The sequence below is a fragment of the Ictidomys tridecemlineatus genome, chromosome 2 (genome assembly GCF_052094955.1).
Source record: "Ictidomys tridecemlineatus isolate mIctTri1 chromosome 2, mIctTri1.hap1, whole genome shotgun sequence".
Lineage (NCBI taxonomy): Eukaryota > Metazoa > Chordata > Mammalia > Rodentia > Sciuridae > Ictidomys > Ictidomys tridecemlineatus.
In genome coordinates, this window is record NC_135478.1 from 17,132,379 (window position 1) to 17,203,691 (window position 71,313).

At 44.7% G+C, this 71,313-nt stretch overlaps 2 protein-coding genes and 1 pseudogene across 3 annotated transcripts; 1 reads left to right on the plus strand and 2 right to left on the minus strand.

The window, feature by feature from the left end:
- Positions 1-710: 710 nt before the first annotated feature.
- Ltf (lactotransferrin) lies at positions 711-30,200 on the plus strand. Its single transcript, XM_005332916.4, has 17 exons — positions 711-843; positions 6,127-6,293; positions 8,350-8,458; positions 8,733-8,915; positions 9,276-9,423; positions 10,272-10,327; positions 13,468-13,646; positions 14,075-14,249; positions 15,122-15,276; positions 16,774-16,864; positions 18,044-18,091; positions 19,319-19,474; positions 20,881-21,022; positions 25,141-25,208; positions 27,434-27,618; positions 28,470-28,659; positions 29,969-30,200. The coding sequence occupies exons 1-17, from the start codon at positions 801-803 to the stop codon at positions 30,001-30,003; spliced, it is 2,130 nt and encodes a 709-aa protein (XP_005332973.2). The 5' UTR covers positions 711-800; the 3' UTR covers positions 30,004-30,200.
- A 16,106-nt stretch (positions 30,201-46,306) lies between these two features.
- LOC101965364 (ATP-binding cassette sub-family F member 1 pseudogene) lies at positions 46,307-48,794 on the minus strand (annotated as a pseudogene).
- A 4,414-nt stretch (positions 48,795-53,208) lies between these two features.
- On the minus strand, positions 53,209-55,789 carry Ccrl2 (C-C motif chemokine receptor like 2). Of its 2 annotated transcripts, none has more exons than XM_005333068.3 (2): positions 54,887-55,789; positions 53,209-54,336 (listed from the first exon to the last, which is right to left on the minus strand). In XM_005333068.3, exon 2 carries the CDS (start codon positions 54,322-54,324, stop codon positions 53,257-53,259), a length of 1,068 nt encoding a protein of 355 aa, XP_005333125.2. In that variant the 5' UTR covers positions 54,325-54,336; positions 54,887-55,789; the 3' UTR covers positions 53,209-53,256. The 2 variants fall into 2 exon arrangements, with proteins under 2 accessions (XP_005333125.2, XP_040146093.2); XM_040290159.2 differs by having other exon boundaries at positions 54,769-54,902.
- Positions 55,790-71,313: the final 15,524 nt, after the last annotated feature.

The window sequence follows — 71,313 nt, forward strand, 5'->3', positions numbered from 1 at the left end:
GAGATTGAGGTTCCCATCTCACCCCTCACACCACTATTACCTAAAAAGGAAGAAAGCAAAGAAGAAAGAGGCAAAGAAAGAAGGACAGATACACAGAATATGAGAATGCAAAGAAAGAAGGGAAGAAGAAGAGGAGGAGGGAAGAAATTCAAGCCATAGGGCATCTTCCTCATTGGCAAATGATGTGACAGGGAAGTCAGCATTGGGTGGTGGGCGTTCTCCTCTGGGGGTTCCTGGCTCTGTATTCTGGGAGTTGAGAGGGATCCTGCGGGGAAACCTGTGTCCCCTTCTGTCCCTGTCAGCTTTCCCTGCGCACTGCTGATCTGGGGCTGGAGCCAGGGTGGAAGCGAATCCACCTGCGAGCTAACTGGGTCCCAGTCACTTTGGACACTCTCACAGGTGTCTTAAGTCGCTCCGCAAATAAAGGTCCTCTTGCTGTGTCCCGCCCTCCACAAGGCACTGAGACACAAGAGCAGAGACTCCCCAGGACTTGCAGTGGGAGGGAAAGAACATCGCCAGAGGCCGGAGAACCCGGGCTGTGGGAGCGGGCTGGGTCTCCTTTGGCTGGATCTCCTCTGGCTGTGTGGAGTCGCCCAGGTTCCACTCCTCCCCTCCTCCCCCCAGCGCTTTTCCTTTTGGAGCCCGACGCCTCTGGCAACAGGTAACCTGGTGGGGAGGAAAGGAGAAGCTTATTGGGCAACAGGGCGGGACCCGGTGAGGTCACCAAGCCTGGATAAAGGGGCACAGGAGAGCGCGGAAGTCAGAGCCTTGGTTCTCCAAGTCGCCTTAGGTCCGCAGACATGAGGCTCCTCTTCCTCGCCCCGCTGTTCCTTGGGGCCCTTGGTGAGTGCCCGGGGGCGCGCACTGCCGGGACTGTGGGCCTCCGGGACGCTGTGCGCTTTGGCGATGGGCGCGCGGGTCTCTGCGCTTGCAGCCAGGAAGGCTGCAGACTTGTGGGATGGGGTCCGCCTGTCCCTGCTTGGGACAGTTTGGTCCTGGCCAGACCCAATCTGCCTTAGGAAAGATAAGGGTGTCCAATATTTTTTGGGAAGGATTTGGAGAAGTGGCAGAGGGCAGAGACACAAGGATGGGCTCATACTCCTAAGCCTGGGGTTGTGCGATCCCCTCTGTTCTCTCACCTGCTCCTGGAAGGTGGGTATCCGTAGGCTTGATCAGAGATCCCAGATTCACAATGTTCTTCTGGGAACTTTGTCTTCTTGTGTGCATCCATCCTACTGTTGCACACCTTTTATACAGGAGGAAAGTGAGGCTCAGAGAGGGTGAGCAATTTACTTAAGACACACAGGAGACCTGAGTTTAGATCCTAGTTCCTGCAAGGACTGTGTGACCTTGGGCAAGACAGAACCTCTCTGAGCCTTCCTTTCTTCGTTTAAAAAACGACTTAACTATTTTTTTTTTCCCAGGGTTATGAGGAGGCGGCTAGGTACTAATGCTAAGCTAAAGTGTATGCACACCTCCCATGGCAGAGGGGGCAGAGGGAGTGCAGTACCTCCTCATGAACCCCTTGTGTGAGTCAGTTTGAGAGGGGAATGACTTATTTCCCCCTTGAAATGTGCCCAGAATAGAAGAGGCACAATAGAAGGGACCAAAGAGAAGGCTCTAAACAAATGTTCTATGCCAGGTATTGCAGATATTCCTGGGGCATTTTAGGGGGGCACTCAGCAGGGGTTTAAGCTATAACTGAGGGGCTTCTTGCAGTGCCAGAGGGGAGGGTCTGAGGCAGAAGCTGCAGCAGAAAGGGCTGTATCAGGCATCAGGACCTAGGCAGTGGGTGGGGTGGAGTGGAAGCCCAGGTGTCCTGTTTTCTCCTGACTTAGAGCATCCCCTTGGGGCTGGAACTTCCTGCATAGGAAGGGGGTTGTGTTGGTTAGAGGGCAATGGTGATGGTGCACCCCCAAATGCAGGGAGCGTGAGCTCACCCTGTGCCCCTGTCCTTCTGGACTCCTTCTGCCAGTGGATATTGATCATCCCTCTCTTCTCTAAGGCAGATTGGGTCTGGCCAGGACCAAACTGTTCTCTTTCCCTCATGCTCCCTCCTGTGCGCCCTGCTGTACTGGAGCTGGGCAGGAGGGAGGACTTGCTTGCCCGGTGATGGTCCAGGACTCCGGCTCAGTGTTGCAGCACTGGGCTCCATTTTTATTTGGATTTTGGGTTCTCTTGGCTCCTACAGAGAGGTCTGTAGTTTAAATGATATAATCAGTGGGCTGGTGGCCTGCACTCTAAAGTGCCATTGAAATTCTCCTCTTCAAAAGAGGAGGTGGCAGCTGCTCTGTGGGATTCCGGCTCTGCTCCCCAGGGCTGTGTGTTGAGGCTGGCAGGGTTCTGGTGGGGTGGATCCAAGCTGGATGCAAGCTGTGGGAACAGCGTGGGGAGCCCCTGGAGTCACGGGTTAGAAGGAGCCAATGAGGATTCCCATCTGGCCCAGCAGTGTGCCTGGGCCCTCCTGTGAGCCGCGGGTGAGTAACTCCTGCCCCATAACTACAGCCACAGTTGCCTCCCTTGGAGAAGAAGGTGCTGGCAGAACTCACAGTACAGTGAAACTGGGAGGATGAATGGGAGAGAGGCTGTGAAACGCTGAGTAAGCACCTGCCACCGTACACACTTGAGACATTAGCTGTGCGCATGCGCCCATTATTTTTGCTTCCTGCAGTGCCCCCACTCTAATCACTAGCTGGACCTCAGTGATTTGTATTTGTTGTTGTTGTTGTTGTTATTATTATTATTTTTAGAACACTCGCCATAATTGGGTCCCTCATTAAAAGGGCCTTTTGCCTCTTCAGTGACAGGGGAGGTGCAGTTCTGTCTATTTACCTTTTCCTCTGTTTGACACAGAGAGGTGCGTATACAGTAGACATCCAGTTAATACTCATTGAGTCACAAATAGCTGAATTGGATGGGGTCAGTTCTCCCTGCAGAACAGTTCTGTGGAGTTTCCAGGGCTAGGTGGCCTCCTCTGGGATTTCCCAGGGACGGTGGTGGTGGAGGAGTGTGCCACCTGGTGCCCCTGCTGAGTGGGCTTGGGAGCTGCAGGTCTCCTGCCCCAGGTCCCAGAGTTCCTCAAGGGCCTTGGGTGGGTCTGACTGTGAGGGGATGGCTCAGAAATAGGGGGCGCCAGAGGGCAGAATATTCACCTCAGAGCATAACCAAAGGAGAAGGGGGTTCTTGGAATCACGTTTGCTTTCCTGAGTGTACTTTATACATCATTAAGTTCACCATTAAAACTGTTTTGGGTACAATTCAATGATTTTTGGTAACTTTACTGAATGGTACAGTCGTCACCATAAATCCCTTTTAGAACATTTTCATTTATTTCCCCCAATAAGAATCTTTCAAATCCATGTACAGATAATTCCCATTCCCACTCCATATCAGGCAACTACTAATCCACTTCCTATCTATAAATTTACCTTTTCTGGATGTCTCATGCAAGTGGTCTTAGCATAAATGAGGCTCATTTATGTTGTAGCACCTATTGGTAATTCTTCCTTTTGATTGTTGAATAATATTTCATTGCATATATGTACTGCAATGTCTAGCCATTCACCCATTGCTGAATGTATAGTTTTTTCCCTATGTTTTTGCTATTCTATTTTTTTGGGGTGGGGGTACTGCATATTGAACCTGATGATACTCTACTACTGAGCTACATCCCCAGAAGTTATTTATTTATTTATTTATATTTTTTTAAATACATGACAGTGGAATGCATCACAATTCTTATTACACATATAGAACACAATTTTTCATATCTCTGTTTGTATATAAAGTATGTTGACACCAATTCATGTCTTCATATATGTACTTTGGATAATGATGTCCATCACATTCCTCCATCATTGCTAACCCCCTACCCACTCCCTTCCCCTCCCACTCCTCTGCCCTATCTAGAGTTCGTCAATTCCTCCCATGCTCCTTTTCCCTACCCCACTATGAGTCAGTCATCCTATATCAGAGAAAATATTCTCCATTTGCTTTTTTTGGGATTGGCTAACTTCACTTAGCATTATCTTCTCCAATGTCATCCATTTACCTACAAATGCCATGATTTTATTCTCTTTTATTGATGAGTAATATTCCATTATGTATATATGCCATATTTTAAAAATACATTCATCTATTGAAAGGCATCTAGTTGGTTCCACAATTCAGCCATTGTGAATTGTGCTGCTATAAACATTGATGTAGCTGTGTCCCTGTAGTATGCTGTTTTTAAGTCCTTTGGGTATAGACTGAGGAGAGGGATACCTGGGTCAAATGGTGGTTCCATTCCAAGTTTTCCAAGGAATCTCCATACTGCTTTCCATATTTCCCAGCCCTTTTTAATTTTAAGACAGTTTCTCACTAAGTTGTTAAGGCTGGCCTTGAACTCACTGTCCTCCTGCTTTAGCATCCTGAGTCACTGGGATTATAGGTGGGAGCCATCTTTCCTGGCATGTTTTTGCTATTCTGAATAATGCTGCTGTGAATACTAATGTGTGAATATTTATGCAGACATTCTTTCTTTCCCCACCCCCCCACTGGGTATATGCCTTCAAGTGCAATTGTAGGGTCATATGGTTACTCCATGATTAACATTTTGAGAAACTTCCCAACCCATTTTCCACACTGGCTGCATCATTTTTCATTTTTTAGCAATGCATGAGGGTTTCTGTTTCTCCACAACCTTGCCAACATGTGCAAAAATTGGCTATTTTAGCCTTTATAAGCATTCTAGTGGATGTGAAATATTACATTTAAAAATTTTGTATTTTACTAATGACCAATAATGTTGAACATCTTTTCATGTGCTTATTAGCCATTCATATATTTTCTTTGCTGAAATGTCTGTAATCTTTTATCCATTAAGTATTTGATTTTTTGATGTTATTATAAATAAAACTATATATAATATTTATTTATTTTTTTGGCACTGGGGATTGAACCCAGGGGTACTCAACCATAGAGCATCACATGCCCAGCCCTTTTTTGTATTTTATTTAGAGACTGGGTCTTGCTGAGTTGCTTAGGATCTTGCTAAATTGTTGAGTCTTGCTTTGAACTCCCGATCTTCCTGCCTTAGCCTCCCAAGCCACTGAGATTAAGGACGTGTGCCACCATGCCCAGCTTATATTCTTAATTTTATTTTTAGATTTTTCAGTGCATGGATGCAAAATGTTATTGATTTTTGTATATTAATCTGTTGTCCCTTGACCTTGCTGTACTTACTAGTTATAGCATTTTGTTGATTCTTTAGGATTTTCTCTGCAGAGGCTCATGTCAACTGCAAATAAAACTGTTTTACTTGTACCTTTCTAATTCTGATGGCTTGCATTTCTTTTTCTTGCCTTATTATTGTGACAAGGACCTCTAGTGTTGTTCCTGATTCCCTTGCATTGTTCCTGATCTCAGGTAGAAAGCATTTGGCTTTTCACTATTTTAGCATGATATTCATCATTGGTTTTTCATAGATGTCTTTTTCAGGAAACCAGATAAGCAAGTCTAATCTAGCCTCCTCCCTAATTCTAGGCTATAGCACCAAAGGTAGACTTGAAGGAAAGTCAGTCTTTTTGCACAGAGGTAAATGGCAACAATCTAGGCTTGGTGACTCATTTAGCCCTGCATATCGAACCACTGTTCACTGTGATTCTGCATGGATTCAGATGTATTTTTCCTTGTTCTCTTAGCATCTTCTGGGGGAGATGCTTATAGACACAACAATCAGCCTCCTTAAGAACCAGTTTCTATATCTGTAAAACATGTATAATGGTCTCTTTCCTGCCCAAGTCCCAGGTGCAAATGGGACAAAGCGGCTAGAAAGATCCATAAACTGATTTGAGGGATGGATTGTTATCATGTTTTCAGAGATAGCAAACATGTCAAAGTCATACGAAGGAAAAGATTCTATTGCTTTTAATTTATTGAGAATCACAGACTTCTGGCCAGGGCAGAATTTCTGTTAGTCCAGCAAGGTGTCTCCTCTTGAGGAAGATAGCTGGACCTAGCCATGGAATTCAAAGGGACATGGAGCTGCTGAGAGTTCAGAGTCTGGAAGATTCCATCAGAGGGTGATATGGTCACCTCCACAGACATTGGTGGCGCCCTAATACCTTGGCCTCTCTCTCCCAGGAGTGTGTTTGGCTGCCTCTAGGAAAGGCAGCGTTCGATGGTGCACCACATCACCACCCGAGGCAACAAAATGCTCTCAGTTGCAGAGGAATATGAGAAGAGTGCATGCCCCACCTTTGTCCTGCGTCAGGAAGAACTCCTACCTTCAGTGTATCCAGGCCATTGCTGTGAGTCAATGCTATGGGTTGGGTGGGACCAACTTGGAGGGAGGGAACGGCAAGGGCAAGGAATGGAATGTGATAGAAAAATGTGCTTGCCCTGTTTCTTCTGCTTTACTTCTCAGACACTTGTAGGTTGGGAGCAGTTTGGGTTAATAGGAGCCTCTGAGAAAGAATCTAGTATTGAGAGGCCACGTGGGGGGCAACTGAGGTCTCAACATACGTGGTTAACAGCTCTTCAACAGTGAAGCATGAGCAGTTCTATTTGATGAAGATGTAACATGGACAAAAGTCAAGGTTAAGCCCTTGAGAAATAAACCTGTCAAGGTCACATGTAAGTGCCACATCACATTGCTGGGACAAGGGCCTGCCAGGCACTGGGCATTAGAAAGGTATTTTCCCAAGACAGATTCAGAGACAGAGAGAGAGAAAAGGATATCACAAATGGTGCATGGTTTTTGATTCTTTTTGTTTGTTGAAATATAGTAATTTTTAAGCCGAAATAATTTTGACTCACTCATTCAATAGATAATGCTCTGTGTGCCAGCTGGGTGCTAGAGCCATGCATGTGTGTGACTCCAGCACAGAATGGACATAACTAGTGTAGGATTATTTTGTAAATATAATAGTTATTAGAATTCTTGGAGGGGAAAAATCTCTTTGGATGAATGTATTAGGTGATTTTTTGACACTTTGTAGATGAACAGCACTGAGGCCCCCTGCTTATTTAAAATGAAGATTCCTAGGTCTTTTATTTTAATATCCAAACATCTGTGAAGGGGAGGGGCACAAAGTCTTCCCTTTTAATAAGAGCCCCATTTGAAATCAGTACAACATACCATTCATCCAAATGCTGTTGAGATAGATTAAATGGATAGATTAAATGTTGAGATAGATTACATGTTATTGAAATGCTAGGGGACAGATTAATCTAGCAGAACTACAGGGAGAATAGAAATTTTTTAGCTTTTGAACTCTGGAATAAATCATGAAAGAAACTGACATTATAAAATACAAAAAAATAATTCATAGCCGATAAAAGCATTTAATCAAAATCTTAGAAAGCACCAGAGTGAATGCATATATACTGGCTCTGACAAATGGTTACTATTCACACTTGATAAAGAACCAATTCAAACTGATAGGAAAGAGAAGCCTCTAGGAAAATACATGAGCAGAGCATCAGTTGCAACATGTGTCCCTTAATAATCAGACCTAGGTGATTTGTTAGCACTTGGATTTTCTAAAATAATAACAGTTTGTAGACTGATCTTGGGTCCTGCTGGTGATTCTATAGTGCCCTGGTCCTCACAGGGCATTATGGATCTTCTGGAAGACAGAATGGCAGCAGCATCCAGGGCCATAAAGAGAAATGCGCTCACTGCCATGGTGACTTCCACCCTGCCGTGACTATCCCAAGGACACATGTCAACAGAAGGAAAAAGCTGAGGGCAAAACATTCATATAAAATAGTTTCCCAGTCAAAAATTAGAAATAGTCCAATAATTGGGGGAATTACTTAATGAATTTGGGAACATCCACATTATCAGACAATAGTGTACAGCCAATAAAACCCATAAACTCTGCAGAAGTAGAAAATGCATGCAGTTTCAGATGACCAAAGTGGGCCACAAAATGTGATTGGAACCACAAGGCAACCAGGTGAAACAGGTGAGCTGTGTCAAGAAGGAAGAACGTGGCTGATTACAGTCATCTTAAGATATATATATTCTCTGTTCAATAAAGAATGTAAAAAAAAGAAATTTGAAGCATCTAGAGGAAGCATCTAGGGTGAACAGAGTTTAAAGGAGGGAATGATGATACAGGTGGGCAGGTACCTAAGGAAGAGGGCATAAGCCAACCCCCTGGAGCTAAAGGGCTTGGGTGGTACTCACTGCCCAGAGAGAGGGACCCTTGACTCATGCCATCTCTTACAGGACATGTGGACATGACACCCTCTTTGAAGACTCTTCTGCCATGGAGCCTTTCTGAAGTCCTGAGATTCCCCACTTGCCCCGCTTTGGCTGGGTTTTCTCCTGAGCTGATCTGGTGTCTTTTCTTTTAGAGCAATAAGGCAGATGCTGTAACCCTCGATGGTGGTTTGGTGTTTGAGGCCGGCCAGGACCCCTACAAACTGCGACCTGTAGTAGCAGAAGTCTATGGGACGGAAGCGAGTGAGTTGTCCCCAGGGGGCCTGTGGCTTTAGCCTGGGCTCTGTGGAGTCAGAGCAGGACAGCAGGCAGAGGAGGGGTCCTGCTTGGCTCTGCACTTCAGGAAACAGCGTCTCTAGGCTTTTGGGCTGGATGAAGGCTGTTCTTGCAGACACTGACCTGACAGGGGAGGGGGAAACGTGTCCGGCTCCCCACAGAGGCTTGATGGTGGTGGTTGGGGGTCGTTTTTCTCCCTCTGGTCTAGACTAAGACCTTTCCATTCTCTGCCCCTTTACAGAACCTCGAACCTACTATTATGCCGTGGCCATTGTGAAGAAGGGCACTGGCTTCCAGCTGAATCAGTTACAGGGCCGGAGGTCCTGCCACACAGGCCTTGGCAGGACCGCAGGCTGGAACGTCCCCATAGGGATACTTCGTCCGTTCTTAAACTGGGTGGGGCCACCTGAGCCCCTGGAGGCAGGTAAGTTGGCTTGGGGATCCTGGCTGATCTCAGGCAGAGGTGTCTCCTCCAGCTAGTTACACAGACAGGCCCCTTTGGGATCACATAGGTGACGGTGTAGGGTGGAATCAAGGTGTGTGTATGTGGGGGGGTTAACTGCTGGTGCCAGGCACTGGCAAGGCCCAACCACCCCATAGCTCTTGGGAGGTGGCAGCTGAGCATGGGGTCTGCAAAGGTGTACCTCCCTGGGCTCCTGACGCCATGCCCCAGGCTGTCTGTCCTGCAGGGTGGAGGAAGGGGCCCTGGGGACACCGCGCGGAGGTGTGAGTGCTGTGGCCAGGGCTGGCTTACATCTGTGGTCCACTTCTCTTTGTTCTACAGCTGTGGCCAGGTTTTTCTCAGGCAGCTGTGTTCCTGGTGCGGACGGAGTACGGTTTCCCAACTTATGTAGCCTGTGTGCGGGGACAGGGGAAAATAAATGTGCTGCCTCCTCCCAGGAACCGTACTTTGGCTACTCTGGTGCCTTAAAGTGAGTGATGCTGTCTTCTTCCCATGGGCCACCCAGCATCGGGCCAGGACGCCTTCCATGGGCCTAACAGGGCTCCGCCTGCTGGCAGGGACCATAGAGGAGACAGAGAGGACCTGACCTCGCCCAGTGCATGTTCTTCTCCAGCCCCAGAGCCCCAGCTAGGCTCCCACCCCTACACCAGCCGGATAGGAATTTGCCTCGGCTGTGGCCCTCCCAGCTTTCCAGAGCAGCCCAGATCTGACAAGCTCTTCTGTTGACCTGGGTTCTCCTGCTGGCTGCTGACCCCTCCCCTAACCACGGTGGAGTCTTACTGTGAGATGTCCAGGCTCAGGCTCCCAGCTGGGCAGGATGGCCACTGTATCCAGGCTGATGCCATTCTGCCCTGCCCAGCCTCTCCCCAGTGTGGAAGGGAGCGAGCTCTGCCTGATCTGGGCCTGCCTCCCCCTGTGCCCCTGCCAGGGCTGAGCTGCCCCTTCCCCAGTCATCTTCTGGGGCTCAGGAGTATCTGCAGAAAGCGATTCCCTGGCTCCCCACTGGCCAGCACATGTTTGCACCCTCAGTCCTGAGAGAAAGAGACACCTGGCCAGGGTCACCAGGCTTTTACCCTTGAGGGTAGAAGCTGCGAAAATCTTTTACAGAGAAAAAGGAAGTTACACCCTTTTAGCCCTCAGAGAAGAAGATAGGGGACTCTGGTGGGCACTGGAGCCCTTTTTGAGAAGCTACCTGGAGGGGGCCCCAGAGCCCTGTTCCCTTTGAAGCAGAGGTCCTTAGAAGCCAAGGCCAGGGAGGAAAGGGTGGCAGGGAAGGGCACCCCGGGGCTCATCCTCTGGTGCTTTCTCATTTCACAGGTGTCTGAGAGATGGAGCCGGAGATGTGGCTTTTGCCAAAGAGAGTACGGTGTTTGGTAAGAGCCAGGGCTCCTCCCCCTCTTATCTTATTTCATAATTCTGACTGTTCAGCTAATTAGATTCCTTAATTCGTGGCGCACTGTATCAAGTTTCCCTATGGGCACAGCTCTTATTTTATGTTCTTCCATATTTTAAGCCATCAGTGTTCTTTCAATCTCCCATGCCCCCCTCTTTCTCTTTCCCTCCCAGAAGCCCACGCCAAAGTGTTTGACATGTGTCCTCCAGGATGAACCTGGTTTTGCAAAATAGACGGTGCTGGTTTGTGTCTCTGGGTTCAAGTTCATACTTGAAGTAGCATGAGTTACTGAGTGTTAGAAATCAAGCTGCCCCTGAGGTTTCCTACTCAGCATTTGGGTTTGGAGATGTATCCGTGTTTTAGCATGGATGTGGTTCTGACAGTTAAGGAATGTGCCCTGGAGCACACCCACTAGATTTTACCTCTCTGTCACCCTAGCGAAGGACTGACAGGGAGTGTGTCTCTTCTCTGGCACACACAGCTACATGTATGACCTCTTACTGTCCCACAGTGAAGCATAATTGCTGGGTACAAACAGGTTGATCACTCTACTGAGGACTAACAGGGACAGGCCACTTCATTCCCCAGAACCACTACAGACACCCATCACATTTACTCTGGCCCAACTGGATGGACTTTCAGGATCTCTCAGGATTTGTGTTGTCATCAACCCTCTGCAAATATTCTCATTTCCCCACAACTTCAAGTTTTTTTTTTTCCCATACATATATATTTGTTGTTCAAATGAAGGTTGTAAAGCAATCTCATTGTTGGTTTCATTTGAACTTCTCTGACATCCTGTGAGTTGATTGTCTCAACATATTTGCTCGTAATTTGAGCTTCCCTTTCTTACTTTGTAAACTTTGATATTTGCTGTTGAGTTTCATGCCTTCTTTCTTCATGACTTCAATTCACACGTAGGAGGCCTTCTATTTAGTTATCAAACCACTGTTGATTTTAGACTTTAGGAAGATCTTTTCTCAAAAATCTGCCAATATTGGGCTGGGGTCGTGGCTCAGCGGTAGAGCTCTTGCCCCTCACATGTGAGGTACTAGGTTCGATTCTCAGCACTATATATATAAAAACAACCCAAATAAATAAATTAAAAGTATTGTGTCCATCTACAACTACAAAAACAAATACATTAAAAAAAAAATCTGTCCATAGCGCTCTCTATGGAATGGAAGTCTTTCATATTGACAGGCTCAAATCCCAGTTTTGCCTTGTTGATCTGTGGTTTTAGGACCTTCTGAAGATACCATCTTCATCCTAAAAAATCACAAAAATTTCCCATAATAACATTAAAGATTCCCCCACCCCATGCACATGTTTGTCTACATGTAACCCACCTAGGAAATCGGTCATGAATTTAGCTTAGCTTTTCCCTCTTTATGAATGAGATGATTTCCCCTATATAGCAACAACTATCAAAAAAATTTCCAACTTTTCCCGGCTGGCGTGAGGAGCCAATTCTACATTAAGTTTGTGTATATCCACCTGGATCTGTTTCTGAGCTATTTCATTGTATTGGTGCGTTCATATGTTCCTGTTTCCCTGACTTGCAGAAGGTCTCACTACCTGGTAGAAAAAGGGACTCGGCTGCCCCAGTAACCTTACTCTCTTTTTCAATTTTTCTTAGTTAAAATTTTTGAGATATTTATGAATTTCTTTAAAAATTATACTTTGTTTTGATTGGGGTTATCTAGAATTTAATTTGATCCATGAAAAATGGACTTATCCATCATGTCTGATCCATGATGATGTCAAATCCCCCCACATCTCTTTTTCTATCCTTTGATAGAGTGTAAATTTTTTCTCACTGTGTCATACAATTTTTAGTCGAATTGCCAGTTGGTAATATAATGTTTCATGTTATTTTCTGTTGGGTTATTGCTAATAACACTTGATTTTTGTGCATTGATATTGTAACTTGTTTTCCTTCTGAACTCTCTTGCCCTAAATTTTCTTCTTCCTCTCCTCCTCTTCCGCCTCCTCCTCTTCCTCCTAAGTATGCTTAACCACTGAGCCACAGGCCTAGCCCATGTTATACTTAATTTAGTGATAGGGTCTTGCTAAATTGCTTATAGTCTCACTAAATTGCTGAGCCTGGCCTTGAACTTGTGATCCTCTTGCCTCAGCCTCCTGAGTCGCTGGGATTATAGGTGTGCACAACAATGCCCAGCAATTTTCTTTTTTTAAAAAAAATATAATTTTGCTGTATGTATTTTGATTAAAAGCATTTGCCAAATTCAAGAACTTTACTAACCTCTTTAAATTACCAATCTCCTGAACTTCAAACAAATCACAAGTAGATGTTGAGCCCACATATACTTTTTTTGCATCTGCTAAAATTGAGATGACCTCATGGCTGTCCTTTACTCAGTTACTGGGGTGAGTGACTTTGGCTTTGTTTGTTGATGTTGGCTACTCTTGTCCACAGAACCAATTGATCAACCTTAATACTGACCTATTAACACTGATTAAAAAAACCTGTTAGATTGAGTTAGCTAATGTGTTTTTAGGGATTTTTGACATTTATATTCATAAACTAGGTCTGTAATCCTTCCTTCCTTCCTTTGACGTTACATCAAGGTTGCATGGATCTCATTAAATGACTTGGGCAGGTTTCTGTCACTGTATATTCTGAAGCAGCTGTCATTGGATATAGATGAACAGCTCAAAAATCTGGCTGAACTCCTAAGAGCATTCTTTTCCCTCCTGTGAATGCCCCCAGTGTGCATAGTGAGTCAACTGTCAGCTGTACTTTCTGCCTAAAGTGTTTTGTTTTTTTTTTTTTTGGTCATTTTTACTCTTTCCAGTGATGCTGGTAAGGCAGCTTCCCTGGCTTGTCTCTGAGAGGACCCTCTTGAGGCCCAACTGCCCAGCACAGCTGGGATCTGTTCTGTCCCGGCAGCAGCTGTGACCAACCGCAGGGCAGCCAGTATGATCAAGGAGGAGGATTCGCCTCCCCTGGCCTTTTGGCTCTCTGGGGGCTGTCTTTACCTTTCTGACTTATCTTTGGAGCAATTCTCTCTCTTCCCTTCTATGGGGACAAGGGCTCATGATGGTGAAGAGTTGGCTCACCCGGGCTGCTTCTCATTTCTCCCCTTCCCCCACCAGAGGACTTGCCAGACGAGGCAGAAAGGGACAAGTATGAGCTGCTCTGTCCAGACAACACCCGGAAGCCAGTGGACCAGTACAAGGAGTGCCACCTGGCCCGAGTTCCTTCTCATGCTGTTGTGGCCCGAAGCGTGGACGGCAAGGAGGACCTCATCTGGGAGTTCCTCCGCCAGGCCCAGGTAGGCCCACCCACATCCTCCCCACCTGCTTGGGTTTGGGAGTGGGGAGGAAGCTTCCTTCCCTCACCTGCTACTTGCGAAGCCCATCTGTGGCCTCGTAGTTCACTGACTCACGGGACCACTTGCCCAGCCTCTGCCTTGGACAGAGGAAACTATGAAACGTCCTCTAGCATGTCCAACCGACAGCATCTTGGGCCACAACGGAGGCAGGAGGGGGCAATGCCTATCCCAGGACCCAGCAACTCTGCAGAGAAAAAGCTGAGGCTGCTCTTGTGTCTCTGGGATAGCACATCCCTCTGCAGGAGGGTGTCAGCTGAGGTCCCCACTCTCAGAATCATCCCGAAGTTCCCGATACTCGTTGTCAACCTAGAGTTGTTGTCTCCTCCTTACTTATTGCTGATACTGTAATTCTCTTTTTCCTCAATTAGGAAAATTTTGGAAAAAACAAATCTCCAGGATTCCAACTCTTTGGCTCCCCCAAAGGGCAGAAGGATCTACTGTTCAAGGACACTGCCCTGGGGTTCTTGAGGGTCCCCCCGAAAATAGATGCTGGGCTGTACCTGGGCTACGGATACTTCACGGCCATAAAGAACCTGAGGGAAAGTGAGTGAGCCCTGGGCTGGGCCCTGAGGGTGGCTGGTGTGGGCCGTGAGCTGTGGCTGTGGCCTCGGCGGTGGAGTGGCCCGGCTCTTCCTCTCTCAGCCACTCTGAGGTCTGCATCTTGGCAGTTCTGATGTGGCGTGGGTGTCTTTTGTCGACCAAGTCAGGGCAATGTTGAGATGTGTCTTCTAAAGAATGTCCTGGCCGCTGGATGAACGCTTCCATGTGCCCCTGTGCTATCAGGATCCCCAGCCTTCTATTAAGTGAGAAATTGGAATATGAACCAAGAGAGCCAGGGCCCCTGAGGGATGGCTCCAGAGGCCTGGTGGGACACCGGCTTATGCCACACTCTGAACTTGGCTGGGGATAACACTATGGGAGAAGCCAGCCGTGGCTCTTCCTCTATGGGGGTTAGGGGTGGGAACCTGGGAAACCTGGGAGACCGTACTGCATGTAGTTCATGATGGGACTCTGGTCCTTGGGGGAGGTCAGGGGCTGGAGGTCCCCTGGGTCATCTTTAGGGATGGACACTGGCTTCTGTATCATGGAACTTTTGGAGAGGAGGGGCGGAGACATGGGGCATATCATTACACTAGATTGATGGATGGATTAGAAGCCAGGGAAGCTCTCCCAGGGCGTGGAAATGAGAAACACAGTGAGCTCCTTGGGGCCTGAAGCAGGGGTTGGGGAGGTGAGGGGTGGAGCAAGAGCAGCTGTGTGGGCCTCACACATCCCCAGGAGGAGGCGGCTCCCACCCCAGGCAGGGTCTGAGCAGGAACCCTGCTCCGCGGAGGGCAGAGTTGGGATGGAGGTGGTGCCCGGGTGTCCCTGGCAGGCTGGGAGCTCTGCTCACAGGCTGTCACACCTCTCGACAGGGGAGGCAGATACGGCAGCCCGGCAGTGGCAGGTAGTGTGGTGTGCGGTGGGCACGGATGAGCAGCGTAAGTGCACCACGTGGAGTGATGTGAGTGGCCGCACAGTGACCTGCGCCTCGGCTCCCACCACAGAGGACTGCATTTCCCTGATCTTGGTAGGTGGCCTGTGTCACAGGGTGCTCCTGAGAGCGCCAAGGCCATGGGCATCTGCTTACGGTAAAGTTGATGCCCAAGAGGCCACTACAGGGCACTTCAAGGACGGGATGCCAGGGAGGGCCCTTGGGGCCACAGCTGTGGTGCTAAGGGGCATGGTTGTAGGTTTAAAAAAGCAGTTATTGTGGGGATTTCGCCTCTCTCACTGTAAGAACAATGTTGGATTATTGTGGGTAATTTGGAAAGTAAGGAAAGGTGTGATGTAAAAACCTACACACTCACAAACACAAAAAACAACCCCCAAGCCAACCGTGGCCTCATGTACAGATAGCAAAGATAAGTTTTGATAATTCTCCATCCAGGGTTTCTATGAACTTTAAGGACACATTCATGGTGATCCTGGATTGAAGCAGTTATGTAGTTTTTGAGGGTCTTCACTAAACATGGGTGTCTTCCCCACTCGAACACTTACTCTTTGTTAACGTTTTCTAAACAGGGTTTCAGAATCTCTTTGATCCGGGCTCATTTTTCTCATGACCCTATTTCTTTTGATCCCTTTGCTATTGTCAATAATGCTGTGATGAGAATTCTTGAATAGAAAGCTTCATCCACATCTCCAATCATTGCGATATAGTTATAAAATATGATGACTGGGTCAAAGAGAGAACTTCACAATCCTGGTGAATCTGTTCCTGTGTTAAGAGCACGGGCTCATCCAAGTTAATTTTTTTTTTAAATTTTTAAAAATTTTTTAAAATTATTTTTTTAAAAAATATTCTTTTAGTTGTAGATGGACACAATACATTTATCTATCTATCTATTCATTTTTTTTTTATTTTTATGTGGTGCTGAGGATCATGCCCAGTGCCTCTCATGTGCTAGGCCCTCACATGAGCCTCAGCCCCAGCCTCAGTGATTTTAGTTCTTTTATTTGGCTCCTTTTTTCTGTGTTGCACTTTTTTTCTTTCTTTTTGGTACTAGGAACTGGACCTGGGGTGCTTAACCACTGAGCCACATTCCCAGCCCTTTTTATTTTGGGACCCTGTCTTGCTAGTTGCTGAGGCTGGCCTTGAACTCTCGATCTTCCTGCCTCTGCCTCCCGAGATGCTGGGTTTACAGGCATGCACCACTTAACAGGCACACACCTGGTTTTTTGTGTAGCACTTTGTGAGTGTAGTGCTAGTGAGCTGGGACCAGAGGGGCCCTGCTGTTCCCATCTGTATCTCCATGAGTGAAGGGCAGTGTCCCTGGAGTACTTGGATACAGGAAGTGTTTTGCTCAGAGGACAGAGGGTTAGTGCAACAGGTCCTGTTTTCTTCTAACTGAATTAACGGCACAAAGGCACATGGGGCTGGTAGAGAACGGTGCCCATGATGCCTCCTTTGGTTCAGTTCAAACAACCCGTTTCACTGGAATATCTGGCCTAAGGCCTCCCTCAGGGCTGAAGACAGCCACAAGGGAAACAGGCTCACTGCTTTCTATCTGCTTTGCTTCTGCAGAAGGGAGAAGCGGATGCCATGAGTCTGGACGGAGGATTTATCTACACAGCTGGCAAGTGTGGTTTGGTGCCTGTCCTGGCAGAGAACCATCGTAAGTGGAGTTAACGGCCCCTCTTGGCTGTGGGGTGGGAGTGGGGTGGGGTGACTCCACTCACTGGGTCCAGAGAAGTCAAGATGGACAGCTACATTCAAAAGGAGAATCAGAGAAAGGATAAGCCAAAGGGGCCACGTTACCCAAGAAGCTCATTGCACTGTGAATTGACAAAGCCCATACTGGTTTCCTCCTCTTCTTCTTCTTTTTTATTTTTTAAAAGTTGTAGTTGGCCACAATACTTTATTTTATTTATTTATTTTTATGTGGTGCTGAGGATCGAACCCAGGGCCTCACATGTGCTAGGCGAGTGATCTACCGCTGAGCCACAACCCCAGCCCCTGGTTTCCTCTTTTTAATTAATTTTTTTTTTAAATAAAGTATTGTGCACAGACGGAAAAGTGCACAGAAGCATACAACTTAATGACATTTCACAAACCGTCCCCTCCCCTGGCCCTACCTCACGGGCGCCCCTGTGAAGACACAGAAAGTTGCAGAAGTCTGTTGTGTCCTGCTGCTGCCAGCCCCCTTACACCTTCTAGGTATTCTTTCTCCTGAATTAAAACAGCATCAATCAGAGCTTCCTATCGTTGCACAGAGAGTGTTGCATATCTGAGGTCTCCTGCTCAGTGTTTGTGATATTTATCCATGTAAGTGTGTAGTTATAGATTTTCTTTTGTTCTCACTGTTGCATAGTATTCTAATGTGTGTAACTCTACCTGGAATTATTTAACCATATCACCGTGGATGGCATTTAAGTAATTTCCAGTTGGTGGCCATTGTGACTTGTGCTCTGTAAACATCAGCATCTGTGTCTTTTGTGGAAGCGAATATTCGTTTCTGCTGCATGGAAATACTGGGACAGTATCTTTTTTTTTTTTTTAAATTGGATTCTATATTATGGGGATTATTTTTTTGGATACCAGGGATTGAATTTAGGGACACTCAACCCCTGAGCCCCACCCAGCTTTATTTTGTATTTTATTTAGAGACAGGATCTCACTGAGTTGCTTAGCACCTTGCTTTTGTTGAGGCTGGCTTTGAACTTGTGATCCTCCTGACTCAGCCACTAGGATTACAGGCATGTGCCACAGTGCCTGTCACGGGGATTTAAAAATTTGTGACTTCTCAATATATCTGAGTGTCTAAATGATGTATTCTTCATCCTTGTTCTTTCAGAATCCCAAGAAAACAAGGACTCTGATTGTGTGAACAGACAACCAGAAGGTGAGTTGGAATCAGTCACTTTCAGGGTCAAGAGTAAGTCCTTGTTGCTGGAGGAGGGGATGGCAGGATCTTGATAAAATTCACAGAGATGTGGCCATAGAAACCATTATTTAGAGATACAAAACAATTCATAGAAGAATAATTATAATTAATGTTTAGATCGCCCTTTAGTCTGGTGGAGAACTTTCAGATAGTCCCTTATGGTACCTGATCATGTGGAAGGAGCAGTATTACTCCTCCTTCTCATCAATGAGGAAGTAGTGGCCCAAAGAATCCCGAGTGGCCAGATAATTAACAGGACACACGATCTTTCCTTTGCTTGTTCAGTTCAAATAACCCGTTTCATTGGGACACCTCTCTCCACGGCTGGAGGGTATACCATGGCAGATTCTGGCTCTGAACCAGAGTCTCTTGTGCCACACCCAGTGCTCTGTGCACCAGCCCTACCTGCCTACTAGAGCTGGAGCTTGCTCAGCTTTAGAAGCCTCAACTCTTGTCCTCGGCAGGTCAGGTGCACTCTAACAGGAGAGGATGATGCCCTTGCGAGCTCCCTCTCTGTGCAGGGCTGGTTTTGACTCAGCACAGGGAGCTCCTTGGAGACAAGCTCTCCTGCATCTATAAACCAGTTAATCTGGTGGCAGTCCCTGTTCCCATGTGATGCGTATAGCGGGTTGTGATTTATGCACTGTTGGGGCTATTCTTGCAGTCTAAAGGCTTATTGCTTTATTGATCCACATGTGAAGGTTTGTAACTCAGGGACATGTTGTGGCTGGTTGAGGACAGTCCCCTGTAATCACTTACAGGATCAGATTTTTTTTGGGGGTGGTGGTACTAGGGGTTGAATTCAGGCCCCTTGACTACTGAGCCATCTCCCCAATCCTAATTTATATTTTATTTAGAGACAGGGTCCCACTGAGTTGTTCAATGCCTTGCTTTTGCTGAGGCTGGCTTTGAATTCACGACTCTCCTGCCTCAGCTTCCCAAGCCGCTGGGATCACAGGTGTGCGCCACCACGCCCAGCTTTTTTTTTTTTTTACTACTTCATTTCAGAGTCCAGATCAATCTTCCCTCTGCAATAAGTCAGTGTCTTCAGCTTATTTGGGCCACAATGCTAGTTATTTGGGGGAATCATTACCCAGCGATGCCTTGTGACCTGTGTTGGCCTGGGTTGCAGACCTTCCCGGCCTTTGAGATTAAGATGTGCTCTTCCGTTGTCTGTTGTGCAAGGGTATCTCGCCGTGGCCGCGGTCAGGAAATCGGACACTGACATCACCTGGAACTCTCTGAAAGGCAGGAAGTCCTGCCACACCGCGGTGGGCAGGACCGCAGGCTGGAACATTCCCATGGGGCTGCTCTTCAACCAGACAGGCTCCTGTAAATTTGGTAAGGTGTCCTGAGGGTGTCCTGGGAGGGCCATCTTGAAGGGCTGGTGCTGTGAAACCTCAGGGAAGGGAGCAGAGTAGGGGACTCACAGACTGGGGCCCACAGGTCTCTTTTGGTATAATCGAGTTCTCCCTGGGCCACCTCCCGGAGTCACGGAGGCTCAGGGAGCTTCCCCACACGCCTCTTTCCAGGTGCCATCTACCTCACCAAGGTAAAAGACTGGAGTATCATTTTTTTTTCCTCTGCACCATAAGAATGTACATAGATCATGAGAAGTACAATTGTTTTTTTTTTATTTTATTTTTTTAACCTCTTGGAGACCCAAATCTAAATTCCTCACAGGCCCTGGCTTCCCATCTTGGGGGAAGGCAATTGTCTGCCTCCAAAAAAGGGGGTTTCTGCTTTTAAACAGAACTGAATTCTTACTCCACCCTGCAAAGGAATCTAGATAAGACCTCTAGAGCCTGGCTCAACCTGCTTCTGGGGTTTTCTCTGCCTCCCACATCCCACACTCATTTTGGTTGGCATAATCCATGCCCTGTCTGCTGTGGACACAGTGATATAGAGGTGGGTGGCCCATTGTCCCCATGGCTCACCTCTTGTGTAGGCGTCTCCTAGAGGAGCAGGGTCCTGGTTGTGTTATCACTGGGTTTTTGGTTCTGATGGGGGCAGCTTCATGTGCCTCTGCCCCTTCCCAGAAGTGCATGCTGTGGCCCCTTGTGCCAACCCCCCAGGTTGGCCCCTGTGCTGTAGGACAGCAGCTAGGATGTGGTGGGAAGCTCCCAGCTTTTCCTGAGGCTGACACATAGTATGGCTATTCCAGTGGCAGGGGCTATAGGAGTCTGATAATGGGTGACACGTGCTCAATAGAGCAGGGCTTGTCACCTTTATTTCCCATTCCTTGGGTTAAATCACGTCATGGATTAATTCACATTAGGTTCAGCTGTAAGGAACAGAATCCTGCCCTCCAAATAGCAGACACCTAAACAAGACAGAAGTTTATGTCTCTCATATAATTGAAGTCCAGAGGTGGATTGTCCAAAGCTAGTGCAATGATACACAGGGTCAGCAACCTGGCTTCAAACATCTGGCTACTCTGCCATATGTGGTTCCCATGCTCAAGGTCACTTCATGACCCATATCACAACTGGAGGTCCAGCCTCTGCTTCTACAGTCCAAGTTCAGGATAAAGAAAGGGAAGGTTTCTTATCAGTCCTATAGTTTAGAGATTTTCTGATTTCTGGTGGGTCCTTGGTTGGTGGTAATATGTCACCTATTGTGACCGTGAATGTGTTCTTTCTGTCCTGGACCATATGCTGAACTAAAACCAAGCTGCATCACCTGTTAGATAAAGGCTGTGTTGATTCAGGTTGGAAGAACTGACTTCCTTTATTTCTTTTGTTCAGATGAATTCTTCAGTCAAAGCTGTGCCCCTGGGTCTGACCCAGCATCCAATCTGTGTGCTCTGTGTATTGGTGATGAGAAGGGTGAGCATAAGTGTATGCCAAACAGTAACGAGAGATACCATAGCTACGCTGGGGCTTTCAGGTGAGTCTGTGACTGAGCTCCACCAGGAAGGGTCTGGTCTCTCATCCTGCAACACATTGTCACTGCAGTTCTAAGGGTCCAGGTGTGGCCTGACACAGCAGAGCCAGGAGCCATCCTGTGGGCATCAAATGGGCAGCTCTAGTGAGGGCTCCCTCCATCACACCCAGAACCTCCAAGAGTGGAGGCTGGACCAGGGTTGTCTGACCTCCGCTCTGCTATGCTCCTCCCTGTGCTCTGAGCCAAAGTCAACTGCAGCAGACCTCAGTATCCTCATCCTCAAAAAATCAAATGGGTTGAGTGTGTGGTCTTCAAGTGCTTCCTACAATTCAACGTTGTGGGGGAGAATTCTCTTTCCCATGCCCTCTCTGAGGTCTCTAGTGACTGGCCTTAGAAATGACAAAAAGAAAAAAGTATTTCAGTGTAGTGAAGGGAGAAATCAACCAAAAGATTAGCTTCCAGAATTCACAAGTTGTAAACCTAGAGTGGTCATAACAACTATCCACAGCCCATGTTATAGTTTTATTGTTTCACAGTGGTGCTATTGGAAGGGTGTAAAAAGGCTCTTTTCTCTGGCCCCTTTCTCCATTCTCCTGGAGTATATTTCACCACCAGATGGCATCATGCGTCTAAGAAAGACTGGTCAAATGCTAGCCTTTGAGCTTTTAATGTGCATGCGGTAACTTTTGCTGTAAGGATTGCAATACTCCGATTTGTAAAAATCAAACAAACAAAGATGTTTTTGGAATGTACAAAAATATCTTTAAGGATCTAAGGTTTTGCAAATGGAAAAGTTGTAATGGGATTCCACTCAGAAAATATTGAATAGACACGTCTGATAAGACTGCGTCAGAATCATATGATCCTTTTTTCTGTTTCTGGACCTGTAGCAAAGTCTTATTCCCTTGGAATCGTCTGCATTTTAGTATTTCTATGTTTACTGCTTTGTTTTTTATTCAAATTCTATTTATAATCTAGGCTGCAGGGGGAATTTTTTAACAAAATAATTGGAAGCTGGAACCAGAGGTCTTTCTTATTCACCTTTGCATTTATAACAAACACCCTATGACTGCTGGCTCTTTATTTCTAGTCTCTCACATGGCTCCCTATCCCTCTTCCACTCCACATCTTCACCTCCATTAGCATCCAATACGATTGTGTCATATTCATTATATTATTATGACTCATCAAACATTATTATCATATTAAATATGAGATATGATAAGACTATATTTCCCTTATTGGGCAAAGTTTTAATTTACTTTGGAGTTCATATTGTCCCCTTTATTATTTGCTGAATTTTCTGAGCTTTCTTTATTCACTAATTCAAATTCCCTGCTGGTAATGTAATCTCTTACCCATGCACAAAGTGTACACACACTGGGTGCTGTCTTGCTCTCATCCCACACTTGGAAATGTTGCTCCTGCAGACTTCTATCCTTCGGCCACAGTCTGATTGGGTGTTCTTTAGGCCACCTTTACATGCGTGGTCTTAGGAATCCTCTTGGCCATCATCTGGGACTTCGCTCTGTGTTGTTTCTTGTTAGATGGCCTGTTTCCTGGATTTTATATCATCACCTCTCTTTGTCTTATTGGAACAGAGCACACTCCCCATCAGCTTCTTGACTAAGGATGAATAGAAATTGCTATTTTTTTTTGAGTATTTGCCTGCCTGACATTTTTATTCTATTTTTGAATTGATTTATAGTTTGACTGGGTAACTAGGTCTAGGTTGGACATTTTTTTCCCCCTAGGAATTTTGATAAGATTTCTGAATTTGAGAAATAGCAACATTAGGATATTTTCATTAAACTTGCCTCCTAAAAACAAGCAAAAATGCTGGATTAAGCACATACACACCTACATTCAGACGCACAAATTCTTAAAAGCACTAGATAACTGACAAAATAATAAGGAATTATCAGACTAAAATCTAGGAAGGGAACAGGAATTCAGAGAGTGAAGTGGAACCACTTCTATCCTTATTTTGGTAAACTTGACCCTAAGAAATTACCTTACACCCTTAAGGTGAGAGAACCAGAAGAAGCTTCCATGTTCACTCTCAGTGGATTTTAAGTTGCCTGGAAATTTTCTGAAAAATTTAAGCCATGAACCAATTCTTGCATGGATTTGCAATTCAAACTTTTGCCTCCTTGGATGGTCCAGAAATAAATAAATAAATATATATTAAAGTGGTTCCAGATTAATTGTCTCTCTAGAAACCAGTCTGGAAGACAGAATCCTCAGATTAATTCTCAAAATCTACTTAAAAATTCTCTTTCAATGGCAATGAGCAGTACATGGTAAAAAGTTACTATAATAATATTAACTGAACACATAAGAGAAAAAAATGCTAGATATAAAATTCAACAGAAAAAAAGTATTTTTAAAAGGAATAAATAGAACTTCTAAAAAGGAAAAAAATATAAAAATAAATATGAAAGAAAAAAATGAACTATGTGATCCATTAGTTTAACAGGAAATAGCTAAAAAGGAAGTTAGTAAGGTGGAAGATATGAAAAAAATAAATTATCTGGAATGTATCACAGGAAGAACAAACAATGGAAAATATAACAAATTTAAAAATTTAAAACCACTAGTACACTGTCATTATTTCTAGAGTTGCTGTTGAGAAATGAGGTATCATTTTTGATTACTGGTTCTTTGTATATGACTTTCTTCTTGAAAATGTTTTGAGCTACTTTTTATGGCAAGTTTTTTGAAGCTTCAGATTGTTATTTCTTTATGTGGGTCTATTCCCAATTTATTAGATTGGGTTCTTGGTTGACCATTTCATCTGGAAACTCAAGTTATTTAGTATGGGGAAATTCTTATTTCTTTGACAATTTCCATCCTTCTATTTTCTCTTTAAACTTTTTTTTCTGGATTATCATCTGATTCCTTATTGTTAATTTTATTATCTTTTCTGTGTCTTACAGTTTCTGGGATATCTGCTCAGTTTAGTTTTATATGGTTTAAAAGAATTTTTATGATGACGATTATTTTTTTTACCTTCTGAGAACTCTTTTTGTATTCTGACTCTTCTTTTTTAGAACTTCCTATTCTTGTTTTATGAATTTCTTTCTTTCATATCTTTAATAATATTAATTTAGTTAAAAAAAAGCTTTATCATCTTCCCTACATTGTTTCTGTATCCTTTGAGTGTAATTGTTTTGATCTCCATTTCTTGTGGTTTTCCTTCAAATATTTGATGGTCTCTGACTGTTCATATTAAGAGTTGGGGGGGAAAAATAAAGAAGGAAGCTCTGGTGTTGACTGTTAGCTCCTATCAGTTGCCAATCTCAGCAAGCACCTGCGGGTTACTGGTTTGTGACATTTCATTGTGAGCAACCAATTATCAGATTCTATGGTTATTGTTCTTGAGTTGATCAGATTCCCCAGAGCAAAGAAATTTACTATCTGCTTCTTGGGGGAAATCACAGCCCTGATAATCAGCCTTCTGCAAACTGAGTTGGGGAAAAGGGCTGTGACTTAATCTTCTAGAATATAAATTTTTCATTTCACTCTTTGTTTTCAGTGTTCCATGTCTGCCTTCAGCTGTGTTTGATTCTCTAGACTATAGTACTCTTTAGGTTCAACCTCCCAGTGGACAAACCTTTACCCCTCTGCCAGGGTGAAGGAGGAGGTGCATGGGATGTGGGGGTGCCTTCCTTTCTCAGCCACTATCAGTGATGTCTAGAGCACCAACTGCCATGCCCCCCACCCCCCACCCCGCCCCGGGGTTTTGCAGTGCACATTAGCTTTCTTCTGAGTTTCAACCCCTTCCAGCTTATAGTATAGCTTTCTTGGCTCTGTTAGGTCAGTAACTGCTCAGCTGTTTGCTGTCTGACTTCTGAAGTGGATTATTATCTTCTCTTTCTCTCTCTTTTTTAATGGATTTTAACAAAACCTCATCAATGTCATTTCATTGGGACTTTCAGAGGAAGGGAGAGAACACAGATGTGTTCTATCTGTCATTTTAAACCATAAATTCCCAAAAATATTTTCATCTTTTACATGTTTACTTTCGTGTTTCCGTTTTTGACATGCATAGTATAAATATTTACAAAAAATTCTGTTTCTCTTCTCTTGTAATGTATTGTTTTTTTGAAACTTCTCAGGTGCCTGGCTGAGAAGGCGGGAGACGTTGCATTTTTGAAAGATGTCACTGTCTTGCAGAACACTGATGGTAGGTGAAGATATTTCCCTTCCTCTTCCAAAGCAGAGTCTTTGGCATCACAACACATCTCCGTGTTTGGTTTTGCAGTGAGGAGGCATTCTAGCAATTCCCAGGCTGACTGAAAGAATTCCAAAATTTGACCTTATTGGCAACATGGTCACATCTGTAGGTGATACAGTGATTGTGAAGCTGAATTCACACACTCACACACACACACACACACACACACACACACACACACACACACACACCATACTCAGTAGCAAAGGTCTCCCTGGCTTTGTCTAAGCTGAAGAAACTCACCATCTGCCTGGACCAGATCACACATGCCTAAAAGTGTAGATGATATGGATTTTTAAAACTGAACATATGAAAATAATATTTCCCTTTAAAAAAAAAGGAAGTAGATCTGGGCATAATGATGCATGCCTGTAATCCCAGCAGTGTGAGAAGCTAAGGCAGGAGCACCACAAGTTCAAAGCCAGCCTCAGAAACTTAGCAAGTCCCTGCCTCTAAATAAGATATCAAAAGGTCTGGGGGTGTGGCTCAGTGATTAAACACCCCTGGGTTCAATCTCTGCTACCAAAAACAAATAAATAAAAAAATAGAATAAAAAAGGAAGTAGAGGCCTCATTCAGCCTCATGTGAGCCTTTGTTCTGGAAGCTCCTTGGGAGAGAGTGGGGACAAAAATTACAGGTGGATGCAGATGAGAAAGGTAATTCACCAGCCGATGGTAGAGCAATCACTGTTCTGATCTCCAGGTGGAAAAAAAAAAAAAAAACTTCTTCAGTTATTTGCTGTCTTCCAAATAGCATCTCCCTTCTTCAGCCCTGCTCTGCCTCCCACCCCTCAGCTTTAGCAATGGCTGGCTATTTTGTTCCCTGAGAACAGCCTCCACTTCTGCCTCCCTCCTTCAGTGAGCCCTGCAGTCAGCCACTTCTCCCCTCTCTTCCTGCCTCTCCTCTTGTCTCCTGGAAAGGGATTAGGGGCAGACCTATGGGTCCAGAAGGATGTCAATATCAAATAGTGGGATCTAGAGGATGGTGAGATGTTTCCTTAAGGTGGGAGGGCAGGAGAGACAGACAAGCAGGGCCTGAACGTGAGCCCATATATGCGCCCACAGACACATGGGAATTGCATTTAGGATCTATGGCAGTCAATCCAAGTGGTCTCCAGGGACCAGATCCATGTCAAATTTAATTTCAAGAATCCTAGAAATTCCTATCCTGTCTCTGGTTACACTTAAAGCATTTGAAAAGGAAAGGAAATGTACCTCTTGAATATAAATGAGCTATAGGTTGAGACACCTAATTAAAAAATCTGAAATGCTCCCAAAGATTTTTGAATACTGACATGACACCCCCAGAGGAAAATTTCACACCGGACCTCATGTGATAGGTTCACAGTCAAAATTCAGGCTAGAGACACTGGAAACACCGTATGACATTATCTTCAGTTCACGGGCATCATGGGTATATGAAACATAAAAGAAATCTGTGCTTTGATTTGGGTCCTACTCCCAAGATAGCTCATTCTGTATAAGCAAATATGACAAAATTAAAAAATTTTTTTTCCAAATCCAAAGCACTTCTGATTCCAGATATTTTTGATTAAAAAAAAAACTCAACCTGTTTTTTTTTCTTTTCTGGAATTCACTGGAAAATATGGTATAGGTGGAGCGTTTTCTTAAAAAAAAAAAACTTAAAAAAATTTAATATCTTTATTGAGATACAATTTGCAGACTGTAAGTTTCTCCCATTCCAAGTGTGCCATTCAGTGGTCTCCAGCCCCCAGAGCTGTACAGCCTCCAACAGAGCAAAGAGCACTTGAACAACCCATGAAGGCCACCTACTCCTAGTAGCATCACCCCTCCCCACTCCTTCCGCACAGGTGACTGTCCACTGTCTGCTTCTGTGGCGCTGCCTACTCATGCGAATGGAATCATGACTTGTGGTCTTTTGTGATGTCTTCTTTCACTTAGTGTCTGAGGCCTATCCGTGTGTGACCTTGGCTTCCTTTTATTGCTGAATCGTGTCCCACTATATGCTAATGTTTGGTTGTCTGAAGTTTGAGTCACTGCCCAGAACAAAGCTTTTTTTCTCTCTCCCGCACAGCACCACAACCCCAGTGAATATATTTTTGAGAGGTCAGTGGGAGGGTCACATCCACCCAGAAAGACCCCTTGACCATGCAGGGCAGATGTGACTGATACCACCTTCTTTTGTCTTGGCAGGAAAGAACCCGGAGGCATGGGCTAAGGACCTGAAGCTGGATGACTTTGAGCTCCTGTGCCTTGATGGCACCCGGAAGCCTGTGACTGAGGCTCGGAGTTGCCATCTGGCGGTGGCCCCAAATCATGCTGTGGTATCTAGGAAAGATAAGGCAGCACACCTTGAACAGGTGCTGCTGGATCAACAGGTATGGACCACCAGGGCCCCTGGCTTGCTCTTAACTTTGTGGGCTCCTGTTAGGTTGGGTAACCCCTGAGCCAGGTGAATCAGCCCGCACAAGCCTTCTTGGCCCCTCCACTCGACGCTGGTGGGGGCACCATTTGCTCTGAGCTATGGGGAGTCTCAAGGAGAACCACAGAGGCTTCTGACTCTGGGCTTCCTGGGACCGACTTGACTTCTGCCCGAGTCTCTGTGCCCCTGGGCTCCCATTCCCTGCGTGGCTAAGAGGCGATTACCATCCTCTTCTCTCAGCGAGTGGTTACTGTGCCAGTTTTCCGAGGCTGGGCCACTGAATAATATTCTGGACAAGGTCCCTGAGACCACAACACAGAGCTTTCTCCATAGATGTAGGTCCATCCGTGTGAATGTGATTTGAAGGAAACCCTAAAAGTTCCTGAAAATCTGAGATTCTCTACTAGAACTTCTATTTTTATATCACGATACCATTACTCCAGGGGTGCTTCCAAGGCAATGACCCTGGGTATGGAGAAGGGGCTGTGTGCAGCTAAGGAGGGCTGAGTATCCTGCCTAGGGGCAACTGCTTGGTGGGTGGAAAGACCGATTCTCTGAGAAAGCTGACATGTTAGAATTTTCTAGGTGATCAGTTCTTGGAGGGCAGGCCTCAAAAATACTCAGCTGTCCCCTAGCCACCTGCAAGAAGGTCTATGGAAAGAGGCCACTAATTTAGAAGGGAGGAAAGGTGGCAGGAGGTGAGATCAGAAGTGGTGTGAGAATGGAAGAAACAGCCTCCCAGTTCATACATTCTCCTGTTTCCCATGGCTAGGCTACTTACGTATACTGTCTGACCTTTTGACACAGGTTAAGTTTGGAAGAAAAGGCAGTAGGTGCCCAGGAGAATTCTGCCTGTTCAAGTCTGATACCAAAAACCTTCTGTTCAATGACAACACTGAGTGTCTGGCTAAACTCCATGGCAGAACAACAAGTGAGAAATATCTGGGACAGCAGTACATCACAGCCGTTGCTAATCTGCAGCAATGCTCAACCTCCGGTAAGAGGACCCTAGAGAGCATCACTGAGAAAACATCACTGGTAAAGGTCGAGATTTTAGGGTCAAAATGCATCTTAGAATGCAGATTCTCAAAAGATTCCAATGTAGGGCCAGGTGTGGTGGCGCATGCCCGTAATCCCAATGGCTCCGGTGGCTGAGGCAGGAGGATCGCAAGTTCAAAGCCAACCTGGGCAATGGTGAGGCCCTAAGCAACTCAGTGAGACCCTCTCTCTGACTAAAATACAAAACAGGGCTGGGGATGTGGCTCAGTGGTTGAATGCCCCTGAGTTTGATCCCCAGCACCCCTCCCCAGCAAAAAAAAAAAAAAAAAAAATTCAAATGTAGGGAAACTTAACCAAGGAAAGGTACCGATCATAATTAAATCCTTTAAAAATATTTAGAAGATATTCCAGAGTGTTGTAAGGCTTCCAGGGATGATCCTCAAGTTCCAGCTAGCTTGACACCTCTGTGCACGGTCATCAACCAGATTTGTATTCCTGGTCCCTCAGAGGCCAAGCCCCCAGGCAGAGGCTTGTTCTCAACTCAGAACAAATTTGCCTGTGAGGGAACATTTAGCAATGCCTGGAGACATTTTTGATCACCACAATTTAGAAGATGCTGCTGGTATCAGATGGGTAGAGTCCAGGGATGCTACTAACGAATGCACAGGATAGCTGCCCACAACAGAGTTATCACCAGGCTCCAAAGGTCAATGGCGTCAAGGTGAGAAATCCCGTCCAGGACTGAGGCACATTTCAGATCATTCAATGCTGAGGAGGACCACATTTGGATAACTACAGCTTCAGTCAGCAGGGGATTGTGGAGACTGTGTGCCCTTGAGGGATGCTGTCTCTTCCTGCTGACCTCAGGGGCAGTTCTCAGCATGGTGACTCATGCAGAGTGGGAGCTCGGGAAGTGTTTGCAGAGGGATGATTGAGTGGGTAGAAGAATGTGGTTGCAAACAAATTTTGCATTAATGGCTCACTTTCTGGAACTTAGAAGACCACTACTGCCTTGTGAACCTGAGAGTGTGACAACTGATCACTTGGAGATAGTAGGGAGGGGTGGCAGTGTCCCTTAGGCCAGAGCAGGGGAACGCCCTGGCTGGTGAAGGCTAGACCTGCCTGTGTTCTCTGGACACTGCAGTTGCTGAGAGAAGAGATGGGAAAAATGTGGGAGAGGACCACACTGACTCACGGGGGTGGGAGAAGGCAGAGGAAACCTTTCCAGTGCCCTCCTTGGGTTATTGACTTAAAGAATTGATTTAAACTATCAGTTTTTGAATCTCCTGCTCTGTTGTGTCCCACAGAGCTCCTGGATGCCTGTGCTTTCCTCAGGAAGTAAACCCCAAGAAGACAGACCAGCCTCCCGGAGGGATCTGCAGCCCTTCAGGGCCCACAGTCCCCCGAGCCTGGCTGTGCAGAGCCTTGTCCTCCCCTGGCTAAGGATGCCGTTTGCCAATCCACAGCTTTCACAATTCCCTGCTGTCATCTTAGGAAGAAATAAAATTAGAAATGCTTTTGGTTTTTTCTCTTTGTAAAGCATCGTTCATTTTTTTTTTTCTAGAATTTTATTCTGAAGCCATGTGCCTTTCTTTCTTTTGCAGTCTTGGGCACAATGCCCAGTGGTCTGGAATCTGGGGACAGGCCAAGTGACTGTTTTTCCCAGGGAGATCCGATTCATTCACACAGTTGTCTCTGTATGTGTGTATGTGTGTGCCTGCAGACCCATGTGTATGTATGTGTGTGTCCAGGTCGTGTGTGCATACGCATACATGTGTATGCCTTAGCATTTGTGTGTACACGTGAAGATGTGTGTGAGTGTTTTTTTTTTAAATTGATTTTTTAAAAAATACATGACAGTGTAATGCATTACAATTCTTATTACACGTATACAGCACAATTTTTCATATCTCTGGTTGTATATAAAGTATGTTGACACCAATTCGTGTCTTCATACACGTACTTCATACATGTCTATCACATTCTACCATCCTTGCTAATCCCCTGTCCCCTCCCTTTCCCTTCCACCCCTCTGCCTTATCTAGAATTCATCTAATCCTCCCATGGTCCTCCTCCCTACCCCAATATGGGACAGTATCCTTATATCAGAGAAAACATTCGGCATTTGGTTTTTGGGGATTGGCTAACTTCACTTAATATTATCTTCTCCAACTCCATCCATTTACCTGCAAATGCCAAGATTTTATTCTCTTTTATTGCTGAGTAAAATTCCATTGTGTATATATGCCACATTTTTTGATCCATTCATTCACCAAAAGGCACTAGTTTGGCTCCACAGTTTAGCTATTGTGAATTGTGTTGCTATAAACATTAATGTGTCCCTGTAGTATGCTGTTTTTAAGTCTTTTAGGTATAAGCCAAGGAGAAGGATAGCTGGGTCAAATGGTGGTTCCATTCTCAGGTTTCTAAGGAATCTCCTTACTGCTTTCCATATTGGCTGCACCAATTTTCAATCCCACCAACTTGCAATGTATGAGTGTACCTTTTCCCCCATATCCCTGCCAACACTTATTGTTATTGTCTAAGCACCAAAAAATCCAAATAACCCAATCAACAAATGGGCCAAGGACCTGAATAGACACTCCTCAGAAGAGGGTATACAATCAATCAACAAATATAGGAAAAAATGTTCATCATCTCTAGCAATCAGAGAAATGCAAATCAAAACTACTCTAAGATACCATCTCACTCCAGTGTGTGAGTGTTTTCAACGTAGGACAGAAATAGAGATATAAGAATACAAGGATGAGTGAAAGAAACTGGATATAGGAAGATTCGAGACTATTTGGTATTTAAAGTAAATATCATCTGGTATAGTAAATGTGTAAATTTGGACCAAATAGGGAAATGCGTGAAGACTTCTAGACCTTGGCCTTATTGGCTCTTGCCCTCTGGTTAATCTCTAGTTACCAGCTTTCTACCCTTTGGCTCCCCCACGCTCTTCAGAGCACGGTCCAAGCTGACCATCTTCACTTTCTTCCTTTCCCTTCTCTTTCCCCACCGGTGATTTGCCTCTGACCTAGTCACTGCCCTGAAGTGGTTCAGGACAAGGACTCCATGTCTTCCCATGATCAGGTGAGGGGCTTCAGCCGTCTTCCTATGGGCCCTCTGCTGCTCACCCTGCTGGCCGTGTGCTCCTGGGAGCCCATCTCTGCCACCACACCTTCCCTTCCTGCCCTGCCGGCTCACATTCCTAGTGACAGAGTCGATCTCCATGGCCCAGGTGGCTCCCCCAATCCAGGTCGTCTCTAAACTCGGCACACACCTCTACAGGGGTCGCTAAGTCCCCACCCTTTCTCTAAGTTCAATTCCTATCCCTGCTTAGTTGCCATATTTCCTCATGTTTGTTTCCCTCTTTCCCTGTGGTTCTGTGAATTCTACAAACAAAATACCCTGTGGATTCAGAGTAATCCAATTCCTACTGAATTAAAAAAAATTCCTTGAATTTCAAACAATTCCTATGAATGTTTTCCCCCCAGGGTTTGTATACACCCCCTCCACCCCGTGTCCTGGACTCCATTTCTTTTTACCAATGCAATCATGAAATCCAATTTAACGTTTTTCATTGAAAAGAGTCTTTATTTCTTCTGTCCATAAAAATTACTGGACTGAACTCATTAACAGGCAGGAGGAACCGAGGAGCTGAGGAATAGTGTGTGAATTGAGAGGAGGTTTTCAGAGTGATTTCAGTCGCGCTCCATACATCCCTAGACTAGTTCCATGTTAGTTCCCTCGCATTTCTTTTCTTTTTTTCTTTGCAGGGAGGTACAGGGGATTGAACTCAGATTGAACTGAGCACATCCCCAGCCCTATTTCATATTTCATTTAGAGAAAAATTCTCATTGAGTTGCTTAGTGCCTCACTTTTGCTGAGGCTGGCTTTGAACTCAGGATCCTCCTGCCTCAGCCTCCTCAGCTGCTGGGATTACAGGAGTGGGCTACCATGCCCGGCAAGAAGATTCTTTTAAAAAATATATTCATGTCATGATGTGTTGCAGGGCCTGATCTTGAACCCTCATGGAGGAATGCTTATCTTGCTCATTGTGCAGCAGTGAAGTCCTAATATAGAATGGAGCAGAGTGCTGTCAAAACACTGGCAAGCACCATTTCCTTGTTCCTTTCACAAGAAGTTATTCCCCTGTTGGTATAAGGCTGGCCTACATGGCAGTTTCTGGACTCTAGGTGTCTGGATCCTGTAAAATATGTGGTGTATCACCTCTGGCCTATCATGACTGTTATATGTAAATTGGTGTATATATATATATATATATATATATATATATATATATATAATTTTTTTCCTGTGCAATAAAGGAGACACAGTTCTCTGAAACCATCTCCAGAAGTGTTTCTTCATGCCCTCAAGATCCCCATAGTTGACGCTGGAAGGACAAACCCCTCAGCAATGATGCATTATTCTGATTTTTTTTTCTAAAGAGAGAGAGAGAATTTTTAAAATATTTATTTTGTAGTTTTCGGCAGACAACATTTTTGTCTGTATATGGTGCTGAGGATCGAACCCGGGCTGCATGCATGCCAGGTGAGCGCGCTACCGTTTGAGCCACATCCCCAGCCCTCTGATTTTTTATTTTGACGAAATTCTTAACTTATTAACAGCCAGGAGGAACTGAAGAGCTGCCACGACACCTTTCCAATTTTATCATGGAAAAACTTGCAGAGTTGCATGATGAAGTAAATATAAGAAAGTTCATTTTCTGTATTAAAGAACATGACACAACAGTTGGAAAAACATTCAGACCATCCACATGTAAGAACAGAGACAGATCTCTAAGATACATTATTTGTTAAAGCAAATTAAAGAGTAGTACATTCAATGCAAACATTTCTTTTTTTTTTTTTTTTTAATTTTTTAATATTTATTTATTTATTTATTTTAGTTCTTGGCGGACACAACATTTTTGTTGGTATATGGTGCTGAGGATCGAACCCCGGCCGCACGCATGCCAGGCGAGCGCGCTACCGCTTGAGCCACATCTCCAGCCCCAATGCAAACATTTCTGTTGAAAACATGTATGTCCTTACTTTTGCAAAAAAAAAAAAAATAGTAAACTAGACAACAATAACATAAAGTGACCTGAAGGATGAGGGCAGACAATTGGAAGGAGCAAGAGAAGAGGGAGAGCACTCACTTGAATTCACCTTTTTTATGTGGTGTTACATTTTGGAAGCATGTTAATGTTTTATAACAGTATTCAAAAATGGTGAGGAGAACGGCCTGCTGGCGTGGTAGTCACGTCACCCCAATTGGAGTAGGGGCAGAGCAGAGCCTTCGCCTGTGCCCAGAACAGGCCCAGCGACCTGCCGGCATGGTAGACACATCACACCAATTGGAGGAGGGGCAGAGCAGAGCTGCCGCCTGCGCCTGCAAGGTAGGCAGACCTGCGACCGACTGGCAGAACAGACCCAGAGGCCCGCCAGTGTGGTAGACAGATCACCCCAATTGGAGGAGGAGCACAGCCGCCGCCCATCCCTGCAAGGGAGACTTTTCAACTATACAAGAGCAATGTAAATATATATGGGGAAAATTCAATAACACAACAGTTTCACCAAGCAGAAAGAAACGTGAGCAGTATGAAAAGACAAGGAAAGAAAGGACCACAAGCAATGCAGGTCAACTCAACTTTAGAAGAGGTAATAGCTGCAGCAGATGGAATGTCAGATAAAGAATTCAGGATATACATGCTTCAGATGATCTGGAGTCTCAAGGAAGACATTAGACAGCAAAATCAGACACTGAAAGATCACATTGACAAGGAACTACATAAACAAATCCAAGAAGCAAAAGATCAACTATACAGGGAGATAGAGGTTATAAAAAACAAACAGAAATCCTAGAAATGCAGGAAGCAATAAACCAACTTAAAAACTCAATTGAGAATACTACCAGCAGGGTAGAACACTTAGAAGATAGAACATCAGAATATGAAGACAAAGTATTTCAACTTGAAAAGAACATAGACAGCTCAGCAAGACTGTTAAGAAACCATGAGCAGAACATCCAAGAAATATGAGATAACATAAAGAGACCAAACTTAAGAGTCATTGGGATACAGGAAGGTATAGAGGTCCAAACCAAAGGAATGAGCAATCTATTCAATAAAATAATATGAGAAAACTTCCCAGACTTGAAGAATGAGACAGAATCCCAAATCCTAGAAGCCTACAGGACGCCGAATGTGCAAAATCATAAGAGATCCACACCTAGACACCTTATAATGAAGATGCCCAACATACAGAGTAAAGAGAGAATTTTAAAAGCTACAAGAGAAAGGAAGCAGATTACATTTAGGGGTAAACCAATCAGAAAGTCTGATCTTTCAACACAGACTCTGAAAGCTAGAAGATCCTGGAATAACATATTTCAAACACTGAAAGAAAATGGGTTCCAACCAAGAATTGTGTATCCAGCGAAATTAAGTTCAGGATGGAAGATGAAATTAAAACCTTCCACGATAAACAAAAGTTAAAAGAATTTGCAGCTAGAAAACCACCTCTTCAAAACATCCTCGACAAAACATTACAGGAAGAGGAAATGGAAAATAACAATGAAAACCAACAGTGGGAGGTAGGACAGTAAAGGGGGGAAAATAATCAAAGGGGAAAACAAACCATGTTTAGTAACACAAATAAACAAATATGGCTGGAAGAACAACCCATATCTCAATAATAACCCTAAATGTTAATGGCTTAAACTCACCAATTAAGAGACACAGGCTAGTAGAATGGATCACAAAACAAGACTCAACAATATGCTGCCTACAGGAGATGCATTTGATAGGAAAAGACATACATAGACTGAAGGTGAAAGGTTGGGAAAAATCATATTACTCATATGGACTTTGGAAACAAGCAAGAGTGTCCATACTCATATCAAATAAAATATATTTCAAGCCAAAGTTAATCAAAAGGGATAAAGAGGGACACTACATACTGCTCAAGGGAACCATACAACAACAAGACATAACAATCATAAATATATATGCCCCAAACAATGGTGCAGCTATGTTCATCAAACAAACTCTTCTCAAGTTCAAGAGTCTAATAGACCACCATACAATAATCATGGGAGACTTCAACACACCTCTCTCACCACTGGACAGATCTTCCAAACAAAAGTTGAATAAGGAAACTATAGAACTCAATAGCACAATTAATAACCTAGACTTAATTGACATATATAGAATATACCACCCAACATCAAGCAGTTACACTTTTTTTCTCAGCAGCACATGGATCCTTCTCAAAAATAGATCATATATTATGTCACAGGGCAATTCTTAAGACAATATAAAGGAGTAGAGATAATATCATGCATCTTATCTGATCATAATGGAATGAAACTGAAAATCAATGATAAAAGAAGGAAGGAAAAACCATGCATCACTTGGAGAATGAACAAAAGGTTACTGAATGATCAATGGGTTATAGAAGACATCAAGGAGGAAATTAAAAAAATTCTTAGAGATAAATGAAAACACAGACACAACATATCGGAATCTATGGGACACATTGAAAGCAGTTCTAAGAGGAAAATTCATTGCTTGGAGTTCATTTCTTAAAAAAAGAAAAAACCAACAAATAAATGATCTCATACTTCATCTCAAAATCCTAGAAAAAGAAGAGCAAAACAACAGCAAAAGAAGTAGAAGGCAAGAAATAATTAAAATCAGAGCTGAAATTAATGAAATCAAAACAAAAGAAACAATTGAAAAAATTGACAAAACTAAAAGTTGGTTCTTTGAAAAAATAAATAAAATTGACAGACCCTTAGCCATGCTAACGAAGAGAAGAAGAGCGAGAACTCAAATTACTAGCATACGGGATGAAAAAGGCAATATCACAACAGACACTTCAGAAATACAGAAGATAACCAGAAATTATTTTGAATCCTTCTACTCCAATAAAATAGAAGATAGTGAAGGCATCGATAAATTTCTTAAGTCATATAATCTGCCCAGATTGAGTCAGGAGGATATAGACAACCTAAACAGACCAATATCAATTGAGGAAATAGAAGAAACCATCAAAAGATTACCATCTAAGAAAAGCCCAGGACCAGATGGGTATACAGCAGAGTTTTACAAAACCTTTAAGGAGGAACTAATACCAATACTTTTCAAGCTATTTCAGGAAATAGAAAAAGAGGGAGAACTTCCAAATTCATTCTACGAGGCCAACATCACCCTGATTCAGAAACCAGACAAAGACACTTCAAAGAAAGAAAACTACAGACCAATATCTCTAATGAACCTATATGTAAAAATCCTCAATAAAATTCTGGCGAATCAGATACAAAAACATATCAAAAAATTGTGCACCATGATCAAGTAGGATTCATCCCTGGTATGCAAGGCTGGTTCAATATACTGAAATCAATAAATGTTATTCACCACATCAATAGACTTAAAAATACGAACCATATGATCATCTCCATAGATGCAGAAAAAGCATTCAACAAAGTACAGCATCCCTTTATATTCAAAACTCTAGAAAAACTAGGGATAACAGGAACATACCTCAATATTGTAAAAAGCAATCTATGCTAAGCCTCAGGCTAGCATCATTCTGAATGGAGAAAAATTGAAGGCATTCCCTCTAAAATCTAGAACAAGACAGGGATGCCCTCTCTCACCACTTCTGTTCAACATAGTTCTCGAAATACTGGCCAGAGCAATTAGACAGACGAAAGAAATTAAGGGTATAAAAATAGGAAAAGAAGAACTTAAATTATCACTATTTGCAGATGACATGATTCTATACCTAGCAGACCCAAATGGTCTACAAAGACACTATTAGAGCTAATAAATGAATTCAGCAAAGTGGCAGGATATAAGATCAACATGCATAAATCAAAGGCATTCCTGTATATCAGCATCAAATCCTCTGAAATGGAAATGAGGACAACCACTCCATTCACAATATCCTCAAAAAAAAAATATTTGGGAATCAACCTAACAAAAGAGGTGAAAGACTTATACAATGAAAACTACAGAACCCTAAAGAGAGAAATAGAAGAAGATCTTAGAAGATGGAAAAATATACCCTGTTCATGGATAGGTAGAACTAACATCATCAAAATGGTGATATTACCAAAAGTACTCTATAGGTTTAATGCGATGCCAATCAAAATCCCAACAGCATTTCTTGTAGAAATAGAGAAAGCAATCATGAAATTCATTTGGAAAAATTAAAGACCCAGAATAGCAAAAATAATGATAAGCAGGAAGTGTGAATCAGGCAGTATAGCGATACCAGACTTCAAACTATACTACAGAGCAATAGTAACAAAAACAGCATGGTACTGGTACCAAAACAGGCGGGTGGACCAATGGTACAGAATAGATGACACAGAAACCAATCCACAAAACTACAACTATCTTATATTTGATAAAGGGGCTAAAAGCATGCAATGGAGGAAGGATAGCATCTTCAACAAATGGTGCTGGGAAAACTGGAAATCCATATGCAAGAAAATGAAACTGAATCTCTTTCTCTCGCGATGCACAAAAGTTAACTCAAAATGGATCAAGGAGCTTGGTATCAAATCAGAGACACGGCGTCTGATAGAAGAAAAAGTTGGCTACGATCTACATACTGTGGGGTCAGGCTCCAAATTCCTCAATAGGACACCCATAGCACAAGAGTTAATAACTAGAATCAACAAATGGGACTTACTCAAACTAAAAAGTTTTTTCTCAGCAAAAGAAACAATAAGAGAGGTAAATAGGGAGCCTACATCATGGGAACAAATCTTTACTCCTCACACTTCAGATAGAGCCCTAATATCCAGAGTATACAAAGAACTCAAAAAATTAGACAATAAGAAAACAAATAACCCAATCAACAAATGGGCCAAGGACCTGAACAGACACTTCTCAGAGGAGGACATACAATCAATCAACAAGTACATGAAAAAATGCTCACCATCACTAGCAGTCAGAGAAATGCAAATCAAAACCACCCTAAGATACCATCTCACTCCAGTAAGATTGGCAGCCACTATGAAGTCAAACAACAACAAGTGCTGGCGAGGATGTGGAGAAAAGGGTACACTTGTACATTGCTGGTGGGACTGCAAATTGGTGCGGCCAATTTGGAAAGCAGTATGGAGATTCCTGGGAAAGCTGGGAATGGATCCACCATTTGACCCAGCTATTCCCCTTTTCGGTCTATTCCCTAAAGACCTAAAAAGAGCATACCACAGGGACACTGCTACATCGATGTTCATAGCAGCACAATTCACAATAGCAAGACTGTGGAACCAACCCAGATGCCCTTCAATAGATGAATGGATAAAAAAAATGTGACATTTATACACAATGGAGTATTACTCTGCATTAAAAAATGACAAAATCATAGAATTTGCAGGGAAAAGGATGGCATTAGAGCAGATTATGCTAAGTGAAGCTAGCCAATCCCTAAAAAACAAATGCCAAATGTCTTCTTTGATATAAGGAGAGTAACTAAGAACAGAGTAGGAACGAAGAGCATGAGAAGAAAATTAACATTAAACAGGGATGAGAGGTGGGAGGGAAAGGGAGAGAGAAGGGAAATTGCATGGAAATGGAAGGAGACCCTCAGGGTTATACAAAATTACATACAAGAGGAAGTGAGGGGAAAGGGAAAAATAATACAAGGGGGAGAAATGAATTACAGTAGAGGGGGTAGAGAGAGAAGAGGGGAGGGGAGGGGAGGGGAGGGGGGATAGTAGAGGATAGGAAAGGCAGCAGAATACAACAGACATGAGTATATCAATATGTAAATCAGTGGATGTGTAACCGATGTGATTCTGCAATCTGTATACGGGGTAAAAATGGGAGTTCATAACCCACTTGAATCAAAGTGTGAAGTATGATATATCAAGAACTATGTAATGTTTTGAACAACCAACAATAAAAATAAAAAAAAAAAACGATGAGGAAAAAAATGCCAAAACTAAATTCAAGTAAAAACAAATGAACTGAAACTCAACATAACACAACTGCTACAAAAACAGGGAAAAGGGAATCCCTGTAACATTTGAGCACGGTGATTTAACTAGATAGCTGCCTTCTAGGAAAAAAGAACAAGAAGTGCAAACAAGTTCTGTTTGAAGTTCTGATATGAGGGTAGCAATTCTGAAACCTTTTTATGTGTGTGTAGAATTGAGAAGCAAACGTTGATTTTGGGACCCACAGTTACCATGAAAGAAAGAAGACAGGACTACGGAATGGGCAAAGTGAGGCACAGCCTGCCTCTTGGGCTGGAATGGGAGGTGTCAGTGTGGACTCAAGCACTTTTTTTTTTTTTTTTTAAGTATTAAAGGTTGACTAATGAGAAGATTGAAATTTTTTTGGAGCGTTACTTAATTGGGGCTTTTGCTTAATTGGGGCTTCAAAGTTGGTATCCTCCATTATTATTATTATTTTTTAAATTTTTAATTGTAGATGGGCCTTGATATTTATTGATTGATCCTTATGTGGTGCTGAGGATGGAACCCAGGGCCTACCACTGAGCCACAACCCTAGACCTTGTATTCTAGGGCTCTACCACTGAGCCACAACCCTAGACCTTGTATTCTCCATTATTACCATTAATTGCAAATGTTCATCTGCTGATGCTGATATGTAGTGAGGTTTTACATATTTCATCTTTGAAAATGTCTTCACCTAGTTAGGTGCTGTCAAATGCTAATGCCAATTTGTAAACATATGATTTTTTTAATTGTGTATTTTGTCTGTAGTTTGCACCTTAAATGTCCCCCAAAGACCTGGCTGCCAAGTGTTAGAGATGTGGCTGCTAGCTGGTGGCTCTGTTGGGAGGAAGTGGAACATTTAAGATGTAGGACCTAGTAGAAGCTTGTTAGGTCACTGGGGTGTGCCCTTGAAGGGGATTTTGAAGCCTGGCCCCTTCTTGTCTCTTTCTCTTTCATTTCCCAGCTGTGATGAAGTGAGCATTCTCCTCTGCCAAGTGCTCCTGCCATGATGTGCTGTTCTCCCACAGGCCCAAAGCAACAGGTCCAAGTGACCAGACACCAAAACCTCAGAAAGCATGAGTCAAAATAATTTTTTAAAAAAATTTGTTCCAATTTATTTATACATGAAAGTAGAATGCATGTTGATACATCAAACATAAATGGAGTATAACTTCTTTTTCTTCTGGTTTTACTTTTTATAAGTTGTTTACCTCACTTCTTTTGTCACTGTGATGGAAAGCTGACTAGTGAAATATTTATTACTTGAAAGATACTTAAAGAATTCTATGAGCTTCTTTTCTGTTTCTTTCTAGCATGGCATGCCATTAGATGCGAGGTCACTTCCACTTGAAGTGCTTCAACTTCACAGTTTGGTTGGTTTTGAAATATGGAAATCTTTTTTGTCCTTGTATTGAGGTTTTAGAAAACACTGAAACTCTAGTCTGAGCTTAGATGATAAATCTAATGCAAACATATATGCAAATGGGATCTCATTTCTAATGTTAACTTTGCAGCATGGGAAAGCACATAAGATGGATAAACATTCTTATGATTCAAACGTCGGTTATCAAATTTACTGTGGTATGTTTCATGTATAAGTGATGTTCTGGCTTGTGATTTTATGTTACATTTCTTAAGAAACATAATCAAGTCTTTGGAAAAATCTAATCTCCAACCAAATGCTAATGCCATCTGCAAACATATGATTTTTTAATTGTGAAAGTTTGTCAGTAGTTTGCACCTTATTTGGTGTTCTAGGAGGCAGATGAGTGCAGTTATTTTTGTTTCATTTTTTTTTGACTGCTGGAATCAAATATGGTTTAATTAACTCATCCTAAGTAAATGGCTTTCCTTGCTTCCTAACAAATGAGCCCTTCAGAAAATCATTTTCAGTTTCTGTTTTGGGGAAGAATTTATGTTGTGATGAGCTATTCCACTTTAACATTTCTAAATTTTTCTGACTTTCCCCCCTGTGAATTGGGAACTGTGTGTTGAGTGCTTATTGTGAACATGATAACACACAATGTGATCTTTAGCATCACATCTTGAGTCTGTTTTGTGTTGCAATAATGGGATTTCAGAGACTGAGTAATTTAACAAGAAAATGCATTTTTCCCCCTCATAGTTCTGGAGATTGGAAAGTCCAAGGTCAAGGAACTGGCATCTGGTGAGAGTCATTGTGCTATGTCACCCTATGGCAGAGATGGAAGGGCAAGATGGCTCAGGAGAGCAAGAAGGGGCCCATCTTGCTTTATCAGAAACCCACTTCTGAGATAACTCACTCCTGTAATAGTAACATTAGTGTATTCATGACCTTTGGGAAACCTAATCACTTCTTAGGGTCATCTCTCAACCCAGTTGTATTGGAAATTTAGTTTCTAACACATGAACTTTGGGGAACCCATTTTAACCATAGAACATAATAGATACAATGCTTTGCCATGTAATCTGATGACAAAATAATCCATGCTCCCTAGTGTCATTCCAAATTCATGTGGCATTCCAAGTCCATGTCTCTCTTGTTGTCACTGGATCTACAAACACTGCTTATAAACATAAAATGAAGTCTTACTGGCACGATGACGTATCTACTGGGAACACTGTGGCAGCGAACCTGCTCCCTGTGGCTGGTAATGCACCAAGCAGCAGCTGGAAGCCACCAGAGTGGCACCTACAGACTGTCTCGACTCCTAGCAGCCGTTGGCCATACATATGTCAATGAACACGGCTGTAAGCCAATAAAACTATTTATGGGCACTGAAAAGTGAATTTCATATGATTTTTATGTGTCATGAAATATTATTATTTTCTGATAGTTTTCCTGTTTGAACATGTAAAAGTCATTTTTTTGATCATGGGCTGCAAATGGGCGAGAGGCTGAATGTGGCCCCAGGGCAGTAGTTTGGCGACCCCTTTTCTAGTATCTAGACATTGGTTGTCTATCTCCTCCCTTCCACTCCTGGAGGTGGGCTCTGCTCCCTGATGTGCCAGGTCCAGGTCCCCAGCATATTCTTCAAGCATGACAGTGATGACCTTGGCCCCTACTGCACTGTGTCTTGCGGGCCTGCGGAAGCTTCTCTGCAGCAACACCTCAGTTGCCTGGGGCCCAGCCTGCTGCCCACTGTGCAGGTGTGCGTGGGCACAGCGGTGCCCTCTGAGCTGCAGGAGCTCTGGAGCTGACACCTGCACTTTACTGTCTTTACTGTTAAGGATGGGTCATTAATCTCGTCTATTATATATAAAATACGTAGAGAGGGAAGAGCAATAGAATAAGAATAATAGCGGGAAGGATGGTTCAGATAGTCTCTACTTCTTGAGCATCTATAGTGCTTGTATGAGTTAATTTTGTAGTTAGTATTAATGAGATAATATAGAGGACTAAGGAGCTAATTAAGAAAACAATTATAAGAGTATGGTCATGAAAGTGTAAAAGTTCTTCTATAATGGGAGATGTGGCGTCTTGAAATCCTAATTCGAGTGGGTAAGCCATAGAGATATATAGGGATTTAACCTATAAGTTAACTTTGACAAAGTTATGTAATTATTTTACTAATATCTCATGAAGAAAGTCATAATGGTTATGAGGCTGGCTTGAAACTAGTTTTAGAAAGTTTGATTCTTTCCTTTCTTGATTTAAGCCTTAATGTAAGTTGGTTCTTCAAATGTGTGATAGGGTGGAGGGCACCCATGCAGTCATTCTAGATTAGTTGGTGTCAGTTCTACAGTGAGGACTTCTCGTTTTGATGCAAATGCTTCTCAAATTATAAAAATTATAACAGCTGTGAGAGAAATAAATGAACCTATTGAGGATACAGTATTTCATGCTGTGTAAGCATCTGGATAGTCAGAGTATCGACGTGGTATACCTGATAGTCCTAAGAAATGTTGAGGAAAGAAAGTTAAATTTACTCCAACAAACATTACAGTAAAATGAATTTTAGCTCATATATCATTTAGTGTGTAACGAGAAAAAAGGGGAAATCAGTGGACGAATCCTCCCATAATGGCAAATACAGCCCCCATTGATAACACATAGTGAAAGTGGGCTACTACATAATATGTATCGTGTAGGACAATATCTAATGAAGAGTTGGCTAAGACAATTCCTGTTAGGCCTCCTACAGTGAATAAGAAAATAAAGCCGAGTGCTCATAGTATTGCTGGCGATCATTTAATATTTCCTCCGTGCAGGGTTGCTAATCAGCTAAAAACTTTTACTCCTGTAGGAATAGCAATAATTATAGTTGCGGATGTAAAGTAAGCTCGAGTATCTACATCTATTCCAACGGTAAACATATGATGGGCTCATACAATAAATCCAAGGAAACCAATAGATATTATAGCTCATACTATTCCTATATAACCGAATGGTTCTTTTTTTCCTGAGTAGTATGTTACGATATGAGAAATTATACCAAATCCTGGAAGGATAAGAATATAAACTTCAGGATGTCCAAAAAATCAAAATAGGTGTTGATAGAGGATAGGATCCCCACCTCCAGCAGGATCAAAAAATGTAGTATTAAGATTACGATCTGTGAGTAATATAGTAATTCCTGCCGCAAGAACTGGAAGAGATAAGAGTAGTAGTACTGCTGTAATTAACACGGATCACACGAATAAAGGAGTTTGATATTGAGATATCGCAGGTGGTTTTATGTTAATAATTGTTGTAATAAAGTTAATGCACCTAGGATAGATGAGACTCCTGCTAAGTGAAGGGAAAAGATGGTTAGGTCTACTGAAGCTCCTGCATGGGCAAGATTTCCAGCTAATGGAGGATATACGGTTCAGCCAGTTCCTGCTCCTGCTTCAACCATAGAACAAGCGAGTAAGAGGAGAAAAGAAGGGGGAAGAAGTCAGAAGCTTATATTATTTATACGTGGAAATGCTATATCAGGAGCTCCGATTATTAGGGGTACTAGTCAGTTTCCAAACCCACCAATTATAATTGGTATAAATATAAAGAAAATTATAACGAATGCATGAGCAGTAACAATAACATTGTAAATTTGGTCATCACCCAATAGAGCTCCAGGTTGACCTAGCTCAGCACGGCCAGGTGCTCTGGTGCAGAAGGACTGGCAGGTGCACCTGTGGCCTCCTGACCAGCAGCGTAGGTTCACTTTTGAGGGAAAAGCCAAGCACTCTGGGTGGCTGCAAACCTCTTGTCACTCCAGGAGGGACACTGTGCTTTCAGGTCTGGGGAGAGTGGAGTCACAGCCTGAGGTGATGCCTGTTCCCCACCCCCACCCCCCCACCCCCAGGAATTGGCTTTCACCTATAAAGGGCCTTCAGAATCATTCATTTGATCATTGTTTTCAGAAATAACCACAGGCCTGTCCTGAGTGGGTGAAAGACGAGGCCTGGGCAGTGGGACACCCGGGGCTTCACCCAGTCCTGCTGAACAGCCGCCCCTTCGCTTCTCTGGGCTCACTGCATCGTGGGTAAAAGGAGGGGCTTAGGTTTGTTCTGCCTCTGGCTCCACTACAGACTGAGTTGGACCCCAATTATCAGAGACTGGGGAAGAAGATTCTTTTAAAATACGTCCTGTGGTCAACCACTCTGGACAGAATATTTATTTCCTCCCAAATTAATAATCCCTAATGTAACGATATTAGAAGATCTGGTCGATGGGAAGTGATTAGGTCATGAGAGCGCAGCTCCCAGGGTCAGGATTAATGTCCTCATAAAAGAGGCCCCAGAGTAGGCTCCCTCCTTCCTTCCACCATGTGAGCTTACGGCGAAAAGACAGCCAACTATGAACCAGGTGTTGGCTCTCACCAAACACCTGGGTGATGCCTGCCTCTCTACCTTGCGTTCCCAGCCTCCAGAACTGTGAGAGATACTGTTTTACTGGACTAAGACACCAGCCTCTTCTTTTGTTCTTATTTAGACACTATCAGAATCAGTTTCCCCTTCAACTTTGTTCTCTTGGACATTTCTATTTATACCAGATAGGTCAAAGAAGGGTTCAACGAGCATCCGTCTCTCCTCCCTCTGGATTTACAACTGTTAGCATTTTTTCTTTTCTTTTCTTTTTTTTTTTTGGCAGCAGCAGCAACTCCTTTCCTTTATTTCTTCCCTGTGTAAAAGAGAATTAAAGTTTTGCAGCTTTCCTTTCCTGCCCTCAGGCCCCCAATCAGTCAAGTGACCACAGGCACCAAATCTTAGGCTGGATAACAGCACAGGCCTCAGACACCTGCCTCCAATTCTGAGGTCCAAATGGCTATTTGTGTAAGTCAGCATTAAATCCATCAAAAAAGAAAAGCGCCACTCAAAACCCATGGGGGCAGCTAGGCCTGAAGCTTTAGGGTGGATCAGAGGCAGTCTTCTGAGGAATGAGTCTCAAGACAAGAGGCCACCTAAGCTTGCTTGGATGGAACCCCACGATAATGATGGTCACCTCTGTTGGTGTAGAGGGCTGCTGCGGGTAAGTCAGCTCAGTTGTCTGAAGAAAAGATTTGCACACACAAATCTTTCAAAGGAAGCAATCAAAGTAGTATCCTGGTCACAGCTCCACTATCATGTGCCCAAGTGGTTGCTGGGTCAGCTGCAGGGCAGAGGCAGGCTTCCAAGGAGAGGGAGACAGTGGGGGTACTTCTAGGTCACATAAGCCTGTCTCTCAGGAGATTTCCAGGAGGGAAATCTCATTCTTGGGGTCGATTGACCATGACTTTGCTCAGGGCCTCCAACACCTCCCGCTTGTAGTCTTCGAAGTCCCCATCAATTTGGCTAACACTTTGCTCCTCCACTACCCACAGTTGGCAGTTGGTTTCTGTGATGAGTCGGGCATCATGGCTGACGACAATCACAGCACCCTTGTACTCATTGATGGCCTCCCCCAGAGCATCGATAGATTCTATGTCCAACTTATTGGTTGGCTCGTCCAAGATGAGGACGTGGGCCTCCCGACAGGCCAGCTCTGCAAAGACAACTCGGGCTTTCTGCCCACCAGAGAGTTTGCAGATCCGGATGGTGTGAGCATGACTCTCAAGGCCAAAGCAGCCCAGGCACTTGCGTGCATCCTGGTAGGCCGGGTTGAAGCTCCGCTGCAGATACTCATCGGGCGTTACCTCCATGGGCAGCTGCTCTGCATATGGCTGGTTGAAGAAGCCGATTTTCAATCGGTGGTTCTTTCTCATTTCCCCATGTGTCGGCGTCAGCTTGCCTGTCAGCAGCAGGAGCAGTGTGCTTTCCCCCACACCATTAGGGCCCACGATGCATATCCTTGAGTCCATGTCGATGCCAAAATCCAGGTTCTTGAAGAGTGGTTTCTGCCCCTCATAGCCAAATGTCACACCATGCAGACCCCAGCACAGGAGGGCTGAGTGGCGGGGGATTTGGGAAAGTGAAGCGCACAGTATATTCCTTCGGGCGCTGCAGGAGCTCAGGGGCTTCCTGGGATTTCGAGTCAGGGCCTCCTTTGTTTGCTTTTCCGCCTGCTTGGTGGACTTGCCACCAACCTTCAGCTCCTTCAGCTTTTTTTTTCCTGCTTCTCATACTGTTTCAGCAGTTCTTTCTGCTTTTGCTGGTACATCTTCTTGAAGGTCACGTAATTGCCTCTATAGTAGTGGAGCTGCTGGGCATTGAGATGGATGATATCAGTGCACACATCATCCAGGAAGCTCTGGTCATGGGAGACAATCAGCCGTGTCTTTCGCCAGCCCCGAGGATAGTTATTGAGCCAGATAACAGCATTGAGGTCCAGGTGATTAGTGGGTTCATCCAACATCAGCAGTGTAGGCTCCATGAACAGTGCCCTGGCCAGAGAGACACGCATGCGCCAGCCCCCTGAGAACTTCTGTGTGGGCCGATTCTGCATCTCAGGGTCAAAGCCCAGACCAGCCAGGATCCGTCGTGCTTTGGCCTCTGCAGCTGCTGCCCCAGTGGCTCACAATTCCTCATATACCTTCTCTAGCCTCTCAGCAGCTGTGTCATCCTCCTGTTCCAACTGCCTCTGAAGTCGTCGTTCCTCTTCCAGCAGCTTAATCGCTTGGTGTCAGCTCCAAGAACAGCCTGCACTGCTGGTGTTTCATCTGCTACTACCTCCTGCTCTCACAGCAGCACATCAACGTTAGGAAGGATGCTCAGGGCACGGTTGGCGATGTGCTTGAGGAGTGTGGTCTTGCCCTGACCGTTAGGTCCCACCAGCCCACAGCGGTGTCCTGCTACGATGAATAGATCTGCATTCACAAACAACTCCTTGCCATGGGCCGAGATACTGAACTTCTCCAGCTTGACATCAGATGCATTTTCTAACATGGCCTGTCGGGAGGACACCTCTGCCTGGGATACAGAGAAGTCAATTTCGGCAGCATTAGCTGCTTTTAATGAAGCCACCTGGCACTCATAATCCATCCGTTTCTTGAGCTTTTTCTTCTCCTTTTTGCTAAGGTGAGCATAGGGATCATCTGCCCTTGACTCTCCCTCTTCCTCCTCTCCTTCCTCTGAACCCGGTTTTGACTTTTTGGCCTTCTCTTTTCCTTGTTTGGGAGGCTCCTTTTCTTTTGTCATTTCATCTTCTTCATCTTCCTCTTCACTATCCAGAGCAGCAAATTTATTTTGACGCTTGGCCTTCCCTTTCGACTTTTCTTCCTTTTCCTTTTTTTGCCCTTGAGCCCAGGCTGTTGCTCCTCAGACACAGCCTTATCGATCTGATTCCTCTCTGGCTTAGCAGCCTTGGGAGGATGCTTTTCTTCCTCCTCCTCTTCTTCACTCTGATCCTGAATCAGGGCTGCAAAAACATTACCACCCCTGGTCTTCTTTCCTGCTCGGGGAATCGGGGCAGGTATCTCATCCTCTTCGTCACTGGCAGGTACAGAAAGGGGCTCCATTAGCTCTTTTTCCTCTCCATCATCATCCACATCCTTCTTCCGCCGGCCCTTTTCGAGGGTCTCGCTTCTTCTTTTGCTGCTGTTGCTGTTGCTGCTGCTTTTGCTGCTGTTGTTCCTTCTCCTTGAGCACTTTCTCTTCTTCCCCAGCCTGTTTATCTTCTACGGCCAGCTCCTCCAAGAACGTCTTTTTGGTCTTTTTGTCCTTCTTCCCTTTCTTCACCACCTTGTCTGTGGGACTTGGGCTGTCTGCGTCCCCGATCCACTTGGGCTCCGGTGGTTGCTGCTTGGGTCCCTTCGGCATTGCATTACTACTACCCTGGCGGAGCCCTGTGCTGTTTCCCAACTGTTAGCATTTTGACATATTTTCCCCTCTTTCTTTTCATGTGGTGTGTGTGTGCGCGCGCGTGTGTGCACATGTGTGATGGAATGATTTGAATGACATTTGTTATGGACCACATGTTTGTGGCTGCCTTCAATTCATATGCTGAAATCCTAACCCCCAAAGTGATATATACAGATGGGAATATGGTAGGGGATGACTAGGTCAGGAGGTCTCCCCGCCATGATGGGATGAGTGCACCTATGAGAAGAGACACAGGAGAAGGTCTCTTGCTCTCCCTCAGCCATGGGAGGGGCCCTCTGCCAGCACAGGACTTTCTGGTACCTCCACCTTGGACTTACCAGCCTCCAGAACCGTGATAAGTAAGTGTTGCTTGAACCACTCGTCTATGGAGTTCTCATTGTAGTTGTCTGAACTGACTAGGACCATATTTCATAGAACAAGGACATTCTTCTTATCAGCAGAATTTCACTGTCATGCTTGCAAATGAAAATTCCGTGTCATCTGACACCCTGCTCACGTTCATATTTCCCCCAGTCGTCCTAGGATGTCTTTAGGTTTTTATGTTAGAACTAGGTCAGGGAACCTACATGATAAGCAGAAGCCCTTCTCATGCGTTTTCCAATCCTGCCTCCTTTCTCCCCCAAAGTAACCACTATCTTGCCTGGTTTTGAATTTGATATCAGTGGGATGGTACAGTATAGATTCTCCTGTCTGCCTCCTTCCTGGCCACGTCGTGTTGGTGACACGTTCCTTTGTGGATGACATAGAGCAGAGGTCAAACTTTATTATTTCTCATACCGATGGTCAGGACCTTCTCATCTCTCTGTGGTTCTATGAGCTGCACCCCAGCCTGCAGGGCGTTTTAATGAAACCACTTCCTTTGCCTACTCAAGCGCTGAAGACCTGTCTTCTATTCTGATCTTTCAAGTCTTGACCATCTGGAGAGCTGGTAACCTTGTGAAGCTGGGAGTGTAAAGGGTGCCATGTGGAAGGGTCTGGAAGCTACAAACATGGGCACACCTTAGAATCTAGTCATTTTATTTTTGGGGAGACAGCCTAGAGCTCTTCTCCATGTGTGAAACTTTCAGGGGGTCCTAGAGGACAAACTAGTTTCATAAGGAGGCCAAGAAGTTATTTCTCTTTCTGATTCCCTCATAAGTGGAATTCTCTAGGGGCTATCTGACAATGGATACTCCCACAGTTTGGTTGCAGAAAGAGAAAGCGAATCCAGTCTCTTTGAGCGAGTCAGCCATTAAGATAACATGCCAAAAAAAAAAAAAAAAAAAAGGAAAAGCAAGACTTCTTGTTAATTTTCTTTTCTTTTGAAAAAATGAAGTTCTTTTTTAGAGAAATATTTGTTAACATGTAATAGGTTTATTATTGTTTTAAAAATCATAAGATAAATATCTAAAATTTCTGTGTCTAAATTTCTAATATAATAAATAGAAACATCAATGCCTGACACCAAGGAGAAGTTTTTTTTTTTTGGTACCGGGGATTGAACTCAGGGGCTGTCGACCACTGAGCCACATCCCCAGCCCTGTTTTGTACTTTATAGAGACAGGGTCTCACTGAGTTTCTTAGTACTCCACTGTTGGTGAGGCTGGCTTTGAACTTGCAATCCTCCTGTCTCTGCCTCCTGAGCCGCTGGGATTACAGGCGTGCGCCATTGCGCTTGGCTTCATAAAATAAATACTCTTTAAAAATATATCTGGCTTTCTTCATGTAGCATTTTGAGATTTCATGCATGTTGTTGTGTGAATCAGTACTTTGTTCCTTGTACTGGTGCGCAGTATTCCATTATATAGATATGCTCCTGCTTGCTAATGTTCGTTGATGGATGGTGGAACTGTTTAAATGCAGTGATCGTGAACATTCATGAACAAGTCTACGGATGGCTACATGTTTTCATTTCTCTTGGGCAAATATTCTTGAGTGTAATAACTTAACTTTTTAAGAACCTTTCAAAGTGGTTGTACCATTGGATATTCCTACCAGCGGTAAATGAGAGTTCCAATTCCTCCATGTTTTTCTTGAAATATTTTGGTACCATTTTGAATGTCACCATTGGTTTCCTTCTCTCTTTTCTTTCTTTCTTTTTTTTTTCTTTTTTTCTTTTTTAGGATGTCAGCTAGCATTCACCTTTGCAATGGAAGGTCCTTTGTGCAGGGAAGGACACTTCTCCCAGTTACAACTGTTCCCTGTGCTCACTCCAGTTCATCTTTATATTTTTTCTTCATAGTTCTGGGGATGGAACCCAGAGCCTCACACATGCTAGGCAAGTGTTTTACCACTGAGCCACATCCCCAGCCCAACTCCAGCTCATCTTGAGATGACCAGACTTGGACCCCATCACAATCATAGAAAAGTATATGTAGCCATAACGTCTCAGTGAATGATGAGAAGGGTTTACTGGTCCTTTCTCTCCCTAATTTCTCTGCAACTGACAGCCATTTCTTATGTCTTCCCCACCTCCCCCACTGTAGCCCCGCCAATGCCTCCCCATGCCCTGTTACATTCCCAGACATTTCAGCCTTGGCTCTAAGTTCCATACTATACTGGGGACAACACCAAACACCTTAGCTGAGTTCCTTCTCCCTAGAACAGTGGTTCTCAGCGAGGTCCCAGGGCCAGCAGTATCCATATCCCTTGGAAATTTGTCATCAATGCACATTCTCAGACCTAATGGATCAGACACTTGGGGCTGAGGCCCAGAATCCATGCTTCAACACAGACGTTGTGATGTGTGCTCGTGTCTGAGACCACTGCCATAGAATTACTCTGGAGTCATTTATTGTTACTTAAGCCTGGTCCTTGAGGGTCTCATCCCATGTCCTGATAGGCTTTTGAAATACTTCACCTAACACAAATGGGGAGTCTTCAGGGTGACATGGAAAGAATTCTGATGCTTGGAAAATAAGATTTTCTTCACCTTATTTCATCAATACAAATTACATATCTATTCACTGTTTTGAGACAAAATCAAGGATGCTTTCTGGTTGGCCAAAGATTTGGCCTTTCCGTTTGTTAGAGGTCCCTGTGCCTCCTTATTCGCACCCACCCATGTAGCTGTGAAGGAGGGATGTGGACCTGCTGCTTTCCACGGAGGTTCAAGGGCACGAACATATGGCCAGTGCTGGGGAGCCGTGTTGGCTGCTGCTCTGGATCGCAGCAGGAGCAGGTGACCAGGTGACATCTTTAGCAAGTGTCAGTGCTGTGCCTCCGGGGCAAGCAGGATTTTGGACCTTCTGGATGAGGCCCCATCCCAGGCCCCTTGTCTGCAAGACCCGGCCACTGCCCACGGCCTCAAGGACAGGGATGGGGTTAGCAAGAGACCAGGGAGTGTGGAATCTGTCTCTGAACACGGGTCAGGGAGAGGATGATGAGACCAAGACTGGGCCAGACTTGCAGGCCTCAGGGTCCTGGGGGAGGGAACTCTGTGTGGGGAGCTAGCTTTCTGCTGGTGTGGCAGGTGGGGCCTGTCCTGTGTGGTGTCATTCAGTTGTAGAAAGGAAGTGGGACATTCTGTAGTCAGGGGCTGCTGAGGCCTGAGGTGTGTGGTATAATTAAAAGGTCAAAGCGTTTGTTTTGTTAGACCTTTCTTTCTTTTAATTTTTTTTTTAGTTGTTGATGGACCTTTATTTAATTTATTTGCATGTGGTGCTGAGAATCAAACCCAGTGCCTCACACATGTTAGATAAGCGCTCTACCACCAAGCTCTAACCCCAGCTCCTTGTTAGACCTTTCCGAACAGAAGTTTGCACTTATATTTCCTAAGATTCCCTCACCTTTATGATAAAGTCAGAGGAAATATTAGGAACCTTGAAGGTGCATGGGTTAGGGAGAGAGACCTGGGGGTGTTGGGGTGCTGAGTAGCCAAGGGATCTTGGAGAACTCCTACAGAACAGGTCACTGTGCCTTGCTTTCTGTAGCCAGACCTTCTAATCATCTGCAAGAAAATGTGCCTGAAAAATCATATCAATGGGTTGTTTCTTATTGTGGAATGTGCCCCCAATTGGATTTTAAAAGCTCATATTTATTTCATGTATTTTGTTGGATAATTTCGGGTAGTTCGGCCTGCTTGGATAAAACATATAGGGTCTGGGGCAAACGATACTGGGTTAGTGTCTCACTCCTGCCGCTTTCTAATTTCCGAGCCTCAGTTTCCTTCTCAGAGAAATGAGATGAATCCCATCCACACCGGATGGGACTGAGGGAGCAGGGAGATAGAGCACAAGTTCATAAAGAGCCAGGGACAGTGCCTGGGACAAATCCAAGGCTTAGTAAATGTTCCTTCACCCGCCCCTTTTTCTTCCATAGTCTATTTCATATACAAATGGGTAAAAAAAAAAATTGGACAAAACAATGCAAAGAGAGCAAAAGTCAACATTTATTTGTCCTGCGGTTGGTGCTAGCTGGTTTACATTTCAGTGCTGTGGACTTCATCTTGCCTTGATGTACCTGGGTCTGAGCCCTCGCTGGGCTGAGGCGAGGTGTCCTTACACCAGAGCAGCCGCCTGCAGAGGTATCTCCTGAGTGTCCTGTTCCGAAACACACAGAGAAGAGGGGTGACGCAGCAGAGGGCGATGGCCACGATCTCTGTGACCTGAACGCTCATGTCCAGTCGGTAGGTGCCCTTGCAGTCCTGGAGGGAGAAGTGTTCTTTGAAAGCAGACAGGAAAAGCACGACGTTGTAGGGTGCCCACATCAAAAGGAAGAGGGCGGTCAGGGCAAAAGGGAGCCTAGAAAGGTCCGGCGGACTCTCCCTGAGCCTCTGTGGGTTTCTCATTCGCACGTAGCAAAATGCAAAAACGAGCAACGGGAAAACCAGTACCAAAATGTTCATCTTCAGAGTCAGAAAATGCTTCCAGAAGGCCTCATGAGCTGGCAGAAAGTGGGATCTGCTCAAGGGGCACCACTGGTCTCCCTGGAATCCCACCTGAGGTTGATAAAGCACATATTCAGGCAAAGTGACCAGAAAGGCCACTACCCACGTCAGAACACTTGTAATCACTGTGCCCGGCGTCGTCCTGAAGGCTGGGGACAACCATCTCACGTGGAAAAACACCGCGTACCTTTGCAGGATCAGGAGGGTGTTGAAAAGCGCCTCACTGAACACACCCACCGAGCGGAGTCCTGCGAAAACCCAGCATAGCGGCTCATCGGCGCGTCTTCTCTCCAGAGCAGTGTGAAACCAGAAGGGCAGGAAAAGCAAGAAGCACATCTTGGAAATGGCCAAGTTCAGAAAATAGGTTTTGTCCACGTATTTCAGTCCTTTATATTTGACCAGGACAAACACAAACAAGGCATTGCCCAGGAGACCGGCCACCAATAGGGTGCCGCTGAACGGCAGCACCTGCTGGGCTGAGAGGACCTGGGCCATGTATCTGTCACACGGTGGTGGTTCCACCTCGTCGTCGTTCTTCTTTGGACCATCGCTGATGAAGACGTCGTAGTAGTCGTCTGGGGTGGCTGTGTAATTATCCATTTTCTGGATGTCCTGTGGATAAACAAGAGATTATTTCTCCTCCCTGTGGCTGTAATAATATCCCAGAAGAAACCACAACCAGAAATGGCACCCACAGAGCCACACGGTCCCCTGGCTTTATTCTAACCAGAGTAGGTCTGCAACACAGAAGGCTGAAATTAAACACTTTTTTTTTTTTTTAAACAGGTGCCCACCTCCCTTGGAGCAGCAGTGACTATATTCATCTGACTCTTAAGTACTTAGTGGTGTGCTAGGTGCCCCAGGGCATTAAAATAGGCATGACATCATCTTGGCTTAATTTCTTCTAGTTGCCACAAGGCTAGCCTACTTGGAAACCATATTCAAGAACACATACAATGAAAGAGAACCGAATACCGCAGCTTTCAATTGCAAGAAATCCGTGTAGGTCTTAATAATATCTACATGTTCAAAAAGTTTGCTCACCCTTGAAACAGCTTCCTGTGACAGGCGGAGATGTTTCCCCTCTCGAGGGAGATAAACAAATGTTTGCAAAAGTGAAACCACGCGGAGCATTCCCGTGGGCAGAACTTATAGGACTTACCACTTGACCGAGTTCCTGCGGGGAGGGGCGCAGTCTCTTGATCCACCATCCAGGGAGCCGTGGGAATTCCTGGGGCGGCTGGAAGACGGCTTCCTTCTGATCGAGCTGGTTGAGACCCTCAGGGACAAGAGGAGCCACTCACTGTTATTGCCTGGGTGGCTCTGCCCCTTCAGTCTCGCAGGGATCAGCTGAGTTCAGCAGCCAGTTGAACTCTGGACCCTCTCAGGAGCCTCTGAAAGGAACGGGGACGTTTTCTCCTCCCCTCTTCTCCTGGACCCCGCCTTTAGTTTCCCCATGGCCTTTTAGACCACTGTCCTTCTGCAGCCGTAGATAAGGGAACTAAGCTACTGCTGCTTTGAGTGATAGTTGGCGGCTGGCGTCACCCTGCTGAGAAGCACCGAGACCCCTCTGGCTTCTGACATTAGCGCTCTGAATAGGCGGCAGCCACCAGGGGAGAAGCGTGTCTGTGGCCATCCGGAGTCCAGACCTGAGGGTCCTGACCCTTCCCAGGCAGCGTCCCCGCGTCAGTGCCGGGATGGGGAACCTGCCCCGAGAGCCCCCTCCAGCAGAGTGTGTTTGGATCTTTGTGGCTATTTTGGAGAGGCACAGTGGGCTTTGGCTGAGGGTCTAAGAGGGAAAAATGGAAGCCACCGAGGGAAGTCAGCGGGGAAGGACAGGTTGGGGGACAGAGTGGGGCAGAGATGGCGTCAGTGTCTGTGAGTGCAGGGCTGCCTGGGCAATGATGTCGACGACAGCAAGGAGTGCTGCAGGCGCCCGGAAGTCCTCTGTGCTGCGGGGACATCTGGGGCAGCTGACCCTGTTCTGTGAAGAACCCAGAGCAGGGAAAACCCCAAATGAGGACATGGAGGGGACTTCAGGTCAGGTGGGAAAGAACACGAGGAAAATGAGTGGAACCTCAAACTGAGGCTGGGGTGGAGGAAGGAGACGGAGCCGACACACAGATCTAGAGGTGGGAGGGGACAGGGGATGACGTGGAAGGCGTGTGAGCTCAGAAGAGGAACTTAAAAGAACTGAATAAAAAAATGTTGATGGACTTCTGTCGGGTCGATGACTCTTGGTACCTGGGATCCACCTCATTTGGAAATCAGTCCTACGTATCCGCCTGGCAGGGGTGAATCTGGTACAGTGACCTCCTTTTTATCACTAAAGATGCATCTGAGGTAGCAAGGAATTCAGAAGGTGAACCTTCCAACTAGGAAGAGTAAGAGAAAGAGAAGCATAAAAAAGCCCCGATAGATGTGTGACAGGACATTAGGCTCCAAGCGTATACCCATGGCCACAGCAGAAAGGGAGACATGGGTTGGGGCAGCGGGAACCCAGGCTGTGAGAGGACCCCAGTGAGTCCTCTCCTCTCTCGGGTGAGGGAGTGGGGTTGCCAGGCCCTGGGAACCTCTGACCTCCTGTTGGTGGTGGCTGCGGCCCCTCTCCCTCCTCCTGAGGTCTCACTGACTCTGCAGCCACACCAGAACACTAGAAGGCAGGTGGCTAGGTGAGGGTGGCTCAGTGGTCAGCCCCAGGCAGGGGAGGGAGAGCCAAGTCAGAATCGAAACTCGAACAAGCCACCAGGAAACACATGGCTCATTAGATGACAGATGGCTGGGGGAGGGGAGAGGTGGGGGGGAAGAGCAGGTAGGCACATCATACACCACGTGTCACCGAATCACATGAAATTTAAATTTTCCTCGATTTTTTTTTCCACCCTAACTTCTCCATTAGCATGGCCTTCACTTTCAGTATTATTTGGTTTTGGCTTGATTCCCACCATTCTGACGAGTCACACCCAGGCCATGAGATTCCTGAAGCTTCTTCTAAACTGGTAGGAAGGAGAAGCTTAGAGGTCTGAAGCTGAGGCGCAAGGAAAGTTCCATTTACCATTCGACTGTCTGGACATTGCATTAGCCAGCGCTCTCTCAACTGTGACAAAATACCTGAGATAATCGACTTTAAAGAGGGAAAAGTTGGCTCACGGATTCAGAGGCTTCAATCCATGTTCACTTGCCCCTGGTGCCTTTGGGGCTGTGATGAGGTAGCTCATTGTGGTAGGAAAACCAGGCTGAAAGGGCTGCAAAGTGAAAAAGAGAGGCAGGAAGGGGCAGGGGTTCCCCTATTTCCTTCTAGTAGGTTCCACCTCTTCAAGGTTTCTCTACTTTGCCATAGAAACACAGGCTGGGCACCAAACCTTCCCCATGTGTGTGGCCTTTGTATGGGGGGGTGCTCATCCAAAGCATAGCAGCCGTCTTGGCTGATGAAACTCTAGCACATTCTGTGGCTTTGGCCTGTGGCTCACAGACCTTACCCTTGAAGGTCTGGGTTCCTCCTTATCACAGCCTTCTACCCCAGATTCAACCTAAGAAGCCATCCTGTCCTACTCTCGCTCCCCCCTACAGCTTGAAAATCATCCCTTCACTCAACCAACATTGAAGAGGGTCTTACAGGGGTCAGCCTGTTCTCGGTGCCAGGGATACATCAAGGAGGAAAACAGCCCCAAATCCCGATCTTCACGGGGCATACGCTCAGCAGACTAAAACCAAAGAAGCAAGTCGATGGCAGGTTGGTAGAAAAGCAGCTCTATGGGAAGAGGAAGTGAGGAAGGAGAATAGGAAGGGTAGGTGGTTTGGTCGTCCAAAGAGCCTTGCTGAGAAGGTGGGCGCAGGACAGCCAGGTCCCATAGTTATGGTTTATGGCCTCAGCCTTTCTTGCTGCTGAGTTCTTGTATCAAGGGAAGCTGAAAACACATTCTGGGTGATAGTTTCAGAAATAATGTTATGGACGAGGTAGACAGGTTCTCCGTATCATATTGCAGGCTGGCCAGCCACTCTATCAAGGTAGGTTCCTGCTCAGGAGGTGTGAGCCGCCTGGGAAATAAAAAGTCTGAAATAATTCGTAAGAAATAGAGCCAGAGCCAGAAATTAGTTATAAAAAGGGGAGCGCTTTGACGGGTCTTCAAGTCCTGATAGGAGGTGGAAGTGAACAACTGAAAAAGGGCCCCGAGTCTTTGTGGAAGGAGGAGTACGTCAAAGGCAGGGTTAAGGTTGCAGCCGGAGGAGTCCTGGGTGCTTCCTTCTTGGTGTGGCAGGGGTCTGGCAGGAAGCAGGTCGATGGGCATTTTGGCAAGCCACACCCATCTCTGTGAGGCTGGGTCTCCCCATCTCCCATGCTGTGCTGAGCTTGTGATGGAGCGAGGTAGGACGTCACATGAACCAGGCATTCTCAAACCAGCTGGGTTGCTGTTGGGAGTTCCTGAAACCAGCCTTTCCTGCCTAATGGCTTCAACATTGTTTTAGTTCATGACAGTTCACTGATGGCTGCCTGCAAAAATCGCCTGGACCCTCACTGCACAAATAAACAAAAAGCCAAGGATACCATACACAGTTGTTGAGGTTCTGCACTGCAGCTCGGTCTTGCCCTGTGATTCCAGAGCTGGGCCCCGTAAGCACATCTCCTTTGCTGGCTGGCATACGAGGCGTAGGGAAGTTATGGTAAGAGGCAGGGGTCTCAGTTTCTGGCTCCAGAATTTGTTTCTGTTTTGTTCTGTTTTTGTCCCTTGGGATTATTTGCCTGTGCTGTGTGGAGACCCCGTGGTGGTGGCCACCCTATAGTGAATTTTGCAGACCCCACATGCTGAGAATTGGATGTAGTTGGAGGGTGTTTCTTGATGGTTCATGCATTGGAAGCTCAGTCCTCAATTTGGTGCTCTTGAGTGTGGTGGAACTTTTAGGAGGTGCAAATGAGTTGATATAAAAGAATAAGATTGGCCTTTCCCAGATTTCTGGCATCCTGTCTAGCCATATGCTCTTTCTCTCTCCCACACTGGTGTCATAGCCTTGAACTGCTCAAATAATGAGCTAAATAAATCTCTTTTCTTCACAGAGTACCTAACCTTAGGTATTTTGTTATAGCAACAGAAAACACTACAACAGGTGACTTCCTATTGAATTTTGGTGGCACCTAATGGGTAACCTCCTACTGAGTTTTGCTTAGCCTCTGAAAACAGCTTTCTTGACAGAGACATGCTTAGGACCCAGAGTGTTCACTTTTCTGAAGAACCTAACTGGAACCCTTCAGGTGGTTTCCTGCTTATCAGCCGAATGAATTTTAGGATTTTTTCCTACTTGTGTGAAAAGTTACAGTGATATTTTGATAGGATTCAATTGCATTTAACCTGTAGATTACTTAGGGTAGTATAGGCAATTTAACAATATTAATTCTTCCAGTTAATAAACCTGAGATTTCTTTTCATTGATTTGCATCTTCTTTAATTTGTTTCATCAGTGTCTTATAGTTTTCAGTGTCCAGATCCTTTGCCTCATTGATTAAATTTATACCTAAGTATTTTATTTATTTTTTGATACTATTATAAATGGAATTAGTTTCTTAATTTCTTTTTTCAGATGATTTATTGTTGGTGAATAGAAATGCTACTGACTTTGACATGTTGATTCTGTAACCTGCCACTTGGTTTAATTTGTTAGTTCTATTTTGTGTGTGTGTGTGTGTGTGTGTGTGTGTGTGTATGTGTGTGTGAAAGAGAGAGAGAGAGAGAGAGAGAGAGAGAGAGAGAGAGAGAGAGAGAGAATGTGTGTGTTTAGTCTTTCAGATTTTCTATAAATAATATCATGTCATCAGTAGACAATTTCACTTCTTCCCTATAAGATACCTTTTATTTCTTTTTCTTGTCTAATTGCTCTGGCCAGGATTTCTAGTACTATGATGAATGATGTGAAGAGCAAATAAGTCCTGGTCATTAGCCTATCCTGTGTGTTGGCAAAACCATGCCTGGGAAACATTCCCTGCCAAAGGCAAGATGTGGGAATAGCCTTGACACTCGGTTCTGATGCTAACAGTTATAAAGTATTCTGGTAAAATGGGTTTTCTGGGCACAACAGGATAGCCACAAGAAATTCCTAATTCTTTACTTTTTAGTGCACAAAGAAGCCTCTCAATCACTCTCAAGCTTTGGACAATTTACAAGGCTTCTGTAATTTAACTTCCTGATAATGAGACTCTATATAATAAACATGTGAGCTGGTTCTGGGTCACTATTCCTCCATCAGAGGAGAGTGTCCCACCTAGCCTCAGCTTTGCTTAAAAATGTCTCTGTGTTTTTCTCAATCTCCTGTCACCCCTCCTCTAGATCTTTCCTTGTTGCTTTGTTGTGGTGGCAGAACAAAAGGGGCAAGAGTAGGCCTTCCTGTATTGTTCTTCATTTTAGAGAGAAAGCTTTCATTTATTCGCTGTAATGTGATGTGAAAAGTGTGCTGGACCTGTGTAGCCTTCACACTGTTTGAGGTCTATACATATTTTTGAGATACTTTAGAATGAGTGGATGTTCGATTTTGTCAGATTCTTTTTCTGCATTTTTTGAGGTCATCATATGGTTTGGGGCCTTATTTTTGCTAAGGTGGAATATTGCATTTATTGATTCAGGTATGTTGAACCATTCTCGAATCCCTTGGATAAATCCTGCTTTATGGTGAATGATGTTCTTACTGTGTTGTTGAATTCATTTTACTGAGGATTTTTTTTGTATCTCTGTTTATCAGGGATATTGGTCTGTAGTTTTCTTGCAGTGTCCTTGTCTGACTTTGATATTAGGGTAATTTTGGTCTCATAAAATGAGTTTGGAAGTATTCCATCCTCTTCAATTTTTTGGAAGAGTATGAAAAGGACTGGTATGAATTCTTCTTTAAATGTTTGTCTAAGTATAACAGTGAGGTCATCAGGTCCTGGGATTTCCTTTGATGTGAGACTTTTTGTTATTAATTTGATCTTCTTATTTGTTATTGGTCTGTCCAGATTTCTTATTTCTTCCTTATTCAGCCTTGGTAGATCACACGCTTCTAGGAATTTACCCATTTCTTTTAGGTAATTCAATTTTTTTTTGTGTGTGTGTGTGTGTATAGCTGTTCACAGCAGTCTCTCATATTTCTGAGATATACATCTTCTTTCATTTCTGTTTTTTTAAAATAAATTTTCATTTTTTAGTTGTAGTTGGACACAATACCTTTATTTTACTTACATACATATTTTACTTACTTACTTTATTTTACTTACATAACTGGTTGTATTTCATGGGGAGATGAGTTTTTATGTGGTGCTGAGAATCAAACCCAGGGCCTTGCTCATGTTAGGTGAACACTCTATCACTGAGCCACAACCCCAGCCCCATCCTCTTGCATTTCTAATATCATTTGAGTCTTCTCTCTTTTTAAAAATTTGTTTGAGAAGGGTTTGCCTAGCTAAAGTCTTGCCAATTTTGTTTATCTTTCAAAAACCCAACCTTTAGTTTCAATGATATTTTCTATTGTTTTCCTGGTCTCTATTTGCTTTTTTTGGGGGGTGGGGTGGGTACTGGGGATTGAACTCCAGGGCACTCAGTCACTATGCCACATCCCCAGCCCTATTTTGTATTTTATTTAGAGATAGGGTCTCACTGAGTTGCTTGGCACCTTGTAATTGCTGAGGCTGGCTTTGAACTCATGATCCTCCTGTCTCAGCCTCCCTACCCATTGGGATTACAAGCGTGTGCCACCGCACCTGGAACGGTCTCTATTTTGTTTATTTCTGCTTTGCCCTCTGTTATTTCCTTCTTCTGCTAAGCACACTTTTGTCTTTTTTCTAGAAAGCTCCTTAAGTTATAATATTAGATTGTTTATTTGAGATCTCTCTTCTTTTGATGACGGTTTTATGGCTATAAATTTCCCTCTCAGGACTGCTTTTGCTGCATCCCCAAGGTCTCGGTGTTATCAAATTGAACCTCATATTTGCCACAAGTCTCAGGATTTGAATTTTCAGAGGAGTTTCCCTCTGACCACTTAGAGACTAGACAGAAAGAGACCAGGTGCCTAGTTGCCCTCCTCTGTGTGTGATGAGTTCCTTGCAGTCCACATTTTCCTAAGTGCTGACTGTGTGCCAGGAACTTTCAGTTCCAGCTCCTTTCTCACAGAGCCCAAGATGTTGCTGTCTGTCCCCATGTCGATGTTGTATTTAGTAACCTTTTAAAAAAATATATGTGTGAGGGCTTTGTATTGCCTACATCAGACAGTGACTAAAATGGTAAATATCCACAGAGCAGTATTTCAATGACTATCTGTTGGAGAACCCCATAGTTCATTTATTCATGTCACACGCATTGAGTGCTTACTGTCTTAATCTTTCTTTTGTCCTTCTGTATCCACTCTTCACTCTTGTCCCCCCTGCTCCATGTCCAGGGACACTTGCCTTGTTGAGAACAAGCTCTCGTGTCTTCTGATGTTTACTTGGGCTTGGCCAATGAGGAGTTTTAGGCGGAAGGTGAAGTCAGGGGATTTAGTCCCTGGCCCCTGCTGGTGTGCTCTCAGTGGCTGATGTGTCCCTGGACCTAATGAAGAGTTTCAGAAGGCTCCTCCTCTTGGCTGTCCCAGACCCACAGTGGGACTAGCAACCCGCTCTCATTAGCCCTGGGTATTCCACCTGCACTGCGATCCCTGCACCCCGTCCAGATCTTTGTAAAACAGCCTTTCATTAAGCCTTCTTCAGTTGACCTTGCCTATGTCACTTGAGTCCTCTAAGATCCTGAAGGACACATCTCCCAAGTGCATTGACATCCTGAAGGGATGTGGTCAGGAACACAGCTGGTTGTATTTCATGGGGAGATGAGCAAGGCTGGGGAAGCATGCAGGGTCCTGGGCTCAGTCAACAGGGCCCCTGGTTTCCCAGGGTGGGTGTCATCCTGGCTGGAAGCTTGCGTGGGGTTTTAGCCAGGTCAGGCATGTGGGGGCCCCTTGCTCTTCTCCCCTTTTCTCCGAATGTCTTCTCTTTTTAGGTTCTTGAGGGACCGTTTGCTTGTCTCTTAGAGATGGGACAAGGAAAGGAAAAGTAATAGAACTCAAGGTGCTGACATCATATTGCTTCTCATCTGGGACTGACTCCTGGTATAAGAAAAGTAAAACCCAGAATAGGTTATTTCGTATCATGTTCCTGGGAATCCCCAGCTCTGAGAGGGAGAGGTGTGCATGGGAACTTGCTGGGTGGGCAGGGCTTCCAGCAGACATACCTGTAAGGGGTGGGTGGAATGAGGCAGGATCAGGCAGCAGGAGGAGTGGCCTCAGGGTGGCAAAACTGAGCCCTCAGCCCTCAGGAGGAGCCCTGGAACTGACGCGGCCCTCCAGGGTTGCTGACTTTTTGGAGAATGACCAGACCACTGTCCCACACCATTGTTCTCCCCAGCCACCCCCTGGGAAGGTAGGTGATGTTGCCCGTGAGGGCACAGATGTGAGTCCCAGCAGCTCTGTTCACAGCAACCAGGGTGGGGAGGTGCAGTAGCCAAAAAGGTATCCGGGCAAGGTCCCAGCGTCCTCTGGGTACGTGGAGGATTCTGAATTTCCTGCGAATCTTGAATACTACCCTGAATAACAAGAAATGGGAACTAAAATTTCCAAAGCCACAGTGTCACAAGACTGTGGAACCACAGGGCTCACGCACACCAGAGGAGGAAGACACATGCTCAACACGGCCACATGCCATTGCTTCACCAGGTTGTTTGGTTCTCAGAGTGTGAAGAGGAGGGTCAGGGAGGAACTGGGATTCCCAGCCCCAATCCTTTTCTTTGGCCTCTTCTTCCCCAGCCTAAGGGGAAGTTTTCATGGGTTCGGGTCGGGTTGAATAGACACTGGTTCAATATCATCGGTATCGTAAATGTTGATATGTCTAAGAAATTGTTTCTTTTATGAACAGAGGCTAAAAAACCAGAGTGGTAAACACACCACTTAGCATCCTCATTTAAAATAGTCCCTTTAAGAAAATTAAATTGTAGCCCATCCTAATTCTGATCTTCAGTGTGGGTGGCCGTCCAGGGTCCTCCCTGGCCCCGGGGCCAAGGACTTTATGAGCCCATAAGCTGGGACCTGTGACGGCTCCGCTTCCTTCCTGCCATCTCTGCCAGTGGTGCCCCTGAGACTCCTCAGAGGACTTGACTTGAGCCACCTCCTATCTCTGTCCCAGAGTGCAGGACCTTCACCTCCTTCCTGTCTCAAGGATTCAGCCACCTCCTCTGGAAAGGATCCCAGAGAGGTGCTTCCATCCCCGTAAACCAGGACCTTTGAACTACAAAGTTGGTCCTGATCCCTCCAGAGAGCCCAGAACTTGGGGACAAAAGTTGCTCTCTTCCCAGAAAAGGGGGAAATGCAATGTTGTGTTCCTTTGTCAAGGAAGAAGCCAAGACGGGGTTATCAAGCGATCTTGCCATTAGGGTGGCGCCTTGGTGCCTGCGGATGTTTTTTCCGCCCGGGTCTTGCCTCACTCTCTGCAGCCTTTGACTTGCTCACACTTCCCCTTCTTCCCCAGCCTTTTTCTCTGGGTTCTAAGATGCCCCAGAGGTACACCTCTGCCTTTTTGGACACATCTCCTTGTTCCTTAGGGTTCTTTTTTGCTGCCTGCGGGCTTCAGGGTTCCACCAGAGCCCTCTTTTTTTTTTTTGCCAATGACAAGATTCTGTATCTATTTATTTGTCTTTCTTTTTTGAAGTTTTATTTTACTTTGTTTTTTTAATTGATTAAAAAAAATGACAGCAGAATGCATTACAATTCTTATTACACATACAGAACACAATTTTTCATATCTCTGTTTGTATATAAAATATGTTGACACTCATTTTGTGTCTTTATTACATGGACTTTGGATAATGATGTCTATCACATTCCACCATCCTTGCTAATCCCCTGCCCCCTCCCTTCCCCTCCCACCCCTCTGACCTATCTAGAATTCATCTATTCTTCCCATGCTCCCTCTCCATACTCGACTATGAGTCAGCCTCCTTATATCAGAGAAAACATTCAGCATTTGTTTTTTGAGGGATTGGCTAACTTCACTTAGCATAATCTTCTCCAATGCCATCCATTTACCTGCAAATGCCATGATTTTATTCTCTTATTGCTGAATAATATTCCATTGGGTATCTATGCCACATTTTTTTTATCCATTCATCCACTGAAGGGCATCTGAGTTGGCTCCACACTTTAGCTGTTGTGAATTGTGCTGCTATAAACATTGATGTGGCTGTGTCCCTGTAGTATACTGTTTTTAAGTCCTTTGGGAATAGTCCAAGGAGAGAGATAGCTGGGAAAATGTCCACCTGAGCCATTTAAAAAAATAATATATGTATATATTTTTTTTAGTTGGTAGATGGACACAATACCTTTATTTTATTTATTTTTATGTGGTGCTGAGGATCGAACCCAGGGCCTCACACATGCTAGGCAAGCGCTCTATCACTGAGCCACAACCCCAGCCCCCATCTGAGCCATTTTGTCCACCCCTGTGGGTCCACTGTCGTGACCTCAGGTGCTGAGACCCCAGGGGCTGAGTTCAATACCAGCACGTCCAGCTTCCCCAACACTGTCAGGATGTCCCTCAAGATTTCTAACTCAGCTGGTTTGGAAAACTGAAGCCATCTTCCCACACCCTGAAACCATTGCTCCACGCCTGGACCCTCTCACATCTCCTGAAGTCCATATTCTTTTGTTGTGTTGGAATCCATGAACTTCTGCACTCAGAGTGCTTCTACCTGGGCTGAAGCCTCTGTTGGGTTCTGGAGTGCACACCTGTGTTCCAGAGTCTGCTGCAGAAATTTTTGAGGGGCCTTCCCCAGCCTCCCACATCCTCCTTGATGTGTCCTCCCCCAGAATCCCCCCTGCTGAGGCTTCAGCAAACTGAAAGCCGAGGGCTTCCACCATGGCCCTGTGGATGTGGGGGACTGTCCTGTGCACTGCGGGATGTTGGGCAGCGTCCCTGGCCTTCACCCAGTAGGGCTGTAACCTTTCAGTTGTCACAACCAGAATGTCTCCAGATATCTCCTCGATGGGGGGAATGTCTCCCCCTAGTTGAGAACTGCTGCAGTAGGAGGGTCAACTGTGGGGTGGGGAACAGGGGGGAATTAGCTAGAGAGCACTGAATGAAAAATCAATCCTATGAATTTTGTGTGCTATCAAAAACCATGGGGTTGGATTGGACATGGAGGGAGGGTCAAATGGAACCTTAGGTTCTAAAACAAATGCAGCTGAGAATGAGGACTAGGTTGTTGGGTTCAAAGAGAATCTCATTTGTGCTATTACTACAAGATACCAGAAGGCCCACTCTTGGTTCTTAGGTTTTAGCTGAGCCAGGTCAGAAGTTGGTTTGGATAGCTCAGCCCTGGGCTAGGAAGCCTACCTACGTGCCTGGAAGCACGCACCCCTGCACTGTGATTGCCTGTCTGTCCTCTGGCTTCCCTTAGACTTTACATCATTCTTTGAATAGAGGAACTTGGGCCTATAACAGCACTAGCACAAGTATAGCTTCTCAATATATACTTGTTGAAAGAATGAGTAATTGTCAACTCATGCAAATAATTTATGCAAATTATAGTGACACCTTCCACTATCGTCCTTTGTTTACTCCTTGGTAAACAAAGGACAGAAGAGAAAGAATACTGTTTGACCTCTTAAAGAGGGCTGGCACTCTGAGGGGGGCAAAGTGATATTCTCTTGTACTAAATATAAGTTCCTTAAGAAAGCAACATCCATAAAGACAGGCAGACACCTTAAGGTGGAAATGATGAGCACACCTGTACTTGCACATCTGTGTGTGGAAACCCGTCTGCTCCACTGGAAGAAGCTAATGAGTGAGGAGCAGCTGGAAAGTGGAGGGGAGAAGTGCTTCTCTCTGAAAGAGGGAGAAGAGAGTATCTGTGCTAGTCAAGGCACTCAAAATGCAAGCAGTAGGGAGTCTGGCTCAGGCTCTCTCAGCAATGAAGGGGAGCCTGGGAGATGGTTGGTCACAGCAAAGAAAGAAAGGCCAAGCCTCTGCACTCAGGAAGCCCATGACCTAGGGTAGCTCTGTGGGGCATCTCCCTTGACAGACATGAGTTTTCTTTCCAGGGCACTGTGGCCACTGTCTGACTCAGTGGGTCCAGTTGGGATCATCATTTCTAGAAGTGAGAATCTGACTGATTCATTTTGGGTAGCATTCATTAGAGTTTATGATAAGAAAGACCACTGCAATGGCCCTTGAAAGAAAGCTAATTCTTTTTGTTCCTTTTCCCCTTTCTCTTCTCACAGCCATGCTCACAGCATCTGTCTGTCCTTCCATCCATTCATCCATCCATCCATCCACCTTTTCATCCATCCTCCTTTTCATCCATCCATTCATCCACCCATCCATCCATCCATCCATCCACCCATCCATCCATCCACCCATTGTGGGCAGCCAGTCTGAATGAACTCGCATACTCCTTCCCATGATGGGAGAGGCTCTGTCGGTCGTCACTTTCGTAGTGACCTGGATATTGCCCCAATCCTCGAAGTAGCAGAATGTGCTTTCAGACGTAGGCATGTAGCCCCATGGATTGAACTACACTCACCTGTTCCTTTGTGATAGTTCCCCTTTGCCCTGTTTGGCATAGAATGTTCCATGGAAACACCCTTTTGGTTCTGGCTTTTGGATGTGGCCTTCCTAGATGTCAGTCAATCTGCTGACAGCAGACATCACAAAGCTAGACTCAACCCCCCTGAAACCTGACTCCTTGCCTCATTTGAGTGGCTTCTCCCCAATAAAAGGGCTCCGCATGCGCTCATCTCTCTCTCTTTTTGCGAGCCTCAAAGAAAATGGTATCTTTGACTCTTGGTGGTTATTTCGTGCAGCCCAGTTCCCCTGGAGTGACCGTGAGTGTTTTAGTCACGAGGAACGTGACCATCCACCAGTCCATCTGTCCATCCATTCATCCATCCTTCTATCCATTTACCCATCCATTCATCCATCTATCCACCTTTCCATCCATCCAAGTTTATCTAGCATCCATTATTCTGTCTATCCATCATCCATTGCTCAGTTATCACTCACTCTATCTACCACCACCATCATCATCATCAGCTCATCTTTGCTGAGCCACCTTAGGCACTTGGTCCATGCCTTGCTCTCCTTTATCTCTGCACATTTGCAGATTTGTTCCTTCTCCTATGTTGTCCTTCAGTAGCTGCTAACCGATTCTTATTTGGCTGCATCAAACATCACTGTGGTTTATGATTTGTCTGTTCGTTTACCCATTTCTCTATATAGCTAATCTCATGAAGACTGGGACTCTTTTTATTATTATGGGTCAGTGTCTTGCATATATTAGGCCCTCATAAGTGTTTGTTGACTGCATGAAGGACTGCTGAATGAGCAGTGGTTAATGCACAACTAAAATGTACTGGGGATGGCTCCTTGGCTTTCCCACCTTCCAGGTTTTTGCTTCTGCTTTCGAGGTCAGAAGCTCTGCCCACGTTCCCTCTCCCTCTCAGGGGAGGACTGAAGGAGACATTCCCACTGCCTCCCCTGCTTCTGACCCCCTGACTCCATGAGAGGAGGGTGGACTTGTGATCTATTGACTGCTTCTCTTTTCATAGGCACGCCCAAAGGTGAGGGTCCCAGATCTGGCTGGGAAGTTCCGTGATATGAAACCCTACTTCCTTCCTGTGTGTAAGCCCCATCTGCCCATGTGGCATCGCCAGGGTTCCTCATTGTGTATTGTTTACCTAGTTTCTGATAAAGTGATGCCCACTTGTTTTCCTGGCGTCTAAGCTTATCTTGGCATCCAGGGGGATGGATGGGGAGTTGGCTGTCTCTCTGGCTCTCCTGGTTTGCCTTGAGCTACAGAGTCTATATCCCACCAGAACTATGGAAATCGGGTGGGTTCATCCTAAAAGCCTTCAAAAGCAGCAACATGGCTGAGGAGATTGAATACAGAGCTACACAGTGTGAGGTCCTTTCTATCAAGTAGTCAGACCACTGTCGATTTCACATGCAAGGAGACTTCATTCAACTTTAATCTTCTAGTGTTTCATTCTACCCACAGAGAGGGACCCGTATTGGTCAGCACATTTACGAGCAATCTGGGGAAGTACAATTCTAACCTAAAGGGGAAATATCCATTACTAGTAAATTGTTAAAGTAGCTAACGGTTCAAAAACTTCTGGGTGCTATGTTTAGTCCTGAACATGCAATTTCTCATTTATTCTCTTAACAAACCTCTGAGGCAGGTATTATTATTATAGATGAGGAAACTGAGCCTTAGAGACAGTAAGTAACTTGCATAGTAACTCAAAGCTAGGATGCCCTGACTCCAGATTCCCAAGTCCACTGACATTTATTTATTTGCATGCCAGACTTTCGTGGTCCAATACAATCTGACCAGAACTATTGATACCAGGTGAATTCATATAGTGACATTGAGTGATATTGATATGATTGATATCAGGTGAATTCAATAGTGCTGGCCACATTAGAGTTAAAATTAAATAAAATTAAAATTTCAGTTCTTCAGTCACACTAGCCGTATTTTGCACTAGTCTGGTGGCTGCCATATTGGAAAACACAGATATGGCGCAGGTTCATCCCTATGGAAACTTCCACTGGACATCACTGGGCGAGACGCTATCTATTCCAACCCAGCCCTATCACATAAATATTAGCAGTATCCCAAATTATCAAGAAGGAACCTGAGACCTGGAGACTTTAAGTCCCTTCCCAAGCTCCCGTACCCTCAAGTTGGAACTCAGGTCAATCTGACTTTTGAGTTTCCACTCTTTGGTCCAGCAGGAAGAAGATTGAGTTGACCAATTGACATAGTCCTGGTGAAACTGTTAGGAGGCATCATAATTTTCTTAAAAAGTACTTTTTTTTTTTGAATAATCTTAACTTCTGAAAGTAAACCTAAGTAGAGGAATTTTTATAGACTATACCAAAATGCTCCCATCAGATTTTCATTTATTTATTTATTTTTAGATGGGACCTCACTACATTGCTTTATTTGAGGCTGGCCTTGACCTCTTGGGCCCAAGTGTTTCTCTTGTCTAAGCCTCCTGAATAGCTAGGACTACAGGCCACAGTGCTCTGCTTTCTATTTTTAATATTAGTTATATTGTATTACATTCAATGCAGTTGAATTGTAGGCAGTTTCAAAAAGGATGTTGTCTTGATTGAAACCCCAAATAGTAAATTTTCACTGATATTTACTTTGCAGTAGGAGCTGTTTGTCCGTTTTGTGTGCATGTACACATATTCAGACCATTCTTTGAGCCCTGTGAGAACTGCTATTTTAATACTAACTTTTAATTCCCTGCTGAGTTACCTTGGCCTTGACCTGGGGCTGGCATGAACTGGCATCGACTCCCAGTTCTCCAGGAATAATGCTCTATTAGACAGAGCTCCAGTGTCACTGGAGGGACAGGAAACTGGGTGGGAGGAGAACTCTTTTTCCAACATAAGCAAATTCCATATTCATTTATAAAATATCTATGACCCTTTTCTACACAAGAGACTTGTTCTCTCTCTTGGTTTTGAAATCACCAAGCTCTGCCTGGGCTCCAGACATCCTGCTTCTATTTATTTTTCGTTTGGAGAAGAGGGGCCAAAGCATGATTCCAAACCAGAAGTGAAACTCAATACTTGGAGCCTCAACTACAAATATTTCATAATTGCCAATTAAGTCTAGATTCATAAGCTTTAAAAAAAAACAGGCTTGAAGAAGATGGGGTTACCATTCTGTTATAAAAATGGAGGAGATGAATCCAAACTCTCCCTGGCCCACATGCCACCTCCTTCCGAGCCAGGCATGCTTTTGCTGAGGTCACAATCCTTGATCTCAGTTTAGCTTTAAGCAGTGGCTCTCAAGCTTGGCTATGCTTAGCATCACCTGGGAACTTTCCTGGGGGCAGGTTTGGAGGTTCCAGCTGGGGAGTGTAGCTACTTGTGTATCCTCCAGGGAAGAATGGTCCTACTCCATCCGGGAAGGTCATCCTCTTCCACTGAGTCCACAGAACGCACATGGAGCAGTGAGGGAGGGAGGGGACACGCTCCTACTCAGCCGGGTCAGTTGAATCAACCCTGGTCACCAACAGGGTGTGTCATCTTGCAGCTGGATTGCTCTCACATCTTATCTGGGTTTTGTTGCCACGGATCAAATCAGATTTGCTTGGGGTGTGACCCAGTGTCACTCTTTGTAAAAGTCTCCCAGTGATTCTAATATGCTGCCAAGACTCAATCAGGGCCAGAGCATGACCTTCATTGAATTTTGGGCTCAACTCCCTGAATTTATGTGAGTGTGATTATCAGGAGCAGAGTTAGAACCTCTTCCACCTCCCCTACTCATCACTCGCTGCCCATGTAGGAAACACCATCCAAAGTGCCAGGGCTTGGCACCAAGGCCTGCTACATCAGAGTCATTGGTGCTTGGGGTAAACTTCACTCTTCAGCTATGGCACAAGGGGGCTGGGCTGACTGGTCCTTGATAAACTTTCCATTTTCAAAGTATAGGATTCCACAAGAGGGCTCTATGAAAACAGAGAGAGAAAGTCATGGAGAAAGGACAGTGTAAATAATGAACCCACCTGCATCCCCATCATATTTGATCA

What these genes read in the sequence shown, in the direction of transcription:
- Ccrl2 (XM_040290159.2), bottom strand. Translation starts at nt 54,858, where the DNA reads ATGCTCCGCGTGGTTTCACTTTTGCAAACATTTGTTTATCTCCCTCGA. An exon ending in CACAGGAAGCTGTTTCAAGG is followed by an intron (nt 54,337 to 54,768) that starts GTGAGCAAACTT and finishes GTTTATCCACAG; the next exon opens with GACATCCAGAAAATGGATAA.
- Ltf (XM_005332916.4), top strand. Translation starts at nt 801, where the DNA reads ATGAGGCTCCTCTTCCTCGCCCCGCTGTTCCTTGGGGCCCTTG. An exon ending in AGTTCCTCCGCCAGGCCCAG is followed by an intron (nt 13,647 to 14,074) that starts GTAGGCCCACCC and finishes TTCCTCAATTAG; the next exon opens with GAAAATTTTGGAAAAAACAA. An exon ending in AGGTGCTGCTGGATCAACAG is followed by an intron (nt 27,619 to 28,469) that starts GTATGGACCACC and finishes CTTTTGACACAG; the next exon opens with GTTAAGTTTGGAAGAAAAGG.